Source organism: Falco rusticolus, chromosome W (assembly GCF_015220075.1).
Source record: "Falco rusticolus isolate bFalRus1 chromosome W, bFalRus1.pri, whole genome shotgun sequence".
Taxonomy (NCBI): Eukaryota; Metazoa; Chordata; class Aves; order Falconiformes; family Falconidae; genus Falco; species Falco rusticolus.
Genome location: NC_051209.1, coordinates 15932302 through 16004390, shown reverse-complemented (window position 1 = coordinate 16004390; position 72089 = coordinate 15932302). Strand labels below are relative to the sequence as shown.

Here is a 72089-nt window from a genome sequence, read left to right as displayed (position 1 = left end):
CTCCCCACCATTGTTCTTCATCGGTTGGGGAATTAAAAAAAAAAAAAAGAAAACCAATAAAAAAACAATACCCCCTTTCTCTCATTTTTGATGTAACTAAGGACCAGAGACTCATTTAATTAGTCTCTCTCATGTGGCTTACAGCCCTGTTCAAGGCAAACATTTATTTCCTTTTTTTTTTTTTTTTTTTTTTTTTTTGTCAGGAACATGTGGTATCACGTTAATGGCTATTGGGGATCCTATGGCTAAATCGTAATCATAATTGTCTATACTAATCATAATTGCCTTGCTGTTGCAGCGTGCATCCCTCCCCCCTGTCAGTTGGCAGTCTCGTCCTGCTCCCTTGTACTGTGTGCTTACACTGTCTGAGAGCTCTTCCAGGAAGGGTGGACATCAGCCAGTTTTGCCTACTGAGGAGCTGCACCCAGCACACAGGGACTTCCAGACCCTGTAGGAGGGGACACTCAAGATCCTCATCCAGAACCCTCCCATGAGAAGAGTCACATCCATGTATTTAGTTGGGCTCACTCTTCCCTTTTAAAGTGAGGCTAGCTGAGGAAGAGGAGCTAGAGACCCAGAACAAAGAGCTTCTCTCATCCACAAGCTGCTTTTAATCACTGAGCTACATCTGGCACTCTTGTTTCCTCACAACCTGAATCTTTCATGCCTTTCCTCGCAGTGTCCCATCTCCAGCAGAAGAGATTACATCTCCCCCTCACTTCTCATAAACCTGAGGGGTATGACATGACCCAGGAGCCGGAGGGAAGAAAGCCTTTGCTTGACATAGACCCAGAACATGTTTCCCACTTCCTAGACAAATTGTCCCATCACTAACTACACCATTTTTCAAAGGGCAGTCAGTCACGAACATTCTTCTTTGCCTTAAAAGCAGTGACTATAAAAGGGAGAGCCACTATACCACTGGTTTTGTGAGGGACCTGGTCTGGTCAGCATGTGGTGGCCAGCCAGATAAGGTTCTTTAGGTAACATAAAGCCATACATCAGCTCCTGATTAGGTATTGATAGGCATTGAATGCCAAGGGGGGTTGGACCTGGAGGCCTATAAGAAAGGCAGATGGGTACTGCAGATACTACAGGCACAAGTGAAAAAGGATAGGGTTTGTTATGTTTAGTAATCACTGGGGTTTAATTAGAAGTGAGTGGGGTAAAATTACTAGTAAATCTTAAACAGTTGAACCGAGTGCCCCTTTTTTTTTCTGAAGACAGGGAAGAAAAAAGATGAAAAATATTAAAAGAAAGGGAAATATAACACCCAGCAACTATACAAGGGTGTGGATAGAGATCCTAGAGTGCCCAGAGTAACTTCTTCAAGAACAAGACAGAGGGCAAGGAAAAAACAGGATGCCAAAGAGGTCATGGAAGCAGACAGGGTCCAGATTAACCTAGGAACAGGACTAGAAAGGGGTCAGGCAGGTCCATCATGAGAAAAAGTAAAACCAGAGCTTTCAGAGGCAAGATCATAAAATACATGAAAAGCTAAAAAACAAACAAATAGGCACTGAATAATTTAATACAGCCCCAGAATCCTGGCACTGGCACTCTCTGCTGGCTGTTGGCTGCTGGATGTACATGGGGTTTAATTAACCTCTTGTGTCTGAAACAGGCCAGAGTCCTTTCTAACAATTTAATGCTGTAGTTGACTAAGTTTTACTGTCCATGAAGTATTTCTGGTCTTCTTAATGTTAGTAATATGGATGTAGCCATTGTGATCTAGACTGGAGTTGCAAGGAAGTTTTTAAACCCAGATCTCCTAAAGGCCAAACTAATGACTTCAGCATTCTTTGATGTAACGAAAATAATTTGTATACAGAGTTCAATTCACCACATGAGTTTTTGTTCAGATATCCTGGCTTTAATGTCACTGGAACAGAAACACATATTGTCCTATCCCCACAGTTCTGCTGTACCCTGAGCACGGCAGCTCTTCCAAATTCATGCTGATAAAACCTCATTACAGTTCTGTAATGTACTCCTGGTACACATTCCCACTTTCACTCTCATCTGCAATCCCTGGCATTGGCTGGGGTTTGAAAAGAAGGTTGTAAAAACAGCTGTGTGGAAAGATGTCTTTTTTTTTTTTTTTTTTTTTCTTGGAGTATTTCAGTCACAGCTAAAAATAAAACTTACAAAGTCTCCTGAGACAGCCTGTTCTTAAGATAATTCATTGCTAAAACTAAATCACAGAAGGTTTATCTTCACTCATAATACCCTATGAAGAATAGTTTTTACTTTCCCAGTCCAAGGTTTCTTTCTCTATTACTACTGGGAATGCAGTAAGGTTCCAGCATCTGAAACCAGGCAATTTGGGATCACTGCTGGCTGTGGAGTCAGGCTGACCAGCAAATCTCACCACCATTGCCCCACAACTTCTCACATTATATATCCCTATTATGCAAAGAACCTTTGAACTCCTCAAGAGCTACATCTAAACTCTCAAATATCACATAGCTGCATGTATATATACATTATCTATATATTCATTGTTAATTGGTCATTCACTGGAAAGCTTTAGAATGATTTGACAAAAATACCAAACAGAATAAAATAATCTTCCTAAGACTTTGTTGTGGGTTGACAGAAAGTCCTGCATGTGAGGGTTCAGGAAAGTCCGTATCCTTCAGCTGATGGTACACCTCACACTTCAGTTAACAAGCCAAGCCACAGCCAGGGCTGGCTATCCAGCTGCTTGCACAGCCTCCTCCTCCTCCTCCCCTCAAGTATTTTTACTTCCCAATATCTGCGCAGAAGCAGACAAGCATGTGTACTTCTCAACACATCAGCTAGAAATAAGCTAGACATAGATTTGAGATGACAATCCACAAGCAAAGCTTTCTGATATTTTAAGAGGGACAGCTATGTGTGCTGTTTAATATAATAGAAATTACCAGAAAAGAGTGGAGCATAGATGCTGCCTGTTCCTAGAGAGGAATGGGATATTTGGGGTGTTTCTTTCTACTGAGGGGCACATTTATGGAACTTCTTCAGGAATTCAGTGACTGAGCTAGGTTTGTCCTTTCTCACAGAAAAGCACCAAAACCAGATGAAAAACTATTTCCTGAAAGTCTTGGTTTTGCCCAGTAACATAGCAATATAAGCACTCTTCTGATCCATAGGAATCCTAGGAATCCTCAAGTGTTAATCACGCATTCTTCTAGCCAGGGAACTAAAACTTATCCTGAAATAATACTTGGTCTTAAAATCATATTAGACTTCAGTCTCCTTTACATAATAGTAAGTAAAAGCAGTACTGTACATATTTGTAAAGAGTTTTAAAACATACATAAGAACCTTGCTCTACAGCTTTAAAAATTTTGGTTTTCAGCTGAAATACTCCTCTGAGCAAACTGTATTGAATAACATAAAGTTCCTGTAAAGTACACTTTCCCCTCCCTGTTAAAAGCTTTTCTGGGACTCTAAATATAAAATATGTTTACCTGAATATTGTTTGCATTATCATTTCCTCATTCTCCACAACGTCCCTGAGAGAAAAGTAGAAAATATAAACTGTGGTGTTGTCATGATAGGGGCTGTCCTCATTTCAGCCACTGTTTTCCACTGTCAATATGAAATACAGTTGAAGTGCTATCAACGTGCTACTTGGCTAGGCAGTTTAAGTTTACCAAGAATGATGGTGTTTCAAGTTAGCTGTTAACTTTGCAGTGTCAGCCTATGAGAAATCCTGTTAGTAGTTATCACCTGAAGGGGAGGCAACAGCTGGCTGAGGAGTGGGAAGTTTTTAAACCCCTGGAATGGCTGGCATTTACATCCACGGGTTCATGCAGTGAATGTGAGGAAGGCTTCAGTTTACAGCTGTGTGTGGTGCTTCAGCGTGAAAGCAAGGTGGGCTACCCCCATGCAAATCACACTGCGCTCTCCCTGCATCGATTGGCATCAACCCAGTTATATCCTTGAATGATGAACAGCACTTGGAAAAGCAAGAGGATACAGTATTTTGGGGGGACTGCATTTGACTGTTGGCTGCTCTCAGATGCATTGTGAACAGGCTATTAGCTGCTCTGGCTATCCAAGCAATGTTTCCCTTTGCATTTCTGCCTGTTTTGGTCATAAACTCTTTCAGGCAGTGGGCATTCCTCTTTCCCTCCATGTTTTAAAAGCCAAGAATATGTTTATCTCTGTCGCATTTGTTCTGTGGTAGTTTAAAACAAGCTATAACTGGAATAAATCCTCACAGGAACAGACAATGGAATAAGAAATATTCTGAAATCATATTTTGTTTGGAAATATAGTCTGAAATTTATAATTAAATTATTTTTGTGAGTGGGCAATACTTTTTGCAGCCAATGAAATATTTTATTAAATTTCAATTTATAGCTTTTAATATTATGACTAAATATAGCAAATCTATGTCTAAACTGAAAATTTCTTAACCCCCCCAAAACTCCAAAACCCCCCAAACAAAACCAAAACCAAGCCTACAAGGCATAAACAGTTTCCATTTGATCTCACTTGCTTGTTTGGTTTTTTTTCTTTAATCAAAGTGAAATTTTATCATAATTAACACATTCTTATGGAACTGACTTCCACATATCAGCATTTCTAGTGGAAAAAACATGTGCTTTTGTAAAATTTGTAATGAGTCTTAGAGGAGCATGTCTCCTTCAGTACTATCCAAAACCAAGCCCAACAGTAAAGGTGCTCTGCCTACGTACATGTTCCTAGTGTAATTTTGAAATACTTGTCAGTGGCACCTTTTATACCTTCCAGAGACACAATTATACCTGGACTTCCAACTTAATGCCTCTAAAATGCTTCTTCCAGGAGGTGACTAAGAGTTTAAGAACATAAAAGGCTGAGATAGTTTCATCAGCAAAAGTCTGACTGGAGCTGTGATAGACCCCTGATGTCCATATTACTGATTCAGATCATGGGTAAGAAGGCAGAAGGAAAGTTCCTCATTTTTGGATCAAATGTTTATTTTATGACTCCTATTTCCCCAGCAGGTACCTGACTCTGGCACAAGTTTAATGATCCAAGTCAAGCCAAGGACGTGAAAGGGTCTGCAGAGAGATCCAGCTCCACTCCTGCCTCATCTCTACCCAGCCCTGGTTTGTAACACACTCTCAGCTGCACAGTCAAAGTTCAAGTAGGTTTACATGTACACCTTATTAGTAGGAGCCATAGCCAACAGCATACATAAACTTCAAAGTTGCCTTAGGATGGGAACGAAAAGAGAGAAAAAGGAAACCCTCTCCCCCACGTCCAGGTGGGAAGGCAAAGTGACGAGCTACCCAAACAAGCATCCTCCTCTGGCCATCCTCTCCAGGGAAACAGGTGGTGACAATGATCACATTGAAGATGACAAAATCTTTTTACCTTGCTTTCTTCTCCATCCAATTATACTTCTCATCAAGACTTTCTCAATGTCCCCATTGCCAGTTACTGTTTATGACACTACTGGTGCTGGTTGGAGCACTCCTGATTAGGTGCAGGTGTTGCACACTAATTGCCCATTAAGTTTTGGTGTGTATATTATTGATAATATTTACTGGATTTTAAAATTAGTATTATTCGTTATCTACTAAGCTGTGTTTGTTTTAATATGAAGCTGGAAACTAAATCCTATAGGGTGAAAGGTGAATAGATTTGCTCATGGAGATATAGACCAGTAGCTACAAAGCAAAATGGTGAAGAGGCAGAGGAAGAATTAGAACATTTAAATATCAAGGGCAATAACTTCAGAGAAGCAACTGGACATAACAGGTCAGAATCCCACAGTGCAAAGTGAATAAAGGCATTTGGGGTGCCGTGGTAAAGGCACTGCCACAGAAACCATGGGGTGTGTTGATGGAAGGTTGCTGCATTGTAAGTGAAAGGCGGGTTGGGGTTGCAGATGAAAAGTCCTTAGCATTGCAAGGCTTAGAGTGGACAAGGCACCACACACTATTTTGTTTTCTAGGTTCCCTGATGTTTTCTCTTGTGAAGGAGTACTGTGGAGAGACCCAGCCATGGGAAGGATGAGTGTGCTGAGGGAAATGAGGTTGTGAGTATAACGAGTTTTGGCTGCTGGACAGCATGGGAAGGTACAAGTGTTCTCACTTTTCTAAAGGAAGAAGTGTAGGACAGAAGGGGATCTTTACTATTACAGAAATTAGAGTCACTGTGTCTGAATTTTCTGAGTTTAGCTAAAGCCAGTGGAAATCAGCATAGTCCACAAAACTTCAACAGGTTACTGAAGAACATTCCGTAAGTAGGGTGACTAAAGGATTGAATTATCCATGGAAGGTATCTCTGTCTCTCTGCTCACTATAACAACAGTCACTAAACTTCTAAATTTTGCACTGCAGTTAAATGTCCAAACTTATTTGGGGTATTCCCAAGCATTTTAAAACTGAGAAACTGAGGCAAGGTAGAAACAAATGGCTCATGAACAAGAAACTCATGATCTCTCAAATGTTAGGATACACGAAATGCACTGAGCAGAACTGCCACCCTCTTTGCAGATTCCCAGGTTTGTCATGGTGGATCTTAGCATAGGACCCTGTAGCCAAAGGAAATCTAAAATTTTACAAATCTCACATATGATCTTTTTTCCCATGTTTTTAAATTTTATTTGATATATATCCCATGCACTAGCAATGATAATTTAAACCCCAAACAAATATAGAAATTAATATCCTTTTCTTTAATATTCCTCATGTATTTACAAGTTAAAGGGAAGCATTTTTTCTGTAGTACTAAATGCAGTATGAGGCACAGAACAACCCTCATCAAAATGGACATCTTTTAAAGTATACTTTTTTAGCACTGACCATTCTCCCACCTTCCTCCCCTGCTTCCTTTTCTTAGAACACAGTTTATTCCTTTTTGACTGTTCTAATTTTCTGTATGTTTTCATTTTATTCCTCAACTCTTTCTCCTTGTACATCCTCTCCACAAAAATATTTCACTATTGAAAAAGGAATCCCCCAAACCATAACCAAAATGTATAGATCCAACCAGAAATTTCATCATGTGTCTTTTATTCTCTTTTTACACTGTCCTAACTTGCACTATGTTGTTTTTCTATGAGAGACAGTGTATGCTCAGAACTGAATTCTGTCTTAATAGTCAAGAAACACTGGCATTGCCCAGAAGTGAGATTTACAGGACATTGTTGTCACTAGTCTTAGACCAACAGTCCTCTTATGTTCACTGTTACAGATGTTTGAGAATACAGCTATATAATAGCTATTTCTTCAAGGTGCCGGTTGATACTATGGGGACAAATGCGCAACCTGAAAATTGTAGAGCAGGATGAGTTGTGCAGAAGATCCTGAAAGAGCAGCATCCCTCTTCTAGTGAGCTTTCTTACAGCATGAGGCCCATTAAGGCTGCTGGTTCCCTTGGAATCTTAGTTCCCCTGCTCAGGAGATAGGAGGTCAGCAGTGTGAAGACCTGTCAGCTGGGTATGGCTAGTACTTCTGATCTGTAAGCAGCGCAAATTCCATCTCTTTTTTCTTCTGAAAGCATAGGGAAGTCATGAAATAGAAGGTGAGGAAGCATCTCAGGATTTGAGGACTTCTCAGGCCTGAGTACAGTTTGTCTACATGGTCTTCTCTTTTTTTTTTTTTTTTTCCCCTGAAAAAATGGGATTCTGTGGTTTAAATTCACTTATTAAAACATGTTTAAGTACTCACATGTGACATGTTTCTCTGCTGACCTGCAATGGATTCAAGTCTCCTTTTCCTTCTCTCTCACATTGCATGTCTACTGTTGCATACTGTGAGCAAAGTGTTATCTCCCTGATTTGATAATGCCATCCTCATTGTACCCTAGATGTCATTTGCAGGATCAGGGTCTGTATTAGTTTTCTTCTCCATTTGTAACTATATACTTTTGCTTAGCTTTGGGGAGCACTGTGGGGCCATTTGTGAAATGACAGTGCTTTCTGCCGGGGAGATCATTATAGGCAGAATGCATTCCAATGTGCAAATTACAGTTCTGCTTATAGTGAGTTTGTTCCACTTAATACAAAAGAGCTTTACAAAAGGAAGGTCTTGCTGCACTTTCCCCTAATTTGGAGCTGCAAAGCTAACTTCCATGCTGTGCAGAAATGCACAAGGAGGGTTAAGTCAGTTTTAAAAGAGCATCAGTTGGGTGAAAATGTGTTTGACCTTCACAGGGTTCTTCAGTCATTCTTCAGTTTGAGTGGCTGACTGATTGTGTCATTCTGTCATATATATATTAAAAAAAAAAAAAGAGAGAGAGAAAAAAAAATTAAAAATCGATCCTGTCTACCCCTGAAAGCCTTAGTTTTCATTGGCATCTAACTGACATAATATTTGGTTGAGTTTTCATTGCTATTTTTATTTAAATGTTCTGGGGTATGCCAGCTAGCAGCAAGGTCCATTTTTATATCACAGTGAACTCCCACAGTTCTGGTAAATATAATCAGATAAGGGGAAGTTCAACTTAAACCTTCTGTTGCAGTCAATAAAAGAAAACTTCATAACCCAAGACTATATCTCTATTTATAATTGCTAATTATAGAAATCTATTCAAGGACACTCTAAAAACAGGATTATAAATACATCTAAAAAAAAAAAATAGAATAATGTAGAGACAGAAAAATGAGAGTCAGTGAGAGCTAAGAAATGAAAAAGAAACCAAATACAAAGCAATGTATTTGCTTGAGCTTTTTACGAGGCAAAATATCCCCAGATAAGTTCCCATTGTAATTCAGTATTTCGTTATCTCTGTGACAGTGATCTTGCATTTCTGCAAAAGGTTGTTGACCAAATGGATCTAGGTGTCATTGTACAGATAGCAGAAATGACTGGAAGCATAAACGCTTCCAAGGAAAAACATATAGGAGGGAAATTATGTGTTTCCTGCATTTAAGGGTTGAATTCAAGAACCTATGTCTCTTTTACCAGATTTGCCTTGGCAAGTTACGCAGAAAGTAGACATGCTGCCAAATATTAGTCATTCAAATTAGACTCCCAATACAGCATGGGATAAAATCCCCAAGAGTCTAGAGCACAAGTCTTATGAGGAGCAGCTGAGGGAACTGGGGGTGTTCAGCTGGCAGAAAAGGAGGCTAGGGAGGACCTTATTGTTCTCTACAGCTACGTGGAAGGAGGTTGCAGCAAGATGGGGGTCAGTCTCTTCTCCTGAGTAACAAGCAATACGAGGGAATGGCCTCAAGTTGTGCCAGGGGAGTTTTAGATTGGATATCAGGAAAAATTTCTTCACCAAAAAGGTCATCAAGCATTGGAACAGGCTGCCCAGGGAAGTGGTTGAGTCACTGTCCCTGGAGGTATTTAAAAGACATGTAATGTCTGCCCAGGGACATAGTGGACTTGGCAGTGCTGAGTTTACAGTTGGACTCACTGATCTCAAAAGTCTTTTCCAACTTAATTTCTTGATTCTGTTATTCTATGACTCTTTACCTAGAGAACTACAAGCTGGAGATACCAACAGATTTAATTGATCACTAACAACATCTTTCCAAAGAAGCAATGGTGTGAACAGTCTTCCTTAACTCCCTCTGCAGATAAAGACATAGATTTGAAAATGGCCAAATGTTAAATGTGTTCATCTTTGGTCAAAAAGAAGGAGTATTTTCAGGTTTTCAATGTTTTGCATGGTCTAAAAGCAAAAAAATATGTATGTCATCCCTATAGCACAACTCAGTATGAAGAGGTCATGACCCATTATTTCTTTTGGAATCACAGAGTCATAGAATGGTTTAGTTGGAAGGGACCTTTACAGCTCATCTATTTCCAAACTCCCCTGCTGTGGGCAGGGATATCTTTCACTGTATGACTGACTTTGTCCCAGCCCCAAAGGCCATTGCCACCCACAGCTTGGCCATGCACCAGGGCTGTCCTCCACAGCCCTGCTCAGCTCCATGGAGGTCCTGAGATGTGATGGGATCACAGTTGGAGGCAGCACAGCTGCAGGCTGCACGCTTGCTGATAAGACACAGTGATGTGACCCATTATTTTTTTGGTTAGGCTTCAGGTCAGATTTTCAATGACTTAAAAGTTTCTTTACATTTGTATACCATGTCTCTTCTTCTCTGACATCTGTGATGAAGGGTTGTAATCTGAAAGGATTTCCTGGTTACACCACTGCTGTGCAGTGAACACTTACTTACTCCTAAGGTGTCCTTTTATATCAGCCCTTAGTATATGTAATGGCTTTAAAAGAACTGAAAGCCAAGATATATTGTGTTCCCTTTGTAATTACTCAGTACTATTTTGACATCAAGGGAACCGATGGGTAATATTTGTGGTCTCCTTTCTTAAACTCGCACCTTACTGATTTCTAGGGCAGTCAGACTGAAACACCATAGTATTTTAAAAAATATATTCCTATTGGCTAGAAAAGAGGGAAGAATTCCGATAATGGCAGAACAAAAAGAATAGCTACATAAAATCAGAATCACTCACACTGTGTTTCAGATCACTTTTAATTTTTTTTCTTTTTCTTTTTTTTTTAATGAATACAGGGGGTTTGAGATGAGAACAATTTTCAGGAGAAACAAAAGAAGTAAGAAAGCAAAGTATATTTAAGACCTCCTTGAAGACACCCGGAGTTAATAATGATATACACTGTAGAGAAAACAACTGTGAGATGGGTGCAAAATGCCACAAACCCAGCTAATTAAAAATGAGGTTATTAGTTTTTAGTTGCACTGCAGTTAGAGATAATGCTACAGAGAGCCTGAGTGAAAGCACATTTTGTATTGTAGCAAGAAGTACATTTTATGTGGCATTTTATTTTATTTTAAGGGGTGCTTCTATTTAGAGAGAGGAAGAATTCATTTATGAGTTAAAATGGACTCACTGTGGTTTTTCTGTACCTTTTGGGGGGAGTGAGAGGGGACAAGAAGGGTACAAACTTTCTTCCAAATCTGGCATTCCACCAAAAACAGCACTGAAAATTTGTGGCTCACTATAAAAGACAGCTGCCCAGATTCCCAAGCCTTGTGGGAATGCCTAACATCTATGGATTTATTTTTTTTCCAGGGTGATCAATAGAAATTATTCACTTGTTTTGAAAGTGCAGCTCCAAATATCATTCTCAATGTGATGCTAATTGTTTTCCAGTAATTTTATGGCCAGATTTCAGAGCAACTCAGTTCCTACATACAGAAAAAAAAAATAATAATGTTCCCTTTTATTCCCCATGTTAAATGTTTTTAGAAATATGGCTGTTATCTAAATTATTGAATAGATGCTGAGATCTTTGAACAATTTCATACTGATTCATATATATGGATCCCTGAGTATCTCTATCTAAAGCATCTTGCTGGGTGTGGATTTTGGACTGTGTGTAAGAATCAGGAATGAAATCCTCCTGGCACTCAGGTCACTGACTGAATCATGGAACTGTAGAACAGTTTGGGTTGGAAGGGACATTTAAAGGCCATCTAGTCCAACACCCCTGCAATAAGCAGGAACATCTTCAACTAGCTCAGTTTGAAAGCTTTCTCAGTTTTACTGGGTCACTCTGAGCACCTTGTTGGTTTGCAGAGACTCTATCACAAGAGTGGTCCTGTATTACCTATAATAAGGTAACGTGAAAATTAAGTAATTTTTTTAATGTTTCTTTGAAGCAACCTTTAGTTGAAACAGCAGTTTTCACTAGTTGAAGGAAGAGAGCCTCTAGGGCAGCAAAAGGAAGATTTGCAAAATTTAACCAAAGATATCTAGGACTACTTGAAAATAAATTGATAGCTCACCTCCTTAAAAGAAAATTATTCAACAGAACAAAATCCATAAATCCCCATTTATCTGTTTATCCATCCACATCTGGGCTGAACTACAGTAATAGGTCATTTTTTCTGCTCCTACAAGACCCAGACTAAAAATAAACTCTAAAATAAAGAATAATCTACTAAACCTGATTTTTTTTCCTAAAAGCCAAGGTAAAACAGCTTTACCTGTGCATAAAATCAAGCTGAGAGTGTCTTGATGCACATCTCAGTAATAAAGAGTCATTTGGGGAGTTCACAAACATATAGTGCCTTTGACTTGTATTTCTTGTCTATATGCATTTTTTTTTATTTGTCAAACAGTTTGTTTACAGAGAAGCATGTAGGAGACACGTGAGGGATCATTTTCCTACCACCTGGAGCTCTCAGCCAGCAGAGTGAACAGTCTTTAGGCTAATCTGAGGATAAAGCCAGGGAGATATTCCTCAAAGTGAAAGACAATAAGACTTGCTTCTTCTTTTGGTATTTGACCAAATTAAGTGCAACGCAGTCCAAAGGATTTAATGATTATGCTCGTACTTCTGAGCTAACCAGTGCCAGAAAATATTCCTGGGCTCTGGAATACAATTGCCTATAAAGTTGAATTGTTAAAGTTGTCCCTAGAACAGATTTGGCGCCAGGTAACCAAAATTTCCCTAGACAGTTTCTGGGAACTTTTCAGGAGACAACATGGGCCAAGGATGACTCTCAACAGGCAGTTTGGATGTGGCCACCCAGTTTTGGAGGTTAAAAGAATTTCCCAGTAAGGAGGTGGACCGATCCATGCCAGCTGGCTGCTGCCTTCAAAACCAGTTCTGAGCATGTATAATTTACTAGTATAGCTGTGGCTTTTGTTTCCACATTGTATATTATATAATATCACAGAGCACAACATGAATATGATATAAAAAGTAAATTAAAATGGGAATGAAAGTTCAATTAAACCAAGAACACTTCCTCCAGAATCTGTTTGGTAAAAGATTTAGGGAGAAACACGTTGCCTGCTTGTGTCCATTTTGGCTCAGGATATATTTCAAAATTAAGAACTTAACTGTGAATTACAAAATGAAGCTCCATCCCAGTTCTAATTAGTAGAGACTCAGCAAGTTTAGGAAAAACTGTGCAGCATCTGTCAGTTGCTCACCACAAGAACATGCATACACACACCTACACACATAATTCAATGAAAATAAATAATACCTAATGCTTTGTAAAGGTCACTCAGGCTTTCTGGTGCAGACACTTCGCTCCCTTTGTGACCAGTTTCACAAAATGCAGTCTTTCTGACTTAAGCCATTTAAAAAGCCAACCTTTACATTTTAGATTTCCCTCATCTCTATTGACATACTCACTTGTGCTGAGGGTTTTGGTCCACAGGAAAACATCTCCTGCTCCCTGCCACCCACCATGCTGATCCTGACACAAACATCAGAACCTCCATCCTCAGTTTAACACTTCATTTCAAATGGAGATTTTTAAGCATCCACTAAAAAAAAAAAAAAAGGAGAGAGAGAGAGGGGGAGTGGGTGTGGGTGGGAAGAGGGGAGGGAAAACCACCCTCCTGCCTCTAAATGGAGCTAAGCAGAAAACTTTGTGTACATGGGCAGTGTTCAAGCATTTTTGTCAGCCCTAAGCCCTGGGTTCCCAGCTTCCCCCAGGCATCAGTCCCCCAAGCACAGACTACTGTGCTGAGCTTGCACTTTCCTGGGTGACCAAACAGCAACCTAGCAGTCATGTAAAATTAAAACACAATACAAGCACTGATAAAAGGCCCAGCAGTTTCTACTCTGCATGAGTGCCAAGATGATGCTGAGAAGATGAAGCAGGTCTATCTGGTGTAGTAGGAGCTGCCTGAGTCTACAGGCAGCCTGGGGCACAGCCAGGGTGCAGCCAATATCCTTTCAGTCTCACCTGAATGATTACTTAGATATCTATTGAATTGTAGAGCTGGTCATCTTTTCAACATGCAGGGTCTCAGGAGAAGAGTCAAAGTGGTCAAGACCTAACCCTTTAAAACCACAGCTCACATTTTTTGCAATGACTAAGAGGTTCTCTCCCTCTGTTGCCTAATCAGTGGCAAGGGATGAAGCCAACTGCTTATGTTGAGGAGATACAAAGTCTCTTGGGTTTAGTCAAACGAGAAGGAGAAGGCAGTCTGATACTATAGTGCACATCCTTGGAGGAAGACATAGTATGTATTTATCTGACTGATAGAGACATCTGCATGTATATCTCTACCAGTCTCCTAGCCTCCCTTTACATAAAGCAAAGACTGCAGAACTTTTAGTGTGCCTCAATCTAAGCCAGCCCAGAAAATTAATCCCCAATTTCCTTTTTCTCTCCTCCACCTACTAGGGAAGCTCCTGCAGATTTTGGCATTGCTAGACCTTGTCAGTGTGGTGTGGTAAGGTGCATCTCACCCTGGTCCTCCTAAGCTGAAGCTGTTACACATTATCTTTTAAATTACAGGAGGACAGATAATCAACTAATCATCACACAAGAGTCACAAAGTTTAAATCAGGGTAAGACTTCCTGAAAAGTGCTGAAAACCGGTGCTCTGGCCTGCAATTCATGGGAATCAAAGGTAGAAGAAGTAAGTGGACTGAATGTACTCCTAAACTACTTCAGAGATCCTTGCCTTTTACAGTGCTAAGGCATCAGGATCTGTCAAGACTCATTCCGTAGTTTGGGACCAGTCCATCTTTTAGGGAACTTCTCATCACAGAGATGAGTTATTTCAGCACAGGATCTTGTTCCTAAAACTGATCAGAATATGCTTAACAACAGCAGTTTTCCTCATTAGAAATATTTTTTCTCTTCTTTTATAAAAGAACTATGTAACAAAAAAATATTTAAAAATACACCATTATTGTTGTAATCTATTGTATTTTAATTAATGATTTCTTTGAAATTGTACACTTCATTTTATCAGGTTCATTTTTAAGACCTTGCTTTTTCCTTATCTACTTAATGAAGTTCACCATATAATAAGAAAATGTGACTTCTGGTGATAAAAATGATTTTAAAAGAAAATATTTTGTTACAAATATGTATTAAAAAAGACACAAATATCGACACACAAAAAATACTAATATAAACTCTGAAAAACGGATACAATTTCCAAAACATTGTTTCATTTTCTTCCAGAAACAATTTCTTTCACCAATTTCTTTGCCTTTTTGCTTTAGTTTCAGAATGAAATGAGGGACAATGAAATACAAAATAAATTAAGAAAGGTGTTTCATGCAGGAAACCTCATAAACCTCACTTATTTTTTTTTTACCACATTCCTTCAATACAAACATGTATCTTAAAGAAGCTTCTGAAGGCCATGGAATAGTATCACCAGTAGGATTTACAGCTTCCTTTGTTAAGGAGAAAGGACTTTCTTAAGAAGTCTTCTCCTAAGACATTTGCAATGGAAGCTACCTGAGAACCACAGATGGAAGCAGTTGTTCCTTCTTTACGCAACTGCACTGAGTCTTGTTAGCATAGCCACAGGAGATGATGCGGTTTCCAAAATGAGGACATACAGATTGTTGTCCAAACAAGATTTGGCCAACACACCCATTCCTGTCTGATATGCTTCTTCCCTGGTTTCCTTGTGGGCAACTGGTAGCATAGGTGCAGAAATAGCAAAGATCTTTTTCCATTCTCTTTATTTACACTGAAATCTGAGGAAGTGCCTTAGTTTCATCCCCTCCTTTGCCTAAGCACTGTCTTTCAGCAGTGTGACATACTGGGAATGTAGAGTTTCTGTCCGAGTTCAGTGCCTTCACGAAGGAAAAGGGAGCATCACACACATACATGGTGTTATCACAATCACTATGTCCTTCAAAATCAACCTGTGCACTGCAAGTCTCCTGTTCCAGCACTGACTCATTCCAAACCTGCTTAGCTGATGAAATCTGACAGGATCGCAGCTAGAGTTGGCCCAACCTATTTAGCTTATGAGATCTGACAGGATCACAGCTGGAAGTGCCCCAGGAGATCTGATGGGATCACAGCTTGAGAAGGCTTATCTATAGACACAGTACATAAACATTGATCCAAGATCTGCATAAAAATGAAATCCCATTGTAAAAATGAAATCTTCTCCTCAGGTTCATAAACAAAGCAAACACAAGCTTTTATAAGAATATAACATTCATTTTATAAGAATATACCTTTTTTTTTCTTAATTTTTTTCCACTTCCTTGGAGATGAAAATAAACCTGCCAATGGGTTGCAGGATTCTCATGAGGATTACTATGCCATCCAGCAAACCTAAGGGCATGAAGAAGCATGAAGGTTACTGACAGTCTATCCAGCTTTCAGAATTTTTTATTTTTTACTAGACACCTTTGAGGGTGTGAGATCAGCCACCCCACTGCCAAAAAAAAGCAGATAAATCTCACCTCAAATCAATTCTGGTGACAGGATCACAAACAACTACTACTTTTCATCTCAAACAGTGATTGTCTCTCTTTTTTTAATTAGTGCTTCTGTATTTGTGTATTGTATTATCTAATCTTGAGAAAGTTGTGTGGTGTAATGAAATATGACCAGCATCTTTTGCTTTGATGCTTTCCGTAAGCTCACTTTGTGGACGTAACTTTGGTTTGCTTCTCACAACATGATCATGAGGATCTATAAGGTGAATTTTTTAATGTGACTATTGTATGGCTACACATTTATGTTTTGGAATCAATAAACACAGCTCCTTTCCCACTTTTATGCTCCCTGATACTGGGGAACAAGGTCATAAGAGATTTGAGTATTTTAATGTTGTTGTGTAGGTGGGAATCTAAGAGTGTCTAAATGAAATAAAATCAAACAAAAAGACATTACTTTTTGTAACTAGATATAAGTAAAATTATTTTTAAAATATTTTAAAATATAATTGTAATTTAGATACATTAGATTAATGATTAAAGGCTATATTTGGATCTATTAGAATTGCAGGCATTTGCTGTGATGATGATAATGATGTTGTCTTCCTCTTCTTCACCAAACTATTTCATCACAAAACCATCTAAAAACCTCCATCAAAGAGCTGTTGCGCAAGGGTCTTTACAAACTGAACAAGAAGACTGTACCTGACTCAGAGACAGATCAGCTAGTTCCCATTTGGGCTAAATGAATTATAAAGATCCTTCTCACTCAAGGACTGATCAAAAATCAAATGAATTTTCTTGATGTTATTAAATCTTCAGACTATGTGTCTTCATTAGTTAATAATTTTAATTCATTATGCCTTTTTTGAAGAATCCAAATTTAAAATAAATCATTTTTGGACATCTGTCTCACATGGAAAACATAACATGAAGAAATGCTGAACAGCTTGTTGATAGCAACTAACAAACCTTCAGATTGTCTTGTTTTCTACCATAAACTAAAATACCTCCTCAGCACTTGAAACTCAGCTGAAGATCATGGAAATCAGGTCATAAAGACTTTCCTTGTCCACCTATCTAAAGCAGCATTCTTCAACCTTTTCAGGTAACTGACCTGCCTTATTCAAGTAAAAATTTTCTCTGACCCTCTTAACATTAACTATGAAAATAGGAGTACATAATGTATTTATGATAACAATGATATGCCTGTATAATTTAGTTGTGTGCATGTTTCAAGAGGTCGACAGAGAAAACTTGACCTTGAAGAGGAAGGGTGTGTGTGGAAGTTTCATTGATACAAAATTTTTAACCACCTCAAACTGACATTGCTTGTCTTTCATGACCATTGTGTCGCAGCCCAGAACATAGGAAGCAATCTAAGGTGGTCATAAACATTCCTCAGTGTTACAGGGCAAGTTTTGTAGGTAATGGTTTTCCTATCCTAAAATATATTTGAAAAATATGAAGAAAAAAATGTATATGTCAACATTGACAAAACGGTTCTTCTTCCTGTCTTTGTTCTTTAGCCATATATTGTTACATTTCATTCAAGAGAGACTTTTTAGTAAACCAAAATTTTCATTGTAAAGTTGTCAACATGTCAGTGTTTCCCCCACCTCAAGAAGTGTTTTTTGAAAAGGTATTACAGAAAATGGACCTCATAACACTCCATCACAAACTTTTGGCCTAGCAACACTGTGCTTTACGTAAGGTTGCACCGTATTCCTGACCTGTCCACCATGTGTGGTCTTTGGAATGTAGTTGGGTTTGAATGTTACATGAGGTTCACCAAAATCAGTCTCATAATTCTTTCTATCTCTAGCTTTTCCAGATCACAGTTCTCTCTATATGGGGAGACACAAGCTGCCTGCAGATTTCCTATGTTACAAACAGGAAGGATGAGGTGGAGACTTCTGGAATGGTCCAAGTGTATGAGGTTCCTCAACTTACATATATACAGCCAAAGAAATAGAGTAGTCAGTAGATTATTTTTTTTTTCTTTAAAGGTAACTTAGCAGAACAGTTATTTTAGAAGGCTAAAGATATTCAGGAGTTGATTTATGTCTTCTAATGTAGACATTCATAATGTAGATGTTGATGTCTGTTAAAATCCCTAGGCACTTTTGAGGTGTGATGCATGTCAGCTAAAGTACACAACTAAAGTAGATCAGATTAATTGCTCCCTAAAAGTACTCAGCACCCCACTTAACTGCAACGAGTGACTGCAGAGCCTGGGGGGACTTGCTCAGATGTAGAAGTCTGCTGAGTAGATATCTGAAGCAAGACGAGATGAATCCTGGATTGGGATAATCTATCAGAAAACATGGTTAAACTCCCAGCTCTGCTGCAGACCTCCTGCCTTCAGACACCAGGGAAAATGTCACCTAGAAAAAATAATGGCTGGATTTCATCCCTCTTCAGACCTTGTACAAGAATGAAGGTGACTGAAGTTGCCAGAAGGAGGGTGGTCTGAGCTTTGCTTCCGCAGGAGCTGTACAAGTTCTTGAAGTGTATTGTTTGAAAAATGATGGTGCACAAGTTAGTGAGGCTCCCGGGCAGTAGCTTACCCAGTGTTAGCATAGCTGACATGCTGACAGTTTATATGGAATTTATGTGCCCATTTACTCTGCTTTTTATGGGAAAACATGTTGTTACCTTACAGCTGCCCCATCACATGCTACTTATCCTGCCTCAGAGCTACAGAGCACCTTCCTCAAGGAAATATACATACATCAAGAGGTTATGTATTTTTAAACAACATTGTAAGAGGGAAATAATAAAATATGCATTTTACTGTGTACTAGCAGCTTTTAATTTTTCTATATAATTTACTTAGCAAATTTAACTTATTCTATAACCATTTGCAGTTGTTCTCTTCTTCATTCACATATTTGGAGTAAGATAAAGAAATCAGGAGTAAGGAAGTCTTTTCAATAGGATAAAGGAATTTGTTGAGGTTCTACCATATTACCAAAAAAACCCAGGAATAAACATACAAAACATGGATGGTAAAGGATGCTTAACAATGGTGACTATGACAGTATATCAAACAGTAAATCAGATAGCAGAAGGCTGGGATTAGTGACAGAAGTTACAATACAATCTTTCTATTCTAAAAAATGTTCCAAAAAGGAAAATAAAAAGAAATAATCCTACTACCGTTATGCCTTCTACCAAATTATTTTACTGATATCCTTCCTCAGTCAGCTGATAACCCATATTTCTGCCTGGAAGTATTCCATTTTCTTATTTGAGTAAAGGAATAACTTGCAAAAGTTGTTTTATCCTCCTGAAGTGATGTTTTAAAACTGGTTTCAGTAATGGTGTGGGTAATTACTTGCTACAGACCCTAACATGAAGAATAGCCCAAAAAAGGCCATCACTGGAGTGCTATTACATTCCATTCAGCTGAAGCTGGTTTAATTAGAACAGCTTATTTTATTTAATATAACCCCAGTATAACGTTTATGTTCTGCTAGGAGGTGAACCAGAACTTCATTTACCTGATACCTAGGGATGAAAATGCACCATCCCCTCTCTTCCATGGCTTCAAGGTCTGAAAAGCCAAGACCAATTTTTATATTTTAATATAGGATTGGAAAATTAGCTTACAGACCCCAGTATTTCCCACATCTCTAGCACCAGCTATTGGTGCAAAAGCATTTTACATAAGAATTGTTCAACAGAGCTTGCTGGCAGGTTCCCTTTCTTTTTCTCTGCCTTCACAGTAATGCAAAGTTATGTTGGTGATTATATTTTCAAATGGAGAAATAGAAAATGTATAAAGCAGTTACACATTTGGATTTGAAAGTGGCCGTAATTACGAGTTAATGAAACTTGGGCTGCTATCCTGATAACAGCACTAGGCTTTTCTGGAGGAAATGGCCAGTGTTGGTTGAAGCTGATTAATAACAATTCTGAGTCTTAAGGGATCATGTCCACATCAGTTGGACCTCCCTGGACAGAGTTATCAGCCATGACTGTAGTTTGAATATGGAGACAGTAGAAAATCTATATACTACTATACACAGTCAAGTTTCTAAGACTGATAAAAACTGATAAAAAGTCTACAAAAGCTTCAAGAAAAGCATATTTTTAAAAAAGTGTTGAGGGATGACATTTGTCACTATTTCAAAGTTGGTTTAGTGCTGTGCCCATTCTTCTGACTAGGTGTACATCTTCCTCAAACCCTCAGGATTGTACCGCTCTAGAAGAATACCTACTTTATGAAGGAGAATCCAGAATTTAGGAAGGCACCTAAATTTATGCAAGACTGAGGACTGAAAAACTGTTTTATCTGAGGTAAAGCTTGTATTCTGCTAACCTAAAATACTCATTTTTCTTTCTTCGTATAGAATCTTCTGGTACCTAGTAGATCTCTGTATTTGTAGAGAGCAGAACTTTTGCTGACAAAGTGTGTATTCATCTGTAGCTACCCACTGCAGAAGTTTCCTCAACTGAGCATTTTAGGATTTAGAACAGTGCCCTATATAAGTTCTAGAGGGCAACCAGAGAGACAGATGACAGAGAGCAGCCATGTGAGGTGTAAGTATAACCTATGTTAACATACTGCCTATTTCAAATAAATGTTTTGGTTTGCCTAGTGCTGCTTGCAGCAACTGACTTAGTTTTGCAGATTAAACAACAGCAGGTGAATTATTTTATTTTTATGTTTTTAGTATTTGTTTTAAGTACAGAAATATTCTCTTACCATATTCTTCTACAATCAGGTGGCAGCTACTAAATGACTCAAACACATGTAGCCATTTTTGTTTTAAGTTCATTGCCTATGAGATGACAGAGCATTAAGGATGCTTAGATGCAACACTCTTTTTTTCGGAATCAGAGAGTGGAGAAAGGCCACTCAATCTGTAACTCTCAGGACCAAAGAAAGATTCAATTGTATCATGGAGGGCAATGTTGAGGGTGAACTTTATGAGAGAAAATAAATCATGTGGTTATTGGGAAGCCTCTAAACTAGAGAGAATTAGAAAGGAAGAATAATTCTGGCAGGACCTGGCAGGTGAAATTCTTTGAATCACGGCCTTGGGACACCTAGGTGAATTTTCTGAAGGGAGCTCACATGAGCCTGTGAATGCAGACGTGGAGCAGAAAGGGAGGACGAAAAGGAGCAGTCTGGTAAAACAGATCTTACTATATGTAGTATCAAGAATCTTAAAGGAAAAAGAAAGAAAATAGATTAAACTGTGATTTTAACTTGCTTTTAAATGCTTGAGGTTCTTTACCTGCAGAGTGTGGCCATTCCCCTCCAGTGCGCTGAAAAAGATAATTCTCCACCTCTTTCTTTTTTCCCAATTTACAGACTTCCTTCCTGGCTGCTTAATGATACAGGGCCTTTTCTTCATCCCAGGATTCAAGTAATGAAGTACCATTGATGTTTGTCCCCCAGGTCAGAAATTCATTATGAACTTACCCACCATTCGATGAATTTTGCCATCCAGCCTCTAGTCAGCTATTAATTATACACCCTTTCCCTCTCAAAACAGCTCCTGCCGGAGCAATGTCCAGACATCCATTTTACAGCTGGGGCTTAACTACAAAGAGATTAAATGTCTTATATCAAGCCACAAGTTGAGGGTACGTGTGACAGAATTCTGCCCAGCCAACAGGTCCTAAGATTTGTTATCCCTTTCCTTACACCTGTGTCCATTAGTACTCTACTAACCAATAGGCCAGGAAAGAGAAATCAAAAAGCCAGTGCAATCTTGTCACATCCTTTTCTGCACCTTGGCTGAGGCCCAGCACAGTATTTGTCTTGAAAGGAGAGAAAAGCATTGACAGAAACACCTTGCTGAACTGAAACTAAGTGCGATGCTTGTTGGCTACATGTGGAGGCATGGGAGGCCCCACAAGGAAAAGATAAAAGAAATAAGGACCCAAGCTGGATAATGACTGCCCGTAAAGAAATCTTGACCTGGTGTTTCAGGGGATTTGTACAGCTCTCCAAGATCCATGTGGCTGGCTCTTCGGTTGAGTGTTAGAAAAAGGCCTGATCGGGAACATAAGTCTTTTGTCTTGTTTTGTTTTCCTGAGAAAACAAATTGCACAAGGGAAAAGACCTTCATGTTATAAGACAAATACTTAAATGTTCATCTTGCATCACTGGAAGTTAAATCCTAAGGCTTAGCTGCACTCGATGGAGAGACCCAAGGAACAGCATAGCAGTTCTGCTCAGGACAGGGAAATGTTCAGAAGAGAAGGTGGAGATTGAGGATAGCACAGAGCAGGTCGGGGCAAAAAAGCTCCACATTTGGATGAAATCTATAAGACTTTCAAAATGAGCAATGAACTGTAGAGGGGATGTAATTGATCCTGTATTTCTAGTGTTTTGTTACCCTGGGGAGGCAGGATCCCCTTCACTTCCCAGTTAAACCAGGAATTCTCTAGGGGATCAAAGTTCAAGCAGAGCGGTCTGCGTGCTGCAGAAGGCAAGCATGCTTTCATTAACTTCTCTAAAATAAATGACATCATCAATAAAGGAAATTATAATAAAGTAATTTATAATAAAGTAGCTTGGTTTAAAGTTTTATTCTTGTTGCAGTTGTTTTCTTAAGCTCTGAGATACAACAAATCACACGAGCGTCTGTTAAACGGATACTCACCCAAAATTACCAACTTTAAAGACATTTGTGAGAAAGGCATGAAAAAGACTGAGTCATCTGTAAAATATCCTAAAGCATTAATTTTGGACTCACTTGTAACTTTCCAGATAGTTAAATCTTCACCTTAAAATTAAGTGATCTGACTTTCATTAAGAAATATGGCCCTGATTTTGAAAAATGAGTAGCAATTTGAAATATCTCATTTTATCAGTTGCCCTTATTCCCATGTGCTGAAAATCTGGCTCATTTAAGTAGGCTTTACTATCTACCTGGAAATAAAACTGGCTAAAATCAGTAACTCATTTTCAAAATTTAGGTCTAAGGTTGATAATTCTTTTAATAAAAGAAATGAATACATTTCCTTCCAGCTTTTACTGAAAACTGAACTGAATCTTTACTTGGAGGCTATACCAACATTCCTTGTTCATGAATGTTATCTTGTAATTTTCTTGTATTCATCTGTCAGGCTGCTACTCATTAAATTCATTCTCTAAACTATGTGAGGCAGGACTGGGTTTTGTTCTCTACAGTTCCCTTCTGTAGAGGAACTGTGATGTTTGAACAGAGCCCTTAGATGTAAATAATAAGCAAAACTATTAACGCTTTAATGATAAGGGTGATAGATTATTTTTTTAACAACTTTTAGATGAAGTTAACCAAAATATAAGATGGAATCCTGGCCAACTTGGGTTATGATTAGACTATCATGATATGTTTGCTCAAAATATTTGTCACTGCATGATATACATTATGAGAGCCTTTATTTCTTGTAGAAAATGAGAAAAAAAATCAAAAACCCCAAATCCCAAACAAACTAAGCAAAAAAATTAGTGTCTTGAAATCAACAAGAAATGTGCTATGTTTTCAGAGATCTCCAGTGTTTAAAGAAACCTAAAGCATAATCCATGAAGAGTCCCTGAACATTAATGGACATCCTATGATTTGCTAGAGTCATAATATAATATATTATTTGTTCGATAACCTACGAGAAAGCTATCAATATACGGACACTACAGACTCCTGGTCTCAGGGCTCCCTACGGGGCTTTTGGCTTCTTCCGTAATGGGCTGTGTTGTTTTTAGTGCTGCAGTGGCATCATTTAACTTAACATGATGCTTCCTTCACTCGTCTGCTGCAAGGATGTTTGCCAGTCAAGAGGAGAAATATTAAATGGAATAAAACTAGAGAAGTTTAAGATGAAAAGCATTTCCCAAAGGCACAAGGAGAAGTTTCCAAGAATACAGCAATCTGAGATTTAGGAGGATGATCAGTCTGCAGCCAGATTAAGGTAGGCAAAGATATATATAAACCAGGTTCAAATCTAACTTAAAACTACCTTTGTTCTTCTCAGAGAGGACAAAACAGGCAAAAGGCCTAAGTGTTGCCTCCCTTCTTTTTGGGCCCTTTCCAGTCAGTGAAAACCTGGTCTCGGAGCTTAATCTCACTTAGTTTGTGGTCAGGGGCTCAGATAAGAGGTAAAGACTGCGCAGGCACAGGAGAGGAGGGCTGGCCACAACATGTGTTACGGTTGTTTCCTGCTCTCTGCAGTGATGTGGGGAATGCAGAATTTATTTAGAGCTGTGTTGAACCTTCTTTGGTTCGTGCTAAAGCACTAGGAAAACCCATAACTGCCTCAGTCTCTACTAACCCTATAGGACAGAAGCAATTCTGTATTGAGAAAGGCATGAGCAGCACAACCTGATGGTTTTCTGTTGCTCCATACATAATATTATGAGTGAATGTGTGCAGTAAGACTAGGAAACTTATTTCTCTGAAATCAGTTAATTCCTCTTTACTATATGCAGTCAGTAAGGAAAGTGTTATAAGAAGGGACTGGAGAATTTCATCAATACCAGAAGTTAAAGAGCTCTCAACTGGCAGATACTCAAGCAGCGAGATGATTTGGTCTGTGCAATTAATTTTTAAATGATGGTTATGAAGGCTGTGGGACTTAGGACCAGTGATTTGCATTTCAATAAACACCAGTTCAGAAATTCTTAAGTGTTACTGGAGAGCAATTGATGGCTTAACAAACTTTATTAATTTTCAGTTGAATGTTTAGTGTGGTTCCACTTTGAAATGTGATATGGATCAATGATCTACTTGGCAATACTCAAATCTAAAAAGTTTTAGTTCAGATAAGTGTAGAAGCTTGCACACGTGTCCAAAGTCTACCTGACAGGTTGATTCTGATGTCTCTGGCTTTATAAACTTAGCAATAGTCATTATTATTATTTCAGTGCTGTTTATATACAGATATCTGCACATTGTGAACCATTTTCATGTTGGTTATCTTCTGGTAAGTGTCTATTAAAAACTATTGATGCAAGAGGATGTTAGCTATGCACCCAAGCACATATTCAGACTCTCATCCTTATTAGGCACCTGCTTCAGCCATTAAATCAAATTTCCATAAATGCTATATTAGACCATTTCCCAGATCACATGTTTTGATTATATGATACCCTTAATAGCTAAGTAAGCCCATGAAAGCATGGATCAACCCATAGGTATTGTCTCTAGGTATGAAAGTGCATGTCTTTTTTGTAGGCTGCAGACATCTTGTCTACTGCTCTGTTGCACAGCTTCTTGTTCCCTAAGTTCCAACTTGTTTCAACTGCACAGCAGACTTAGGCAGTCTTTCAAACCATTTCTCCAGTAACCCTGTACACCTTTCTTTTCTCTCACATGTAGGTAATTTTACCTTACACACCAACATGACAAGGTGTTCCTTTGAAATCAAAGGCTTTTCCTTTGAACTAAAGCTCAAGAATCCCTGTTCTGTTTCTTTAGTATCAAGCTTCTCTGGGGCTGCTATGATCTTACATTTTTCAGCTCATGTTTATATGCCAGAAACAATTAAGCAAGTATTCATTTCATACATGTTACCCAGAAAATCTCTAGCATTATTATTTCCTCCAGGAAACAATTCTCCAAAAAAGAATATAAATGAAAACCACAATCTATATATTTATATTATTTATAAGTTTTGAAATATTATTTCCCTGTACTAAAAAGAATGGAGATATTGCTACATGGGAAATCTGGGAAACTTTTTTTTTAATCCAATTTCAGCAAAAAAGAGAAACAAAACTTTCTAGTCATGCACAACTATAAGTTATGTAATAGTGGAGTGAAGAAACATGATGTTTCTTTCATTTTCTATACGTCTTTCCACCTCTAGAAAAAGATTTAATTTCAATCCTATTTGGCAAATACAAAGACTACAGCTTCATGAAACTTCAGCTCTTAGCATGACAAACTTTTTAAAACACTGGCCCTAATTATATGAATTAAATTTATTTCAAATATGGTATTAAAGGGGGGGGCAGAAAAGGTGAGAGGCAATGAGTGTGAAAATATATAATCACATGTATGCATACAGCTCATGCAAACATAGATAAGTATATAGGTATAGAAGTGTATATACACACCATGCTGAAAGACTCTTAATTCAGATACATACATATAATTCACACATATGCTTATGCCAAAATGTCATGTTGATTTTTTATTTGAAATGGAGATTTCATTTCAATACAATCAAAGTGCAACTTAATGTAATGATTTTGTTCTTCATCAAGAAAAAATTGTAAACCCTTCATCTTTGTTCTGTACTGCAGAGGTTCATGAGAACCAAAATATGATAGTCTGCTGTTACAAGATGCCTTAAAGGCAGAACATAAACAAACATCCTAATTGGTAAATTGAAAATTAGAGTTCATTGTTTTTTCCCCTTAATGAATGCAATTCCACTGGCAGGTATTCAGCTTCATATTCATATTCAGCTCAGTGAAAGCAAAAATGTACCAGTGGACTAGACAGATGACTGGTTTCTCCCAAAACATTGTGCTAAGGTCTGTGTCTTTGAGACAGAAGCTTCCTTGACAGGCTCTGCAAAGTCTTTTCTGAGCCTATGCAGAGGTAATAACTTTTAGGCAAAACGCACAACACCATGAGGCATCACAGTCCATTCCTGCAGCAATATAAAATGCACAAGAGTTGTGCTGCAGGAATTTTCATTTGATCCAAAGTTAGAGGCAATGAGGAGAAAGCAGAGAGCAGGATGAGGCAGCTCAGCTGAAGTGAGGAGAATGGGAAGCCCTGAGGAGCAGGGCATGGTTTTTGCTCTGTCATTTGTCTTGAACCATCTGCCTGACCCAGCACAGCCAGCCCCTTGGGAGGCTTTAAGTATGGGCAAGGAAAACAGCTTCAGAAATGTATATCTGCTCTGTGGATGGCATTCCAGCCTGAACTTTATTTTGGGTAACAGCAAGTATTTTTCTAGCTTAATTTACAAGGAGAGCCTCCCACAGGAGTGGTAATGACCCCATTTTATATATGCTTGTGTCAACAGGTTACATGAGCCAAAAAAACTCAAGGCAGAGTCAGGGAGCTAATGCACTCCATTGCCACAGCTGAGCTGGGGGCTGCAGCAAAGAGCTCCAAACCACTGGAGAGAGATCTGGAAGTGTTTCATGCTCTGAGATACTTTCTCAGAGCAAACACCACAAGGAAAGTATTTAGCACAGGTATATAAAGTGTGGTAAAATGGTGGGCACGCGGTATAAGTAACTTCTGGTTTAGTGCAGCCTGGTATTTCAAATGTGGCTTTCGTCTTACACAATTTACAAATGTTTTCTAAATATTAAATGTTACTTTTCAATTAGGAAGCTTACTTTGGAAACTGGGTGGAAACTATTTGCAATTACTTATCTAGGATTTTGCATTATATTAGGGCTAGACTTCAAAATTCAGTCTAGAAAGATGAAGCCTTTACCTGTGTTTCCACATAGGATTAACACAGGGGCAGGAGGAAGAGAAGTGTAAGCAGAATATCTTGGTGTTGCCTGGACCTGTTACAATCACATTCCTGTTTCCATGGGAGAAAAAAAAAAAAAGAAAAAAAATATAAACACTTGGAAATAATTTACTATAAATAAAAGACACTGTAGCTGTTTTCAAACCATGCAACTTAGATAATGCTTCAATTCTCCTGTCACACCATTTTTAACAGGATAGAGAAGCAATCTTATTTAAACAGAGTGTTAAATTTTCAGACTCCGCCTTCTGCATGAGAACTGTCTAGCTTAAGATGTCCATCCTTTTTTCTAGGGGTGCTGCCACCCTGAAAGAATGAGGCAGAAGGAAATAACTGGCTTGATCATGTCAGGCAGTGAGTAATGCTGATGTCGAACACCAGCCCTGAAAGATGCTGAAATTGTAAGTCTCGGTGGTTTTCTGGTTTGAAATGCTGAGTAGAGGGATAGTGGATTATGTAGCTGAAGAACTGCTGAAAACGAGTTGTCTTGGTTGTGTCAAAATCTCCTCTGTGATGAGCCTGGAAACCTCATAATGAGTCTCAAGAAAGCCATTTCTTATGCTAATTATTTCCCTCAACTGTGCATCCAATTTAATGTGTCATTTGAGATTCAGATACTCTGCACATGCACAAGATTTGAATAACTGATTGAATGTGCACACCGGCTCGTACAGACTTGCTCTGCAGAAATAATAAAAAAAATAATAAAATAATCCTTTCTGACTGTTTTATGAAATCATCACAAAAGATGCTGTACTAACACCACAACTAGAAATACTCCAGATACCTGAAGACCTGGGTCAGGACTACCCTTCAATGGTAAGGTCCATCTCAGACAGCCTATACGACTTTTCACTCTCAATGTGTTCCTTGATTCAGAAAGAAAAGCAATATTCAACCCATTGTTATTTAAATAAGCAAAGCTTAAAACAAAGTGAAAGTTTGTGTTACCTTTTAACAACAAATCTGATCAGCCTCCTCCACTTCCATTTTTACATCCTTCTGTTTTCTTTCAAAGAGACCAAACTCTAAAGAAAATGTTAAAGTTGTCCTAGCAAATTCTGTCTGAGCTGTAACAAAACCCCCAAAACCACCTACCTTCAAAAAATTGGAAACCTGCATTTATCATGTGGAAAATTAGGAATAAATTTTGTTAGTCAAATGATTGTCTTTTTTTTTTTAAGTGCAGTCACTGTGATGAATATCTGAGTCATCTTGTCCACACATTCCTTTTCCCTTGCTTGTCAAGAGCAAGATAATAATCTCTTCTCTACAGTTAAAAACTACAAGAACGTCTGCACTGCAGATCTCAATATACTGTAAGGATCTCTGAAGTAGCATATAACAGAAATTAGACCAGAAATAATGTCTGCAGAACAGTTCATGCTTTCTCTGCAGAGCACCTTCACACAGCATGGCATGGTGGTCTTCTGAGTCTACACAGCTCAGGCAACCTGTTGACATTGCTCACTTTTCAGCAGATTCAGCTCACTTTCTGTCTTTTTTCTGATCTAGAAAAAGGGATGATAAAGGAGTGATCTCTCTAAGGCAACCCTAAATCCACAGACTTTCCATGCAAAATATTACTGCAATGCAAAATACCGTTTTAGTAGAAGCTGTTGACTGAGGTCTGGTTTGGTATTGTCTAGGTTAATGGGTAAGAACTATAAATAGAAATTGGTTTAATCCCTAGTTCAGGCCCATGTGGCTAAATTTTAGGACACCATGTATACACATTTTAGGGATAAATAAATTTTTGCATGGAGCCAAAAATGCAGCAAGCATTGTTGTGCTGTTAAGTAATAAAGAACATGTGTCTGCATCAAAACTGTTGCTCAGATACATAAGCATAAATTGTGTTCAGGTGGTCTCAACCGTGTAGGAATTGTTTATATGACCCTTATGGTCAGGTTTCAGTGACTACCCTTCTCAGCAGATTCTTTGACCCTCATAAATACATTTTGGTTTTACCCAGTGTCTGGCACCATATAGGGAGCTGCTATAAGGGTGAACCCACTGATACTTGAAGAAGTTCACACCAGTTAACAACATTAGTCCCACAACAGTTTAAGTAATTTTAACACCATCAACAAAGTGAAAAAGTAGAGACAACAAGATGACAGCGCCTGTTGATTTCCAGCCAGCACTTCAATATTTTCCCTAAGGTAAACCTTCCAACCCAAGGAAGCATTTCATTTATGACAGAGCAGCGTAGTGGTGGCAGCAGCCAACTTTCAAAGTAATTATTGCTGTTAAACTGAAGTGGGCTTTAAACGTTTCATTCAGATCAATTTATTCAAAAGTGTTTAAGGCTCAGCCAAGTTTACTACTGTTGTGGTCGTGGGACACTTTATGGTTTATCATAATGTTTGATCAATTGCAGTGGGACATGAACAGAGGTGAAATGCAAAGGAGGTGGGGAAAAAAAATCTGTTGGGTATTTTTTCTGTTGTCAATATTTCCATTTGTGGAGCCATTTTTGTGGTTGACAAGAGGTGGGAGGAGGTTGGGGGGAGTCTGGGATGTAAGGCAGAATTAACTGTTGAATATCTATTCTCCAGTGGAGGGTTAAAGTTTATGAAAGATTTTAAATCCTTCTTTTCCTTTCTAATTTTGAGTCTTCCTTTTACTGCTTTTTTTCTTTTTCCTTTTTTTTTCAGCCCTGTCTCCAAAGAAAGCAATAAGCCTGTCAAAGAAGGAATTAATTAAGCAAATCAATCAGTTTTATTAAGGAATTACAAAGCCCATGTGAAGCATTAATTATTCAGATAATGGTACATCTGTAAGCCTTTCTTTTCAATTATTGATGAGTCACTATCTATCATCCTGACTGTTTTAGTACTGATTTAGTTGTGAATGAAGCCAGGCCATTCAGCCATAGCATATGCCAGTTATGAGAGTTGCTAGATGACTAGAGGTGGGAGAGAGAGAAAGATGAGAGGTATCATTTATTTCCATCCACAGTGATTGCAAATATTAAATATTTCAGGGCACGTGCTTTCTTCAGAGATGCAGATGGAACAGAAACTGTCCTTCCTTGCTGATATCATCTGGGTGATCACCTTTGTTCAATGAGGCAATACATGCCCATTTTTTGCCTCTGCAATATCCATGCAGCTTTTCTGTTGACTTTATGTGAGGTTCCCCACTAGTTCATAAGGCCCGGCAAAATGAGATGCCTTTCCATTGTCACAAGAAAGTTATAATTTTGCATCTGCTGATCAAGGCAACTGTTCTCATTTTTCTCTTTGCTAGGAATTTCATGACAACTGCTTTAATAGAGAGCCCTTCTGCAGCCCTTGGCTTATTTTTCATGCTCACCTTATTAGATATAATATACAGGGAAGTGTTCTCCTACCTGCTTTCATAAGTGGGGAGAAAAGGGATTGACCTCATAATGTTGAAACTCAAGCAATCAAACAACAACTTCTTCATCACTGAAGAAAAATGAGTGTATATAAATAGTTACTGATGGGAAAAGAACCTCATAGTAAAGGAAACCCTGGATCTCAACGAAATTATCTCGTAATTGAGAAAACTCACATTCCACTTGAGAGCAACTGCAGAAGGCCAAAATTGTGAGGAAACATGATGAGCATTGTGCAGTAATATAAAGACAACAAGCTTCATTTACTACTGCCCTTCAGAATATGCGGCTATTTCAAGATGCTTTCCATTCTTTCTAAACAATCTGAAAGATTACTGAATATAGACTATCCAGTAAACAGAAAAAGGTATAGAGGGTATAGATCTGGCTTGTAGGAAGATTGTCTCACCTTGGCCTGTTCTATGTTTTCAGGCAAATGGGGTTCTCTGTGATTTGGTCTCTGGCAGGCTGACCATGGGTGAATGTTGCAATTTACGCTGCCCAGCTAAACCCACACAGAATAAGGATGACGCCTCTTCCTACCCACCAGCGGCTCCACTTTCTGCCATGGTGTTTGCAGGTACATGGAAATGAGGCAGGAACAAGTGCTGTTTCTGCACACAACATCAAGGTGCAACCACTGGGCTCCCCCGCCCACATCTATCTCCAGAATACACACTTGATAACTTTAAAACCATCTGTTCCTATCTTTCCTGCACTGACAAGACAGGAGCCGTACTTCAGGGCATAAGCTTATCTCTAGTTGACGTCAGAAAGGTATTTATTGAACTAAATAACTGGTTTCATTAAATTGACTGTGTGCCTTTCTGAGAGCACCCAGCCTTGGTCAGTGTGTGATACTATTCAGGATTAGAAATGCTAATGTCCTCCTCACAGAACAAAGACTGCTCATTAAACAGAAACGTGTTCCCCAGTCCTTCTACCTTTGCACCTGCTAGATCAACATGAAAATCTGCAGCACAGTAGTATTTGTAAGAGGTGAAACTCAGAGGAGTAGAGTGCCATCCCTTCACTTTCTATCAGCTTAGCATAGAAATGCAATGAGAATTCATTGCTATCTTGCCATGTGTGTTATTTTGCTTCAGCTCTCAGCTAAAAGCCATGAATGAGAAATACTAAGAAAATTAATGACAAAGGAGTGAGAATTTTTTCTCACTTCAAAAAGTTTGGTGTTGGCACAAAACTTGACCTTGAATACGAAGATGCCATCCAAATGTGCTTCTCATTTTCATGTAGAAACCTAAAGGTGTAGTTACTAGCCTAAAGTAATGTTGCTTAGACAGTTATAAATTCAATTTTACTAATAAGAAGCAATTAGACTTTGGAAAAGAACTGGATGAAATCTGTGAATTAAAAGCTGGGGGGTTAAAGAACTAAGCTTCACAGTTCCTGGCCATTTTTATTTGTTACTCTATGTGAGAAATGTGCCACTTCTTGTAACTGTGTGGGCTTTCTGTCTTCTAATGATATCTATTACTCGTCCAATGACAGCTGCTTTCTGGCTGTAGCCTTAGGCTCAGCACACACTGCTATCACTTTGCCTCAACAATGCTGTCCTGCTTTGACTTTTGCCAAATTGTATGTCATATATACTAAAAAATCTCTGCAGTTAAGGAAGAAGAAAAACCCCAACGAGTAACTGTTCAGTATGGTAATGTAGAAATAAAAATAACTTTAATATATATAGATGGACATATGTATATATAACCCCTGCATAATATTATAGCTGACACTGACTGCAGCTCACTTAAGGGGTAACTCTAATGTAACTAGGAGAGTAATAAGGCAACATCTTTGGAGGTAACACGAGTACTCCATCATTTCTCAAGGACATATATTGCCACTGTGTTGGCATCTTTGAGGCATCACCTTCCAGTGACCAAGTGGGGTTTTTTAAAGGAACACAAAGAAACATCCCATCTTTTGGGGGTTACATGTCTGACAACCTAGATGGGTCCAGAAGCATGCTTTGGTGTGGGTCAGAAGACACTTGTGCCCGCACAGGGATCCCTTTCTGTTATTGTCCCCCTGCCACCATGAAAATAATGAAGTTTCCAGTTCTGTGATTTGAGAAATGGAAGGCAGGACACACCTTGTGCTCAAAATGAACAGATAGATCAAGTCCAGACTTTCTTTGGAAAAGCAGACAGATCAGTGTGCCCAGCTGAACCTGTGCATTCTACCCTGCCTTCTAAAAGGATGTGCTCGGAAATGGGACAAATCACCTCCAGTGCGGAGGCAACACCACCACCAGTCAGTCCTAAAAGACGATGGTGCTGAATAATTACTTTCCCCAGCAATTGTGATTCAGTATGTGCAGTATAAAGCCCATATGCAACCAAAACAGAGTCTACAGTAGCATCACCTATACAACATCTCAGAAAGAATATTTCCTGAAGCGGTCAAATCACAAGGGCTGATGTCTCCGATTCTTGCAAGAAAACTCTATTAGCTATCTGAAACCACGTGCTCAACGTTTTGCCTAATACCAAAGATTTTAATTCCCATGTCAGAGTGCTACCTAGCACTGTGCTGGGGTTTGACTCAGCAGTCAGTCAGATAATAACCTTGTCACTTTTTTGCATCATTCATGGTTTAACTGCAAGTCTAAGTTAGTGAAATTCCTACAGATGGCAATGAATCCTCTCCTTCTTTATACATAGGCCGAATTTGGCTTGATCTAGATACATAATTTAGTTAACAAATGTAGTCCTTCACTTTCCTTAATATGGTAAAAATTTCCAGTGCTATAGATAGTGCAGAAAAAAATATTTTGTGTTGTGATTTGTGATGCTCTGATATTCAGCAAATACAAGAAAATGGTGAATGAATTGAATATTTATTGCAATATCCCCCAGGTGTATCTGCCCTGCTTATCTAGCTGCAGGACTGAAATTCTAAGGAAGGCCACTGCTTCCCCCAGTTTCCCCACTAATCAAAGGTATCCAAGCAATAACTACAGTCATGCAGTGTCTCAGTCAGTGCTGTATGTTTTGTTGGTTTCCTCTCCATTCCTTTAGGAGAGCCTCATGATTTCAGTGATCAGATACTGTGTTCATGTCTGTGAACATTATATCAAGTTTACCAAGTTTATCCTGACACTGACAGAAAGGAAAGACCTGATTCAACAACCTCAATGGTCCTCAGATGTTCATTATTATTTCTTTTACTGACAGACTTGGACACCTTAATTAGAGAAGCATGTGATTGTGACAGGTGCTTTACAGGTATGGAAGAAATAACGGCCCCTGCTCCCAAAATACTAGGCAAGAGAAAGGCAAAACCTAAAGAGCCCCTTAGGAATTCAGGGAGCAACAAACACCACTGGCTATTGCTGTTGTTAATGTATTGACAGGCTTTTGGTGAAGGTGTTATGGTAAGGAAGACCTTTAAAGAAAGAATCTGAAGGAGACCGCAGAGTTGTTACAGCTCTTGTTTATAGGAAAGGCCAATGAAACCCCATGAGAATAAGTACAGTGGAAAGTACAAAGTGATTGAAAATTTCACAAGCTGATGATGCAAGTTAAACACTGCATGCCAACTGGAGGTCAGAATTAGCCTCCTGACAGTAAGTGAGAAATTATGTACAGCAGCATCCTGAGCTACGACTGCCTTTTGCACTTGATGTGAGAGAAAAAAGGGAGAGGATGAGGAGACGAAGGGAAAAGAGAGACCAGCCGAGGCTGCCCATCAAGAAAAATATTGTCTGCAGCATTCTCACCCAGATAAAAGGGATGATACAGAAACAGATACAAGGTGGTGAAAGGAGAGGTGAGAGTTTTCCAATGTGAATGAATATGAAAAGCCATATTGCAGAGATGATCTGAAGAAAGTATCAATCAGTCTTACAATGTGGGTGCTGAGGGCCTGGGGAGATCTTTGTATCACAGATGTCACATACATTTGCTGGGCTAGATGTAAACAAGCGGGATAGTAGCTATCCAGAGCCTGGCTGCGTGGAGCATGAGGTGGGAAGGAGGCACAGAATAAGTCCTCACTTCAGATGCAGACCAGGGCAGAGAGACCCAGGAAAAAAGGATGCAGAGGCTGGACTTGGATTTCAAGTTAAAATATCCAGAAACAGTTTTGACTACTGAACTTATCCTCACTATAGCTGAAACAGTAGATCAAAGTCTTCTGTATCATTTGCCAACTTGCCAACATTTCACTCTTCCTAACATTGCTGCTTTAACTTTTTGTTTGTTTATTTGTTTGTTTAAAGGTATAAGCATACTGGTAAATCAGAACTCTTCATGTTCTTCAGTTTGCCTTTGAAGTTTTCTATCTCTTTTTTGGCTCTGATCTATCCCCCTCCATCCCCACCCCCCACCCACCCCCAGTTCTGCTAGTTGACATTTCATCTATTTATGCAACCTCCTTTTCCAACTGTCTTGTCCAGATGATTCACTAACAACTGGACTAATGGCCCTCTTGCTTCTTAGCAGTTGAGAGGGTGAGGGAATGAAAGGGTCAGGCCATCAGCAGCTGCAAATTTGTGCCACACCATTGGTTTAATTGAAACAGTGCCAGTTTACACCAGCAGATAATCTAAGCCTGGGGCTCAGTTCAATCTAAGCACAAGGAAAGAAGATCTCCAGTCTGGTCACCCACCTAAATTGGTTACCTAAAATATGTTAAAACTAAAGTTGGTTACCTATTGGTTCTTCAGATTAGCAGTGTGCTAAGGAAAAAAAAAAAAAAGGCATCAGCATCCAAAGATTTGCTTTCTTTCTGATGACCCTCTCAAAGACATCAGCATCTTCACACTTTATATACACACATTTGGTTTTGCGGGGGGGGGGGGGGGGGGGGGTAACAAAATCAAAATAAACAGTAAGACACTGTCACAGCTCCATTAACTTAGGATAACTATCTTTTTTACACTTCAGTTTGCTGATGGTAACACTGTTTTTGGTTCATAACACGTGTATTTCATATTAGTGCTTTTACAGACTAAGAAATAGACTGTAGCTGCAAACAGAGTGACTTTGGTAACCCTGCTGGGGTATTTGCACCTAAGATTTAGAACAACAGACCAGTTATTTTTTTCCCCATTAACTTCTGGAAGGGGCAGAGAGAATTTCCGATACTGAACCCTTTGGTCTAGCCCTTTCCTTTCAATTTCTTTTGAAGTGTGACACAAAATATTGTGTCTAAACTATAGTAATATACCTACTGTTTACTGTAGCAAATTAGACCACCAGCTTTTCTTGCCCTTGTGGTACACATTCTGTTTATTCCTATGGACTGAATGAGTTTACAAAAAGAAAAAAAACTACTGATGTCACATTCTATATTTTATTTTAACTAAAAAAAGTACAAAATTTCACTGTATTCAATGCAGGCTCACCTTTTTGAAAGTTGTCAAGATTGACCTGTGGATAGCAAGATGGCAGACACTTGGATTTTGACATCTGCGTTGAGAAAGTAGAGATGATACTACAAATTAGGGGGAAGGAGGAGGGAGAATAACAACAGGAAAAAAAAACCCAAACCTGAGGGTCTCCTTTTTTTTTTTTTTTTTTTTCAAAAAAACTGCTACAGAAACAAATGTAGATGAGGGGGCACTGAGCCGTATAGAAGTGAGTAATTATCTGCTGTTATAGGCATTATTATCTCTCCAAATGTTTGCTAAAAATTCTATTGGGCAACCATCTGGACCCTGAGCTTTAACAGCAGATACAGAGTGGATTGTTGCTTTAACTTTTCGATAGGAAAATTTCTTTCTTTAATTCTTTCCTGTCATCCTGTGTTAAATAATTTAGCTGAATGTCTCCTAGATAGCTTTCTGAGTCTTCAGAGTGAGTGTATTCTAGGTGATACCATCACATAAAATATTCTTTGAAAGTTTACATAATTTTATTTTTTTTTAACATTAGAGGATCTGAGGACACTTTGCCATCTGTTGTAAGGGTTTGCTAATGCACCTGTTTTCTCCTCTCTCTTTCTTTTTTTAAATTACTAGTCTTAATAATTTGCCTAATCAGTAGCCTCCCCCCCCATTTCAAATTATGTACAATGAATATTGCTTCAACATCCTCTGCCTGTATGAAAACTAGCACTTCTCTAAGAATTTCCATTGTTACTGTATTACTCTAGTTTTCAACAGCAAATATAATTTCCTTCATTCAGGCTGTGATAAATTATTCAATAACATGTCATCAATAACTATAGACCAGTTGCTTAGCTTGAAACGTGTCTGTAGTGTGCTGTGAAGGTCATCACTATCAATTATGCACCTATCTTCCATGGAATGTTTCAATTTAGTATTATAATATAACTACAATAAATGATCTTTATTCTTATGAAGGATATTTCATTGGCTCGGTTTGCAACTGTTGTTTGTGGGTTGTCTTTTTTCCTAATTTCCAGACAGGTGGTGTAAGACACTGAGTTTTAACTGCCTTGACCAAAGTCACAAAGTCGTATGAACAGCAGAACCAGAAATATAACGTCACCTAATGCTCTGCACTTGCCTTTGGATATTTTGAAACAATGCGATGACCAAGCCATGAGGCTTTTCTCATGACACTGAACCCATATCACCTCACCCCCACCAAGCGATGGCTTTCAGTTCTCCCCAGTTTCAAGCCACGCACCGAACCTGTAATGGGGCTGCATCACATTTGAATTTACCTTTTGAAATACAGCCCTTGGGCAGTCTCTGCATTCCTCTAGCTGAGCAGAGATATGGGTGAAACAAGTTCTTGATTTAGCTGCCAATAAGTGTCCAAAGCACTTCATGACTGACAGTCTTCAGAGAAGCAGCCAGATCCCATCGGAGCTAACAAGACAAATCGGTTAAACCAGCCTCCCAGATGAGGGTAGGATTTTTCTCCAAAGAGAAGAACATGACTAAGTCCTTATCATGTCCCCATGCCCTTGTTCCAGGTGGGGAGAGGTCTATGTGCTCTGCACGTGGTGCAGGACTCTCCTCCAGCTCTGCCCGGGCACCTCAGGCAGCCTCCGGCAGCTCCCACCCCTCACCTGCATTGAGGGGAAGGTAACCAGACAAGGTTTTTGCCTTCTCCTTAGTCAGAGATCTGTTGTATAGTGATAGATAACAGTAATATTCCAGATACAATGCCCTTTTCCTACACCTCTCTTGCTTGGTTTTTTCTGCCTTCTGTACTTTCAGTGCTTTTTTTAAAATCCGCTTGCTTTTGTTCCTTCTGGCTAGGCTGACTCTTCTGCTGGTATTAATTATTTCTTGGAATTGGTTGCTATTATAATATTTTTCCCTCTGTGGCTTCAATATTTCATAAGCTTGGATTAATCAAGCTTATCTGAGATCTTTTGGTTACAATATGTAAATAAAAATAACATTTCAGGAAAAGGTTAATATTTCCAAACTGGCTTTTGCTTTTTCTAATCATGTTTAGTATCAAATCTTTGAAGTTGTGGATCATTTCCAACTAACTTCATTTGAAGTAATTGAATATTCGGAAGTTCTGAAAGACAGAAACAGAGAGCTTTTAAAATATTAAGCTGAAACCTCTAAAAAGGAAGGTGTAAGTCTAAGAGGAGGGATGAAGAGAAGTGTCCCAGGGGACATAGTGTGACCATCATTGTAAAATACTTATGAAGCTGGGCGGCGGGGGCGGGGGGCTATGTGTGTGGAAATAAATTCACTTGTACAATAAATTATCCTGAATGGGAAAAGAAACTGATGGCATGATTTTATAGCTTTTAATTTATATGTTTCTAAGTCTAACTGAAAACTCTTTCATCAGGATAATCAGTAGTTTCTGTCTTCCAGAGCATCCCCAACCCAGCCTTGGAAGCCAGAAGCAGGGGCTCAAAGGAGCAGTTTGCAAAAGGGCTGATCTTTTAACCGTGGCAATGACATTAAGGGGAATGAATGGGAATAGTCTGTGCTAGTACTCACTGATGGTCTTGTGGAGTATGCAAACACATTATTATGTAGCTGCAGAGAGAAAATGGGGGAAAGTGTCACTGTAGCAGCTGAAAGGACTCTGCAATACAGAAAATAGAATTACTGTCGCAGATCAAAATTCTGATCCATTTAATCCTGTCTCTTATAGTAGCTAGAACCAGGAATTTCAGCCTAGGAAACAGAAACATTACTGTATTCCTAAGATCTCATTAGACCAAACTTCCCAACAGCATGTTTAGAACTCTCTCAGACTTTTCTTTCCCTCTAAAGAATTCCATCCAAAAAATCATCCTACCATTTGGCAGTTAGCTCCACAGATTAATGTAAAGAAAGTTAAAAGTAGCACAACAGCGTATGCAGAGCAGAGTTTCCTCCTTGGAGTGCATGTACCTGTACGTATACAATCACGTATAAACAGTCCATATACCCAGAATGACCAAGCAATGCCAGTGAGTGGCCCAAGGACGTGTAGCTAACCATGCTGTTTGCAGAGAAACATGAACCCTAGACACTTCTAGTATCATATAGTTTACCTTAAAATAGATGTTATTATTTAAATCTAACTTCTTTTTGATCTCATAATTATGTATTTGGGATTTTCTGATTGCATACTTGCCTTTTTCAGCAGTGTCTTGCTATCAGAAAAAATAAGAAAAAAAAAAAAGAAGAATGTGCTTATTACAAGGAGAGCTTTGGAGCTGTGGCTTATTGCAGACCCAGAATCCATTGATTTGTCTATTTTTTCCTCTTTTCGCTCTATTGTCTCCCTGTATGCAATGTACCCTCAGAAATGCAGATATGGCCTGCCCAAGGCATCAGCATAAAGGACACACAGACTGACTGAGGGAAGCTCAGTACATTTTTAAATAAAAAAGAACATCTGCAGTTTTGCTAGCTGGGATAAAAATGACAAGAGCTGTGTATTCTCATGCTTCAGGGCATAAACTGATCAGTACCTAGGGTCAGGTACACCCCAATCTGTCACAATTAGGAACATTCATCGAGTTTTAAACTTTCCCTGGAAGCAGCTGGTTTTGGCTGCTCTTGCTGACAGACGCAGTGGATTGGGTGGTCCAGTGGCTGGATGAGGGATGGGAAGTTCCGATGCTCTAATAGACAATATAATTTATGCAGAAAAAATAATGCAGTTTGAAATTCCACTTGGAGTGAGCATTTACTTTTTCTTCCTTACATTTTTAAGGTAGGAATGCTCTCTCCTCTCTTCTCTGATCTAGTGGGATATTTTAACTAGGGAAGCCTGTCTCTAACAACCTTTCTCTTGTCTCTTTGAAGCAGTTTATCAGGCATCTTTCTGTTCCATTTAGCCAAGCCCTGATTTTTTTTCTTTTTTTTTTTTTGTTTTCCCTTAGTCCTAAAAACAGCGCCAGAAAGATTATTTTCATATGTCCCCGTAACTATAGATGTGATGAACTGCAGACAGAAGGAGGGAAGAGGTGGTGTGAGAGTTCACTTTTCCTGCCCTTTCCAGACAAGAGAGGACAGCCTCTGCAGGTAGCTGTTCTCATAAGTGATGCTGGCTGGACAGCTTAAATGATGGCATGTTGAAATTTCATATGAAGCTGAATGATTTCCATATCTGCAGATCCTCTTCAGTGGCATTAGTTATGCTAATAAAGTGGTGCGACTTTTCTGGCAGTGCTTGAGGCAGCTGCCAGGCTGTGACTGAAGACTCTATCTGGGGAAATAACTCAGCAAGTAAAATTCAGATGGCCAGCAACCTGCTTGGGTTCCTGTTCCTCACCCAGAGCTGTGTATAAACTCAGTTTTTGAGCGTATAATAATCTGTGCCTAACTCAGACACAACCCCGCTGGCATCTCAGACATTACTTTGCAAAGCTCTTTAGGACACCCCAAGCGTTTGCTTAATTTATGTGCTGATAGGCATTTCTATGACATCCATCGCCAGCATGCGGAAAAGGCTCGCAAAGTTATTAGGGGTAGCAAGAGGAAAACAAAAGAGAGTGTCAGTTTGCACATTGCACCAGATGAGCCCACCAACTGCTGGAGGAAAAGGCATGTGCCACTCCAATGGCAAAAGGTGGCAGGGTGAATGCAAGATGAATCTGGATATGAGATCGCCCCCTTTCATTTGCACAGCATTGGGGGCCAGAGCCAAGCTGGGTGGGAGGACAGGGATGTGCTGCAGAATTCAGATTCAAGCCCTAATCCCTAAGGAGAGCCCCTGGAAATGTGCAGCACTCTGAAAACCAAAGGGCACGCAGTTTTGTTCAGTATGAGAAATTTCTCTCTACAGGAATGTGCTACATCCCAAGCCTCAACCACATACACTGTGCTTTTTCAGGAACTAAATCCTCCTGGTCATGTTTAACACTTTTCAATGTGCTTAGATCCAAAGTTTTAAATTAAACAGGGAAGTGTAAGGAAGGAAGCACTTTCTGTTAGCTCTATTTTTGGTTCCTCTAAGGATTTCTTTCATATTATTGTGCTCTAAGAGTGTTCTTTTTGAACAGTCTACCATGGAAAGTGATCAGGGGAAGGTCAGTCGTGGAGTTTGTCTGTGTTTATGAGACGCTATTCTGCCACTCATGTAGTTATGAAAATCGCTGGCCTTCTGCTCAGGCTGGTTTATAGACAACTTATTTAACAAGTGATGCTTTCATGGTGTCCAGGATGCATTTTTTCTTTCCCCATGGACAATTTGAAGTAACAAAGATGAGACACTGTTGGGATCACCCTGCTGAGTGCCCTCTGCTTTGGGACAAGGCATCACATTCTTATTTCCTCCTGGCTTCCTTGGCTTCATGGTTTTATAGCTTGCTCAGTTAAAGGAGGACATCCTTTTTGCTATATCACCTTCTTCTCTTCCAACATGTATCTTTTAAGAATAAAACTACTATTTATTTTCCCTAGGCTTGCATATACATTTGTGAGGATGAAACAGCCTTACAGACCTCTTAGCAGACCAGCCTAACAGACTTACCTCTAATTTCCAGACAAGGCACAGAGATGTAGGGTAAGTACATAAACTGTCCGTTCAAGAGACTTTGAGACTCTCTGTATCTGCTACAGAAGCAGAAGTGCTTGCACCCCAAAAAAAGTCAGTCACTTAGTGAATGATAAGCATTTCTGGAGCAAGGTCCACGTAGAGACCTTTCTCCAAAAGAAAAAAACACAACAACCACCCCAAAAAACACAACCTCCCCCCAAAACTCCCCTGCAGTGCAAGATTGTCCTGACCTTTTTTGTTTTCTAGCTGGTGGCATCTACCAGTAACCCAAGAGCCCTGTAGCACACTATTGCCATGTCTAGTAGGAGGTCTTAATCTTTGTGTTGAGTTTGTAAGACCTCAGATCTGGCTTGTCAGGTTTGCTCTGCCTGAACTTTTCTTGACTCACCTGCAGCTTTGTTTTACTTGGTTTAGCTGTAGCTGCAATTTTTCTAATGACCAGATGGTTATGGCTAATTTATTTTATTTCTGTTTATCTTTGCATGCTACCACCATGGTTTTACAACTGTAACTCGATCTAGTGTAGAGAAATACAGTGAGAGAGCAGAGGCCCTGAGAAGCGGGGACATGCAATGTGATGCAGCGGTGCGCAGGTGTGGGGGTGGTAGGAGCTGGGTCACAGGCTGGCACTGGAGACTGCACAGCTATAAACATCTCACTCATGGTCGGTAAAGAAATATAGAACTGGAGCTGGGTGAAAGTAGTTTTAGGGGTAACGAAGGAAATGAAGAAATAATATCTAACATATGTGAAAGGTACCGTATCTGGTACATTTGGATGTGAGCTATAAACCAAGAAAGCGCAAGGTGTAAAAATATGTAAGCAAGCATGTATGAGTTACCTCAAGTGGATCCTAAATTCAAGAAGAAACCACCAACATCATCATCATGTTCCTACTGGCAAAGGACTCCTGATGCTGACAACTCCTCATAACCCCCACCAGGATGAAATGGCTGACGTTGGGACCTTGTGGGGCAGGAGACAGTTGGGCATAACACCAGGAAAAGGGGATAGAAACTTAGGTGTGTGTATGACAGTCTCAACCATATTGTTATTAATGCTGAAACCTTTCCTGCATAGAAGTATTCTTTTTCCACACTAATTAGATCAAGAGTGATAATGATTAGACAAGTAAGATTTTATTATACTAATGATAAACTCTTGGCTTTACATTACTGTTTGCCTATAAACAAGATTCTGAGAGTAACATACTTTCACAACCAACATTTGCTATAAGTTATCACTGTCTGAAAGATGCACTTCATAACTTATTTAAGCTGATGAAAGACAAAATACGATGGTCCCATTCCCCTTTGCCCATTGTTCCTGGCTGGATATTCCCTCATCATCAGTTGTGCCATTTGTGCCTTTTGTGTAGATGCATGGCCCCTGATATATCTGAAAATGCCTCTTTGTAATGATATTTGCTGTCAGCTGTGTTTTGCTCAAAACCTTGTTTACTGGTAAACAGTAAACGTGTATATATATATACACACACATATATATAAAGTCAGGAATTTATTATTAGTAAAATTGAGATAGTAACAGTCTAATCTGAGCATCATTATTAGTCTAGATCTAATTGCACAGAGGCAAAGAAAACTACCATGCATGAAAAGTTTAACTAACAACAGTAACAGCAGCAATAACAATATAGCAATGGAAATACCGTATTACAGGGCTACAGGGTTACTGCTGCCTCAGTTTCCTACTCTCAAAGTTAGAATTGCAATTATTAGCCCCAAAATACTACTGTTGAAGCCTTTCAAAGGCAAGCACGCATAACATGCATGCATTCAGGATCGTGCAGCTGCCAAATTAGTTGCAAATATGATAAATCTTGGTGACTGAAGAAGCATAAAGACAGGAGTCAGAAGCTGAGGTTTATAATTCAGCTTTGCCACCCAAAAATGTATGCCACCGCACTGCAGACTTGCCATTTGCTGCTTATTATATGTTATTCCCCTCTTCTGAAGAGTTCAGTTAGCCACTGGGAGAGCAACGAGATGCAATATTTTAGTCATCCAATCAGGGAACATATGATTTCAGGGACACAACACAGTTTACGGAATAACAGAGAATGAACAGCTGAAGTGAATAATTCATGAACTATCCATAGGCTGCAATTTGTTTGTATAAACTATTTGGTAAATACTTACGCATAACTATCACATTCATAGTAATCAGGAACAGTTTGGGAACAAAGGCTAAACCTCCTGAATAATTTATCCCCCAGGAATAATTCAGATCACTCCCGTGTATTCTCTGAAGCCTCTCTCTGTGGCACATTACCAAAAGGTATTGTGCTTTAAGTAGAAGTTGGCTGTGTCCCAAGCAGGACGGAGGTGTGAGTGTTTGGAGTACAACCTGCGATGTCTAGAGAAACCCTTGTCTTCCTCCAAGCCGAGCTGCAGAGACCAAGGCACAGATGTGCTGTGTGCCAGGCTCCCGCACTTCAAGCTGTTCCTTACAACTGAGAACTGATGAAATCAGTGCTGAAGCATATGTGATGGAAAGAAGTTTGGGAAAAAAAAAAAAAAAGAAAACCATGAACAAACAAACACACACACAAAAAACCCGAACCACCCAAGCAACAAGAACAACAAAAATCAAAAAAAAGTAGAGATTTGGAGAAAACACAACTTGAAAACCAATAAATTATTGTTCATTAATTAGTAAATGTGAGCAATTCTTGGCCTTTATAGCAAAAGGAAAAATTACTCCTGCTCTTTATTGCTTCATGTGAGAAGAATAGCTAAACACTTTCTTTTGTCCTTTTCCCTCATATTGTTTTAAATTTGGCTGTTTTTTTGAGGTTGTTGGTTCATTTCTTTCTGTTCATATTAGCATTTGAGGTCTTACCGTCCCAGCTTTCCATGAGGACCCTACAGATGGTGAAAGAACAGTAGCACTGAAGTTTTGAAATCTAAGGCACTGGAAAACAAAATTACTTGGTTGGATTTTAGTCCAACATTATGAAATGTTGATCTTATTTTTAAAGTTGGAATATTCTTATATTATAATTTATTTACCAAGCCACAGTCAAGTATGTGCATAGAAACACACAGAGAAATTCTCCTTTTCTTCATAGTTTAATATTATTGTATAAAATTTCTTTTGGATTCTACTGAACAAAAGCCGTTTGGGTAAGTGTCTTCTTGATTGCAGCTGCTAGCAGAAGAGCTATTCTCTCTTCAGTGGAACTGAAGCAGTTTTATCATTGATTTAAATGCATCGATTTTTTTTCTTTGTACAACAGGTACTTAATTTCAGTTGGATTTTTCAGATTTTGAGTGCAGACAAGAAAATGATAATAAAGTTTCCCCATTGCCGATGGTTTCTTTAGGGAGTATTTTCTCTCTGTCTATTACAATAAAGGTAGTTATTTTCCTTCCTCACTGAAGTTTTCCTGAATAAAAAGCCCACCTTAGCTACACAGGGGAAAAAAAAAATTACAACTAAGAAACATTTCCTCCCAATCAGTCTATTGAAATGCACCTTGCACCCTTGCAAAAGGGAAGCTCTGAACCATGATGAACAGGCCTTGATTTTGCAGGTCTAGTAATAATTGAGCCACAGTCGTTCCCGACTTCCTTGTTTTTCTCAGTGGGGTTGTAGCTAGCCAGATTCCTGTAAAAGCAGGCACAAAGCAGCCAGAAAAATCTTTCACAAGCAGAGGTAACAGAATATCCAAGTTTTAGATACAAGGCGATTAAATAAACAGGGCTTTTGAGTCAAACCATGCATTTCATGTAGGTTAACCAAAGCACTCACTTTTGTCTTCATGCTGAATGGGTTTGGGGATATTTTTTTTTGGGGGGGGGGTGTTTGAGATGTTTTTTATTGTTGTTCTGCTGTTTTGTTTTGTTCCTTTTTTCTCTTTTTTTGCCTGCTTGTTTTCTTTGGAAAGTGATAATGTAGCCATATTTCACCATGCAATGTCATTTCAAAACAGACCAGTGCATTTCAACATTTTATGATAAAATATGCAAATTACTATGGTTGGAGGAAACTCTTCTATCTCTTCTAGGAGAGCTTGAAGCAACTAGCTGTTTGCCAAATTCACAGATTAATTTGTTTGCCTGAAAGTGTCTTCCTGATAGTTTTAAATGAGACTCACTTTGCAAATCCGTCTAGTTTAAGGTGTTGACCCTCACTGCATTCAAAGAAAATAAGGAAATTGTGGAGTTCAAAGGGAATTTTCTGTAAGCAGCAGTTTTCTAAGCCTTAGCAATTAGAGTAAGTAATCTTTGGGGTTGCTTTATTCTTGTTTTGAATAAATTTAAGTGATACTACTTCTATTATGGTATTTTCTTAAGGAAACATTGCTGAAGAGTTGAAGAATTATCTTTGTAAAATGCAATTCCAGAGTATGGCACTACCAGTAAATTTTTACAAACATCTACATCTTTCTCTGAGCCACTTCGTGATACAAAGTGTCTGCAAGTTTTTACAGTTGCTTAGAAAAAGAAAGAGTTGATTGTGATCTATAAGGAACATTTTCAAACCATATCAAATGGAAATGGAACTTACTGCGTTCCTCAGTGTTACAATGAGTGATTTGATCTGATAAGCGAGGAGGAAGATGGAAGTCCAGTCTTAGGAAAAGAAGCTGTTATTTCCCTCTTACCATCTAATTTTAACTTACTAAGATTTTTTTTTTTTATATATATATGTTTCTTACTTAGCCTCAACACATAAGTAGGTTTTGGCATAGCAAGACTGAAATCTTGGCTTGAAGCAAGGGCAAAATAGGATCACTGGTGGGAAATCCCAGCCCACCCCCAAGCTGGGGGACACTGCTGGTTGGGATGGGAAGTGCATTGTAGACAGTCTCTGCTCCATCAAATGATAAATAGGTAGGTCAGGGAGGAGTGCCTTGGAAACATTAGTCTGGAAAAACTTCTTATATTAACCATCCACTTTCCTGATAGGCCAAATTTTAAATTGTGACAATTTTTAGGGATGTATCTCTACATCAGTAAACCCTCACCTTGCTGACCACAGCCATATGCAGCTGTTGCTGAATTAAACACTTTGAAAACAGTGGAAGCCTGATTCACCTGTCAGAAAGTGTTATCACCTGATTCACAGGTGATAGAATTTGGCAAATGCACTGGGTATTTACAAACTGTGTGGTTTGTCATGCCCTGGCACTGTGGGGACAGCACCTTTTCAAACTCTGAAAAATCCCAGTTCAAACACCTTGCTTAGCTTGACACGAATGCTTAGCTTCATCCGTAACATACACTGTCACTGCTTACAAAGCAAATATTTACACTATTGCTTTTCAGACCCTTATTGGTAGTATTATTAATATTATTAGCATTATTTGCACTGTGGCCTTGAAGCCCCCATGCAAGATGGGGCATTTTGTGTCACATGCTGTACAAACACGTGGCAAAGGACAGTCCCGGTGCTGTCGGATTAGCAATCTAAATAGCTAAGACAAACAGAGGCTGGGAGAAACTGCCCTGGGTATCGGGAGCAGGCAGGTTTTCCTGTGTTTAAGGCGGCAGATGACAGGTACCAGAGCTAGGATCGGTTCACAACTGTGCCACCAATTTTCTGTGTAATATATTACTTAATGTCTCCACACTTCCTTGGATTTCCACAGAAGTAACACCACCAATTTATTCCAGGTTTCTTTCAGTTCTACAATGTCTCCACACTTCCTTGGATTTCCACAGGAGTAACACCACCAGTTTATTCCAGGTTTCTTTCAGTTCTACAATTGCTGGAGCCAAGACCCAGCTCTAGCTAATGAAAAAGAGGCATTGACAGGATTTGGCCCATTACTGAATTCATATTCCTGCCTCTGGTAGTTATGCATATACCTGTCAAAGCCCACATAGTGTAACACTTGGTGTTAATGGAGTCACAGTAAGGATGGATTTGTTCTCAACCAACTACATGTTTTAATTCAAAGACCACATTACTGTTTGAGTGATCGATTAGATAAGGGCAAAACCTGTTTATTTCTTTTAACTCAAATTATGTTTAAAAATTCTGTTTCTGGTTGGCTATTATTTATTTAAGGGGGTTTATTATTATTTTATCATTACATTGCCTCTGTGTAACTTTTTATTTTCTAATTTAATCCTCCATTTTTAAATACAATTTTCTTCTTCACCCACTGATAGCTGCATGACTGATTTTACTGAATGAATTTTATAACAATGACAGAACAAAAGGGAATTTGTTCTGAATCCAAAGTCATGTTAACAATATATTCCATTTTATAGCCTCAATTTCAATGGGGCACCCAAGTCTCTCTGAAGTCAACAGTCTATTCTCATATCCCAGTCCTGAGTATGCTTTTGTATATCTGGAATTACTATAATGTTGGTTACCTTATCTGACTTTGCCCTCTGAAATCAGTGCCTTTAAATTACTTGTCTCAAGCAAACCTCAATAAAGAACAAAGCATTATTTTTATATTTCCAGACACACACACACACACACCCCCCCCAAAAAAACACCAAAAAAAAAAAGGGATTGGGGAAGAAGATAAAATTAAAGTGAAGTTCAGACTGGAAGTATTTATCATAAGTAGGTAGGTCACACTGCTAGAGTACAGTGATAATTTCAAATACTCGCATTGCACTCTTGGCTAGTGCAGCTCATGCAAAGATACTACATTTGTAGAAAGGACTTTGGCATTTAACAAAACTAATCAAAAGACCACAGACTGACTAAATCCTACTTAGCTGCTGTGTTACCGAGATACTTGCTGACACTGCCACCGCAGTTATTATATCCCAGTGTCTCAACTTCTACCACTCTGCAGGTGCGTGGTCAATGTTCTGTGTGTGCTTGATCATGCTGAGCCACCTACTACCCATGTTGTAATAAGCAACTAAGGGTAATTTGCTGATCAAATGGGGTTTTAACAAAAGGAATGATCTTGCTGCAACAGATTTGAGAACGTTCTGTCTGGCGAGAAAAGACTTAACCATGAGGTTGCAAGATGTATTTTCTCAAGGCAAATGTTAAACCATAATCTCATGTTACTATGACAACTTTTGTCTTTGTTTAGACCTTAGTGTAAAAATAGATTAGTTTTGTAATATACAGCTTCTTGCGACGTGACTGAAAGCATAACTGTTTGCTTAAACTGTCCTTGAAGCTGGGAATAAAAGGGCTGTGTTACTTGTCGGAATTTGCGAGCCTGGATGGAGCTGCGATTCCCTGGCCACCCAGCGCACTGTTTTTGCTTTCCTGCCTTAATAAATACTTAGTGAATTTATTTCGGACTCTAGTTATTTCAAATTCAACTATAACAATGTCACCAGCTCCTTTTCTGCCTGTGCCTCTCCACCCTGAAGGGCCCCTTGCAGAAAACACAGATGCTGACAGAGAAAGTGAAACCAGTTCCACCACTTAAGGCAGCATCCCAGTGGTCACAATAACTGCAGTGGGATGTAAAGAAAAACTGTCTCCTAAATAAGGTTGGGTTTTAAGAGCTAAATACCAATTGCTCCTGCTGAAGCTGTCAGTCCTGTACACACAGTTGAAATGTCATCCGGGTGGGAGATCAGACAATGTCTCCACAGCCCAGGGACTGGGACACCTGCTGGAGAGCCATGAAGTCACTAGTTCAAAGGCACCAAAGACAAACCAAGACCTCAGGTTTCTCCCATGTGCCAGATCAATGCCCCGTGAGACCAGCAGGAAGACATATCTTCTCTGCTTCTTTTGGAAGGGCAAGGAACATATATTTCCACTTGTATTTCATATCAGTTGATGAGGCCACTCTGTTCCTTGGTTTTTTCAGTTTGGTGAGGTTTTGGTGGGTTATTTTTCCACCTGCTTGTTAATAATCTGATCCTTTTTTCAAGCATTACTTTTGTCACTGCAATCCAATCTAATGAAACATAGACAGATGAAAAAAACCATATACACATCTTAAACACATCTCCCTGTATATAGGTTGTAACTGAAGCCAGTTACAGCTGAAGAGAGAATTTGCAGCGATGTTCATTCACTGTTGATGGTTATAATACATCTTTTGAATAGCCTAAACCCTGGATCTGCTTCTGTGAGTTGGGAAACCCCTGGCACAGAAGTAGCTGTAGTGATTCATAGTCAGAGGAGTACAGATTACCCCGTATACAGGTCTAATCATAAGAAATAAGACTTGGGCTTCATTCATCGCCTAGAAACATTAAAATTCCATCTTCCTTGGGATGTTACAAGACTTTTGTGTTTCAGGGAGAAAAGTAAAAGTAACCTGCTCAGGTTTTGTATTGTTCTAAGCTTCCAGGAGCATTCAAATTTCATTCAATCTTTGTATAAGGAACATCACACTTGTGGTAATGACTCTCACATATAAACATCAAATAATTATGCTGACACAGCACTACACTCCAAACATTTCTCAGACTGATGATGGAAAATATGAATTATCAGTAGCAAATATTCCATATTTTCATCCACATTCTGTTAACATTGCTGTTCTGCAGTGTCCCTGAGATGGCTATCAGCAGAAGTATTCAATTGATTTACAACCTTGCAATTAATTTGTCGCCATTTATTTTCCTTTGTATAAAATGAGACATAACTGCATGAATGCTGGAACACAGAAGCACTGGATTAAGAGGATTCTGGCTTGTTGATGCATTTTTACAGAGGAGAAACAAAGGGAGCTTATGCAAGGCAATACAAAAATATTCTGGCCAAGCATATGAAACAGTTTATAATAATACTCCTTACTTTCTAATAGGGGAATAAGGTGGTTCACATTCTGTCCTTGACTACTCCATTGTTGCCTATGCTTTTATATTTCAGACCTTGAAGAAGAAGCAGAAAAAATACTGGCAAACATATCCAAAAATATGAAGGTAGGTGATAAATCTCTGAATGTATATTGGACTATGCAAATAATTAATTTTTTTTTTCTTTTCCTGGTTTCTGTTGGTCTGTATGCATAGGTCCTCTGTGATGCTTGAGCAATAAATATACATCATGACACTAAATCAGCATTACGGCTACCTATCAGGCATGTGAAACACAGAACCTTCCCAAATTTGGGGAAATTGGTCAGATTTAACAAAAAATATCATTCATCCAATAAATATTGCCTCTGATTTCTGTACTAAGTTATAATCATGTGGAAAAGATGATAGATATCAGAAGTGCTCGAGTTGGATCAGTGACAATGTGATGTATCCAATACACAAAATCAGAGTTCAACTGTATAATGCCATAGTGACAGATTGCATAGAATAGATTGATTTTAATTTTTTTCAGAAAATTTCAATTTGAGCTGTATATCAAAACTAGGGTTACAGGCTTTGCACAAGGGATGACAGTTTTGTGTTGAAGACATTGAATCAGGATTCTGGATAAAAAAGATTGAAGTTCAGCACTCAACCAGACTTCCTTAGGCAAACTGCTTGTTTTCAATCTCCCATTTATCATGTAGGGATAATATTTTCTTTTTCCATTCATCTGGCTTTTTTATACCATAAGCTTTTTGCAGTATTATTTATCTTCAATGATGTATAAGTTGAACCCTTGCAGAATGGACTTATATATTTGAATAAATCAATATGAAGACCTAGTCAAGAAACAGCTTTTTGCCCTAAAGACATTTTCAACATTTTTAACAGGAAAATACAATCTGTCTTGAAGATTTTTTTAGTGAAGAAAGACACAAACCACGATGTGTGAGAAGCTTAAATATCTTAAATTCCCACTAACCCTACAGTTAGCTGGAATGTGGGAAATGGAAATTCAGGGTCTGGACTTGAACAAGGCAAAGTGGGGACTTGAACCAGAACTGTCAACATTAGAGTTGTATGTGCATTTTAATAACTGTGTTACACATGGTTGGTTCTGTGTTACCTCTAAGAATAGGACTCTCGATCTAATTGGAGAGGGGGGGGAAAAAAAAAGAGACAGACACTTACTTTAGGCCTGGAAAGCTTTATTTTTGAAACTCTATATATCTTCTCCCAAAAAGATTGTTTCAAACTTTTAAATCAGCTATGCATGTTTTGCATAAAAATACTAAGCTTGTAAGTGTTCTGATCTTTTTGCCCCTTCTGTTGTGTTTAAATGCTAAGATGTTAAAAATATTTTTAGTACATTTTTCCAATTTCTTTTTAAAAAAATGTTGCAGATGTTCTCCTTCATAATATTTATTGATGTATATACCAAACCTAAAACGCAAAACTCAGCCTGTCTTCTATTATTTATGTTGGAAAGTAATATGGCAATAACTGTCTACAATTGAGAAAAGTATGTTTTTCCCTTACTCACTTGTTTTGTAAAGCTCCCTGATAGTATTTATTTTAAAATCATCACTGCAGAGCAACATCCTGAAAATACTGCATCTCAAAAAAAGAACCAATGTGAACCAATGACAGCAAGTGAATATAGGTAGGAAATAACATCTCACTGCTCTAACAATCAGAGATGCTAATAAATAGCATATTTAGAGTGCAATATAGCTGCTTTTGCTGACTGCATATACATATACACAAAGAGTTTTCCCAGTAATAAACAGATTTTACCAGATCATTTTCCCATATAAATGACAGAATATAATTTTCCAGTTTAGACTTAACATATGCATAAATAAACACTCCATGTACTCATACTAAGAGAATATTCATTAAAAAAAGATGGAAGAAAGTAATTCTCAGCAAAACAAATCTCACCATATATACTTAGGTATCTCATCTAAGCATAAATTTCACTTCAACATTAATATTGTTTTCAGATACACCACACTATTATCTATTTTTCCTGATCCAACACTACAGTGGATTGCCATATTAATTACACTACCTTGACTATTTGTTGAGTTTGAAACCACTTCAGGCAGAACACCAGTCCATCTGAAAAACAGGTGTCAACATCAGAAAAAATAATGCGTTTTTCTTTATTCATTTTTTCAGACTTTTTTTTAGATTAGTTCTCCAGTAAACACAACCTCAGAAATATTTGCATGACCAAGACTGAACTGTTGATACAGAAAGAGGAGCAAATAAGTAGGACTACGGTAGAGGAAGCATTTGTACATGTAGTGCCAGCTTACAAGTTTGGAATAAAAAAATAAAATAAAAAAAAAAAAAAAACAAAAAAAACCCTGAAATCACAGGTTAACCTGGTCACTTTGGGTTTCTTTAAAGTCACTGGACAAAGACTGATATTTCAGAAGGTCTTTAACCCATCCTAAAATTAATAACAGACACAAATCCCCCGTTCTTTGACAGCTTACGTGGTCACCTAGTTTGGGGTTTGGAGGCTGTGTGAAACAGCTTGCTGAGTTTTCAAAATAACCCAGGCCCAGAGCAACATGAAGTCCTACTCAGCACTCCTGCCCACATTCAGAGGTGGACGAGGATCTGCGTGTAGGGTCTCCAGAGTGCTCAGTCCTGTCTTCACAGCCATTGAGATGTTCAGTGAACCATCCATCACTTTCCGTGTGTTCAAAGTTACGGCAATGCTGTATTTTCTCTTAAATCCCAACTGAATGCTCCCCCTTAACTCAGAATTAAGTGTGTAATAAAGACTGGTGTTGAATGGGGTAGGTCATGGTGCTGGGTGGGTGCAGGTGGGTCCTGCATGCAGATGTGCCATGAAAACTCCATCCAACATCTTCCCAAGGAAGCGTCAAGGAGTTGTGCAAAGCTTGCTGCAGAAGGGTAGGTATAATTGCTCTGGGAACCAGGCAAGAATCTTATCGAAGGATGTTATCAATACTGTCACAGGATGTTATTAGCACTATTAGGATGCTATCACCTGACGATGTTCATTTAGAAGTATTCGGTGTCGTAATTTAATTCAACATGAATTCAAGGGCTTTCCTGGAAAACAAAAGGAAATCCTGAAGGGTGTAAGGATTTTAACATAAGGAAAAAAAGTTACTGCCTTGATAAATACCTCAGGATTTGCAAAATGGCAGCAAGTGAGAAACATGCCAAATAATATTTGGCTTTGGCCCTAACTTGTAAGTCTGTCAAGGAATTTGGTTGCCAATTGGTGGAAAATGGATTACTGTCATTTTTCAAGGGACTGCACATCATTTTCCATTGATTGGCATGCCAAATCCTTCACAAAGTAATGAGTCAGGCATGATGCAAATCATCATTGAACTGTCACTTTGATTGCATAGCCCTCTATCAATGTGATTAAACTGGTGTGGCATCCGAAAGGTAGTGAACGACTCTGCTTGGCTTCAAAGGTTGAAAGGAAAAATTTAATGCTAGGCAGAGGAAGCAGGGGGCAAACAATAAATCTGTGAGTGACATCAGTCAGTTACATGTTACCATGCTTGTGAGTCATTTCAAAACTGAAATGATAAAATGCTGATCATAGCTCATGACAAAATGAGATTAACCTGGAAAATTTACCATCACCATCATACATGCATGCTCGTCTGTCATTGCCATTTTAATGCACTTACCAAAACTGGGTCTGGAGATGGAGACTTGCTTCTTAATTAACCAGTAGTAATAAAAATATGTCTGTTAGATACAAGACAATAGACATGCATTATATTACAAACTTCAGTGGTTTGTTCTTCATTTTCACAGAAAAAAAAAATTAAACAACCCCTAAAGCATCCAAATATCATTAAATGCTGAGCACTTGTAAATGCCAGGGAACTTGCAGCATCAAATCATCAAGACCTCATCTTCAAATCCCTGTTGATGTCAGGGTGTCTCTGACATACACTGAACTGGTTTGTTTGCTTTTGGATTGAAGAATTAATGCATATTCTGATTGTAACCATATTTGTTTAAGACGTATTAATTTTCTCTCTGTGGGCTCTCTAATTTTGGAAAGGCTGAAGATACCCTGCATTCTTTCCTTTGCTGAGGAAATTAATACTTTCTTGCTCCTTTTTTCAGAAATTATTTCCGTTAAAGTTTTCAAACTCCTCTCTCTGATCAGGTTTGGGTAAAAGTGGCTGATGAGCTCCAACACTGGGAAACGGAGGCCTGACAACTACAAACAGACATCTCTGTGCCAGCAGAAATACTGCGGCCATACAGGCAGCGCTTTTTCACAGGCAGGCTAAAAAGGGAGGTAAATTCACACTAGATCAATTTGACAATAAAGTACTGCTTTTAATAATTGATTTTACATCCAAGAAGGATGTTCTCCGGGTTTTTTTGTTTTGTTTTGTTTTGTTATTATTATTATTGTGGAGTAGCTAAAAAAGTAGATTTAGGTGTCAGGTTGTGAACTGAACCATTCACAAAACTTTCTGACAGGTCTGAAAAGTGTTTTGACATTCAGTTCTCACATACCCAGTACCTCTGAGGTAACCCTAAGTGGCCTTCCATCTCTCTTAATTTGCACTAAAGGATTCCTACTCTTTCCAAACAATAATGTGTTCTGTTTATGGTGATTGAAAGGTTGCTTGCTTTGATTTTGGTTAAATGACTTGGAGTTCCATCTTTGTGTTGAGATCAGTAGAAATCTGAGAATGTTTCTTTAATCTTCTAGATTAAAGTTTCTTAAATCTTCTAGAAAATTTACAGTTTTTCTTCAATAGAATTAAGCTGTAGCATTGCCCCACTTCTGGATAGAGGAGGGATTTTATTTTATTTTATTTTATTTTATATCTTAATTAATCCCATTTCCTGTAATCTTATATTATTTTCTTTCCTCAGTAGAGCTGAAAAAGTTAACAAGAAATAAAAAAAAATAATTATAAAATCAGAGTATCTATCTGATCAGTGTCAATCCTATAAATAATAACTAAATTTCTTAACCTTAAATTTTTATTGCTTTGCTTGTACTAGAACGTCTTGATGATGCTCACAGGACGCCATCAGATTAGAAAAGTTGACATTTTGCAACCAGTTTCCATAGACATAAATGACTTTAAAAAAAAAAAAAAAAGGTAATGAATAAAAGTTTCTGAAATACAATCATTTGCAAATCACAAGGTGTAAGTACACTCAAACACTTACAGCTTACAGAAATATTTGATTCTAGATACAATCCGAGATTTGTTTAGTACATCAAAGTGATTTAGGATGTTCTTAATTCAATTTAAAGAAAAAAAAGAAACAAAAAAAAAAAACCAAAGAGAAAAGAAACAACCTTCTATGTAATTTAAAAGAATGTATCTTTGTATAGATTAACATATGTATGGGGATCTGCATCCTGAAGATCTTTAGATAGACAAAGACTTGGAAAGTATTACTTTTAGATAACTTGTTAAAATGAAATTCTTCAATGTTTTCATTACATCCTATCCACATGAAGTTCAAGCAAATTCATATGATTTTTAAATTAACTCACTGATTTTTGAATAAAAGATAATTGGGATAAAGGCTGTCATTTATTTTGGTGCTTAATGTCAAGAAAGGATTTCTATTGTTTGCATGATTGTTTTGTTCATCAGTGACTTCAGCTCACCATCACATGAAAATGTAACAGTGGAAGCCCTCTCCCTGCCTCCTATTGCCTAAGCCAGACTTTATTTTTCTTTTTAGCTATAAACTATGTTCATAGCCAGGTGCCTACAATAAAGACTGTTCAAAGGTAGAGGTCTGAGAACAAATGTCACGCAGTGCATTTTTTTCTGACTGAGCTTTGGTCTTCATCAAGGTCTGACAAATATTGGCATTATATGTCACTAAGAAGTAAAAGAGCATGCTCTGACCTTCAAGAATCCTCACAATATGTACATTATGTTGATGTGCCCTTTGTTTTGTCTCTCTTAGTTTGCTTTGGAGGCTTTAGCGATTTGGTCTAATGCAAGATTGTTTTACCTAGTTTTATCTCCCTCTTTTAACCATGAACTGGACAACTAACTCAGTCAGACTTCTATGACTCAGTGTTTTCCTTACCTGCACTCCCATGGTGATCAAGGAAACCAGAGAAGATTGGGTTCAAGTACATTGTCAACAGTGACGAACATCCTCAGGGGTTTTGCAGATTTCTTTTGGAGACATAATCACAATGTCCGACCATGGTTCTGGAGTTCCTTCTGTCTTTGTGTCAATGACTTTGAATGGAAATTCAGGTTGAACAATTTATGAGAGTCATCCTTCTCACAGATATTTCTGAATAATATTTCTGGAAAAGCTGGTTTGAGTGTTGGAGCTGATATTGTACAAGGAATAGAAGCTCACATAGCCCATAGGACTTTTGAGAATCTCTATTCAGTTTCCAGATGTAATGTAAATTACTTCAGAAAAATTAATTAAAGGCATGATTTTTAAAAGGTCTTATCATCAGCCTTTCTTAACCCCCATTGAACTCAATGGTAACATTGCCAGAGACTCAGAAAAGTACTAGGAGGTAAACACAAATGTACTTGCTAGAAGTAGAAGAGTAGAGTGACTTAGTTACAATGTATCATTTCCCCCTAATATTGATTTATTTTTCATAGATTCATATATTCATAAAGTAATGCCAGAGAGGCATTAAAGCAGCTAGTCTGACCTCCTGTACATCATGGACCATAACATTTTATCCCATTATACTTGTATTGAACCCAATCATTGTTTGTAACTAAAACATATTTTAGACAGGCATTCAAAACCATTGTGAAGATTTACAGATGCTATATCCACACACTCCCACAGTCTGACCCATGAGTTATTTACTATTGATTTTGTGGTCCTCAGATTTTGTAAAATTGGGTTTGCTTTGATCATGTTCTCCTAAAATCAATATTCATGCTATTTTACCCATTGTCCTCATCAGCCCTGGTACCAGTTGCTACTGGAAGGTAGTCAGCATGGAGTGTCTAACTGCAGGAAAGGAGTTCACTTAAAAGGATGTTAATGTCTGGTTCTGTCAGTGGAGCCAAATCAGCTCCTTCAAGGTTAGATTCTTCCATCTACTACCTGACTCACCCTATGGAGCAATCTGTTCCTGCTGAGTCCTTCCCATTGTGTCAGAAGAGGTATAATATTAGGATGAGTGAATCTAATCACCAGCCTCTGACCTATAGGCTGCAATATCAGGGGGCCCAAATGACAACTTGAGGACAAAAGAACATAATGTATAGTTCTTGTATATTTTGGATATCTTGGATATTTTCAAAAGCTCTTTTAAGCAGTCTGACAGGGCAATCTGATCCATGTTTATTCTTCAAGAATACCTGCAACAAAACCTAGCATATGTTTATATCTGCATTTGTACCTAGTTATAGCTATAGCCATACCTCTTTATACCTATATAACTATACCTATATGTTTCTATATGTTACATAAAATGGATAGACAGAAGTGACTACAGTCTGTGAACTGAGGACTGCTTTGAACTTTGCTTCTGGATTTTTAATACAGCAGCCCTTTTGATCTCAGGCCCTAACTATATCTGCTGCAGTGGATTTCAGTCCCTTGTGCGTCTGCAGGAGATTTAAGCCTCCGGAATACACCTAGAGTAGCTATGAAAAGCCACCTGCTGAGATTAGATTTAAATGTATTAGACACAGTTAGGCACATCCATGGGCTACTGTTTTGGGGAAGGAATCGAGTTTCTTTTTATTTAAAATTTAAGAGATCTCCAGTGGTCTGCAGAATCCATTTCTTGTCTGAGGAATATACAGATAGATATGTATGTAAGCATGCATGGAAGTGCATATATATACACGTGTGCATATTTATTTTTTTAACTTATTTTGCATATACACAGAATTGCAGAATGGTCAGGGTTGGAAGGGACCCCTGGAGATCACCCAGCCCAACCCCCTGCTAATGCATGGTCACTTACAACAGGTTGCACAGTTGCATCCAGGATGATTTGAATGTCTCCAGAGCAGGAGACCCCACAGCCTCTCTGGGCAGCCTGTCCCAGGGCTCTGTCACCCTCAAGGTGAAAAAGTTCTTCCTCACATTCAGATGGAACTGCCTGTGCTGCAGTTTGTGCCCGTTGCCCCTTGTCCTGTCACTGGGCACCACTGAAAAGAGCCCAGTCCCATCCTCCTGGCACTCGCCTTAAGGTATTTGTATGCACTGATGAGATCCCCTCTCAGTCTTCTCCTCTCCATCCTGGATAGATTATATTCAAGAGTAAAGGAGGAGAGAAAAATACATGTGCAAATGTGCAGTCCCTATAGCTCAGCCTTTAAGGGTTAGGCAATTTTCTTGAGGACAATATGGAGATTTACACTTGAAGGTGAAAAGATCTTAATACCTTGCTTTCCAACTCCTGGCTAATTGTTGCTTATGCTTATTTTAGGAAAAGTGGCACTTCTTAGATTTTATTTATTTATTTACTTATTATAAAATTGGCTGTAGACACTCTACCTTGTGCTGAATTCAGTGCCTTCCTATTAGACAGTATATGATTAAGCCACTCAGCCAAGAAAGTGGTAGATTTGCCTAGCATCCAGGATCCAAATGAATTTAGGTTCCTAAGATGCTTGAGCTAGCCGAAATGCTGATACCTCTTGTCATGTGCAGTGAAACAACTTCAGGTGCTAGTGAGGCCTTTAGAGTTTTTACCAGTGAAAATCTTCCCTACTTATATTTTCATACAGGTTAGGTATTTTATCATTTGAATGTAGGTTAAATGTAGGTTCTTAAATGCCACTCTTCCGAGGTGATTGTTACTATTCAGGTATGAGACCTAGGGGTTATGATAGAAAGTTTTCTGCAAATATAAGCTCAGTGCTCAACAGTGGTCAAAAAGAGCAAATCTAATGCTAGAAATCATTAGGAAATAACAGAGCATGAAACAGAAAATGTATTTAGATGCTTGGAAACAGACATGTCTTGAGTACTGTGTATATCTCTACTGTCCTCATCACAGAAATTATGAGAACTGGTTAAAAGAGTCACAGAACAGTAACAGATGGTAAAATGTATGGTGTATATTCCACTGGTGTTATGAGAAATTGAGCTTACACTTCTCACTTTGGAAGACAAATGATGTAGAGGCACTATGACAGAATCTTACAAAATCATGGAAGTTTTAGTGATGATAAATAAGTATTGGGTTTTCATTGCCCCTAAAAAAACCCAAAACAACAAAAAATAAAAATAAAAAGATAAGGTAATCAAAACAAGCTAGCAAGACCAGGATTCAAAACATGCAGTAGAAGTTTGCTTTTCACACAGAAAACTAGTTGTGAGAAGAGCTGTATAACTCCTTTTCAAAGGATGTTGTGCAAATAAAGATTTCAACAAGTTCAAGGGGACAGTATTCAACTGTATGGAAGAAAAATCTGCTGATGGTCTCTAAATGCACAGAAACCATGTCCAGGTAAGGAAGTCCCTATGCTGAAAGTAGCTGGATTTGAGAGTCCAAGGGTAAAACCTCCTTATTCTTCCTGAAGAACCTGTTTGAAAATGAGATGAGAACCAGCATAGTTATTCTCATTTTCACCTGCTTAAAAAGCCTTGAGGATCTAAGATCTCAGAGAGATTCGTAGACAAGGATTTGGATCACTTTTCCTCAGTGACTCATCTGTAAAGTGATGCCCCTTTACAATGAAGTGCTAAAATAACCTAGTGAGAGGCTGCTAGTCACAGTGACTCTGTAGCGCCCGTGATTACGTGAGGATCACTGAGAAATTCTATAAACTGGGCTTTCTTTCTTGTCATTTAAAAGAACTATATAAAATTTCTCTTGGGAAACAAATTCCTGGCAGGCATTGTTTTGATAAAGTATTACAATAATACACCACTGAAGCAGTAGCAATCCTGGGTATTACAAAAACCGTGTCAGAAGAGTAAGCTGTTCTTTCCGTGGGTTGAAATGCATCACTAGAGCAACAGTTCCCAGAGGAAAAATAATTGTTATAGGACAGAGTGCTTCAGAGGTTCAGAGAACACCATGAATGATGTTTATTATTGTTTATTTGTTTGGAGGGGTTTTTATTTATTGTACGGTTATCAGAGAGTGGGCTCTGTACAAATCTATATTAAAAAAGAGGATTTTATGAGGTAGTTGTTTTTTTTAAAAAAAAAAGTTTTTACAGTATTTCATTCCTAATATATCAGCAAGATCATTCATAAAATGCATCACATAGCTGGAATAAATTATTTTCCAAATTAAAATTTCAAGTGCAGATTTAAAAGAAAACATATACTTTAAAATTATATCTAGATTTCACCTCTTCATTTTTTGATAAATTTAAGATAACTTTTACTTAAACCCATGATAAATCTTTGAAAGCAGGTATGAAGGGTTAGCTCAGTGTTTGCCCGTGTTTACTGTAGCTTATGTTACTCTGCAGGTTTTGGGGTTGGGGGTAGATTTTAGCTCTTGGAACGACATGAGTTACCAAAAATCTCTATTTCACTTTTCAAGTAATTTTCCTAGACCTCCAATTTTGAGAATAATCACTTGAAAATATGCCTGGAGTTCACCTTTAAGATTTAGAAATAAGAAGGCAAGAGTTTTGCCAAACTAAAAGATAAGCATGAACTGCTGTCAGTCTTCTAAGAGGAGCTGAAGTCCTCACCCAGCACAGAAAGAACCAGAGTCAAATTTTATTTTCTCTTGGGAGAGTTCCTTGTCCATTAGGTTATAAAGGCTTTCTGAAGGGTAGAAAGAAATCCTCAGTCATCCTTATTACTGTTTCCACCCATATAAATACCCATTTGCACGAGGTGTCCTGTCTTCTCCTATACTGCCAAAATTAGTGGTTCTGCACAAAAAGAATACAAATATTTTCAATTTTTCTACAAAACTTGAATACCTGAAATGTGCGTTGCATCCCTCCATCTTCACCTACCCCATAGAGTTAGACACTAACTCGGTCCATAACATGGACAGACTTTGTTCAAACCCCAACCTAGCCAAAGTTCTCTGTTGGACTAACTAGAGTGACATCCTTATGATTTCCTTTCTTTTCTGTTCACTTCATGGCACCACCTAAAGGTTATTCTGGAGCACAATACAAAGGGGCTTCATTACACAAGAGAAAGCACCCCATTTTTCCTAGATACTCTGAAGACAGAAAAGAATCCTCCACATCCCTTTATTTCAAATGCAGCAAACAAGCTGGCTCTGCGTCAGAGAGAATGCAGGCAGTTTTTCCATTTGCTTTGTCAAGAAAAGTAATATATAATAATACCCTGCTTCTTTCCTGCAGAAAAACCTTTTTGTTAAAATTGGCATCTGTCTTGTGGCCTTAAGAGCCTGAAATACAGGGCACAACTTAATCAGCTAGAACAGTGCTGTGCTTGCTGTACTGAATGCACTCCAAAGGTTTCCATGGTGTAACGAATGGTCAGATGGTGTGTGGACTGTCTCACTTCTCCCCAGGAACACAGTATTTTGCCAACATCTGCATTATATTGTGTCAACAATTACAATATTTCAGAGTTAATACTTTCTTTTTATTTCCTGAATCCACCCATTTAACTGTTTCTTGTGTCAGAACATACCACAGTGTAACTATTTCTAGTAGCTTGGTGTTATCCCGTCATCTTTTCTTCTGCCGACCCATCTGCAATTGTCCCACAAGGGGAAAAAAACCCACAACAGTCTTCTATTAAGTTCTTTCTGAGGAATATAAAATGTAACTCACCATGCCAGAACCATCACCATCTTCAACTGGGCTGTGACAGACTACATATTCCTCAGCAGTGCACCCTTCCAGGAGAAAACTGCTGGGACAGGACCACATGTACTGTCCTGCGGATGCTCATTATTATATCTTGTATTAAGGTGGGTTCTTCCATCACAACAGATGGGAACATAATGGCAAGAGTGTATACAATTCTATATAGTAAGGTAAGCCTGCTGCACCTGGTAAAGCCTGGGGATATCTTGGAGTTAATAAAAGTGAGGTTATTCTATGCATGTACGGAAAACACGATGCCAGCTCCAAACCACTTCATGGTTTGGATCCATGTGGATCCACATGGATCCAGTAATGTGATACAACAGGGATCATATCAAGGGACTTGCATCTTGCACTGGAAGCAAGGTGCCAAACCAGAAAATCACTGCTGTTAGATATGAACAAACTATTCCAGTACAAATGCCACTATACGGCCCTACAGCGTACAAGGCATGGTGGGTGGTGCTGTGAAAACACAGCTCTCTCTATCTAGGACTTGAGGCAGAGCCCATGCAAAGGGTTTTGCAAGCAAAATAGACATGATAAACATGGAGCAATTAAAAAATTAATTGTTGTTATAACTTCTGGAGCTGTAAAACTAAACAACAAAGAATTTAAAACACAACATGACTAGGTATCCTTGAGTCTACAGTAATACAAATAATAAAAGAGTGGTATGAGGAATCTGTGGCAAAGCTGGCAATTAAACCTGTATTTCCTAAGTCCCAAGGTGAGAATGGTAACCCCCACACCATCTTTCTTCTCAACCTAATATTGGCTCTGACACAGCACATTGAAAAGATAGTTTTCATTATTAAGTGCAGCTCATGTTCATAATCGGAGACTAATGATTATTTTGTTAATAAGAACTAATGTAATTTTCCAAAACCACAACCAGGCATCATTATGTGACAATTTTCTTTGTTTTGTGGTGGTTGCTCCCTTCTATTCATACACCTGTAGCCAACATTTTGGTTGACTACAGCTCAAGTCATTTGGAGCTTAATTCAGCTGTTTACACAGATGACTAGCACCATGTGAGCTGCCCTAGAAAATCTCACCTGGCTATCAGCCACCTCCTCAGCGACTCTTGGGCTTCTCATAGTCTTTTATTTTGTCTGTCACATATACCTAGGAGGAAATTTCAGGTAGCCCAGGGCTTCTCACATGGGAGCAGATGCCTGTGTTAAGCAAATTAATGTAGCCCTGGGCCACACAGGTTAGGCTCTAAAGACGTGGGATTCAGTTTGTGCAGGACAAGGCCTCAAGGACAAAAGTCCAAGTATTGTTAGCCTGATGAATAGAGACGTGTTAGAACTTGTAGGGCACAAGCTCTGGGAACAAAGGAGCAAGCTAACTGCAGACTCTTGAGCCGTTGCAGTTGAGATGGCAACCAGATGGACAAAGAGGAACAAGTAGCCAGATAAGGGAACGGATAGTGCCGATAAGGAACTTTATTAATTAAGAAACCCCCTAATCTTAGAATAGAAATTGTTGCTATGACAAGGTAAACTAATCAGTTCCTGTTGTTTTAATGGTGTGCCTTAAATGTCAACCAATCAGTGTTTTTTATGTTTAAGATTTAACCAATCAGTGTGTAATATGTAGAAGATAGAAACGTATATAATTGTAAGAAAATCACTAATAAATGGACAACTTGCTTGCATCAAGCTGCGTCCCGTCTCTTCATTCGCCGCAAGTTTGTAGGTTAGAGCAGCTAAATTTAGGTGTTGTCGATGTAGAGGTCTACATACATGCATTTTGTTTCTCCAAGGTCCTTTCATAGTCAAAGATCTAGTCAATGTGATCAGAAGGGTTTAGAGAGTAATCCAGTTTACCGCACAGCAGACATATCACAGAATGGTCAGGGTTGGAAAGGACCTTTGGAGATCATCTAGTCCAATCCCCTGCTAAAGCACTTTCACCTACAGCAGGTTGCACAGGGTAGTATACAGGTTATATCACTGGTATATATGATACAGCTTTTATGGGATATTTGTAGCTTATGCACTGGCCCTTGGACACCGGCCAGGACAACCTGGGGCATGGCAATTGGCATCAGATGCCTAAATGTGGACAACTGAATTAAGGCCTTCATCTCTGCAGGGTGCATTTGCTTGTGTTGCATGTCATGCTTGAAACACCCATCTCATATTTGAACATGGTTGTGTCACCATATGTAGTGGGTTTCTAGTGCATTGATCTTTAGATGTTCATCTAAATCAGGCTAACTATTCCAAGTTTTGATTTCTGAGAGTCAATGTTGATCTGCAGATAACTGTTTTCCATTTTTCTGGTTTTTTTCAATGTTCATCATGCCTCTGAACCACTGAAAAGTCTAGTGGAAGTTAGAAATAAGGAAAGGAGGAAAATCATATCTGGAACAGTGCTGCCTCTACCACCAGAAACAGTTTGATGAGGAGAACACCACAGGAAAACCAAGGGAAAGCCTCGGAAGTACTAATCCATTCTATTAACCTGTCCTTTCCTATGGCTTTTCACATGAAAAGAAAAGTTTAGAAAATATATGTATATAAATCAGCATCTCAAATATAAATATGGGAATCCTTGTGAGATTGAGAGGGCCAAGATGTAGGAACTATTTTTGCATGTGTTTGATGTGTTTGTGTATATGATTAACAATCTCCTAGGCTGAAAAATATCTAAATAATGAGCTCCCCCTCATACCATCCATAAGTTTCCTTTTTGTTGCCTGCAGTCTTGTTCAGTGGTAAGTTACCTATTAAGGACATTTTTTTTTTCTCCTGTAGGTTTTCTTAAGGCTATGCTTGCTCTGTGCCTGCTTCATAGGTTGACTCAAGTACTCTTTATATTCTCCTCCAGACCTACTCTTTCTTTCAAAGTCTTTTTTCACATACTCCATATAGATACCAAACACAGTACCTGTCCTTACAGTCTCACCTGCCACTAGGTCCACAGTCTGTTTTCAAGACTCTGTTCTGTTTGCATGAACTGGCCCTGCACTCTCTCTTTTAATGGAGCCAACTCACTGTGCTGTAATTTCCTTCTCCAAAGGTTCCTTCTTTTGTCCAGGATTGTGACCTGCCTTTGCAGGCCTACGCAAGGCTTCCTTTTGCTCTATTTTTCCTTACATTGAAACTCAAAACCATCTCAGGATACTTGTGCATTCTCAATGGATCCTTATCCACGCAATGTAGGAGAGGTGGGAGCAGCCTGAGCAACTAAACACCCAGGGAAGAGAAGCAGCACCAAAGCCAATTAAAAATAGTTCGTGAAGCTGAGATATCTGGAAGCAGGTGAGTTCCCCCAGAAACTTTAAATGGGTTCAAACTACAGAGAAGCTTTAAATATTTTCCCTGCCATTTGAATTTTAATCTGTAGGGAGCCAACCTCTTTAGATTAGATGCAAAATATAGTTCTTTCTGAGAAACCAACACACACACACATACACACACATAAAGCCCTGAAGAACTGAGCTGAGATCAAAACACTTGTTACTTTGAGATTCCTCTGGTGAACTTGAATCCTAGTCTTGAAGGTGAAATCCAGCTTCTGAGTCCACAGAGCTTTCTATTCCCCTGGAACTTCTTACAGTGTCTATAAAGATTTCTGCTCTTAACCTTTCTTGTGTTATAAAAAGCACAGCCACATTCCTCATAACTATTTGATGTTATGATATAAAGATATAAAACCCTTAAAAAAAATCCCAAGATAGCATCAAAAGGAAAAGTTTCCTACAGTTGTCTCTAAATGCCATGCTTATTTAATATTGACACAAATATAGAGTCACTGCTCTTTGAATCTTGGACTCCCAGACTAGCAATGAAGGTGCACAACCTAAAATCTACCAGTTGTTTAAAAAAAAAAAAAATAAAAATATATATATATTTGACTCCATAGGGAAAATGTGTCAGAAATAAAAGGCAGCGAGGGTGAATTTTGGACAAAGTCCAAAAACAATTGTAGGAAAGAAGCTGCTTTTTTTCTGACAGCCTCCCGACATGCTTTCTTCAGTTTTACCACAAAGTTGAAGTCTTTCCTCAGGAGAAATATGTGTGTGTATGTGTGAGGCATGGTAGACCCAGAAATTTTAGACACAGGCAAACCTGACATGCAGGAAAGGGGGGAGATGTTGGACCTGCCCTGTCAAAAAATAAGCTATTTCGAATAGTTTATCTTTGAAATATGTCAACTACCAGCTCCTTGCAACTCTAATTTAATTTTTTTTATTGTTCCCAACACACACACTTGCCCACATGTGCTCATGTGTAGTTGATGTATAATGTGCATGTATATTCTAAGGAATAATTTATTTTGATTTGTTATAGTCAATGTATAATTATATGACAGGTCTGATCTTCAAGATGAATCATTTCTTCCTTTGTGATATGATGACTATGTCATAACACATTAACATCCTACTGACAGCTGCAAAATATAGAGACAATCAAAAGACCAGGCCAGGAGGGCAAGATAAAATAACAAGAAAAACCGTAATAGCCATCAGGTTCTGGGTTCTCTCAGTTCCCATTGACTTCAGAAGTGCCTAGCATCAGACAGAAAGCAAAGACTTTTTCATGCTTATCTTTCTCATAAAGAAACAATGAAAACTTTATTTTGACACTCCACTGAAGTAAAAATATATTTACTGCCTCATGAGTGCATACTTTTTCGATAACAGTGCTAAACAATCTAATTTCCTGGTACTATATATATCTTAAGAAGCAGCTTAAGAGGCAGACTGTAAAGAGATTTTTCCACCCTTCCCTCTTTTTGCATGTACATCGTTCCTTGTCGGTAACAGAAATATCAGTTTGTAGCCTATGGACCTATGATAGGATAAGCACCTTGGCATAGCTGTTTACAGTTAGGCCTGGAGGGCTAAATCAGGGCTGGAGTCAAATCATGTGCTCTTAAAATGCATGAGTCCTCAGAGAACTTACCATCTAATTAGGAATGATATTTGCATAGCAAATGACCTTAAAAAGCATTGGCCTTAAACTGCTTCAGTCTGAGCTGTTAATGTTCTGTACTGGGTGTTAAGTATCTTATGCAGGTGATGCTGATGCCTTTGTGCTCCTGTCAGATCAAATTGGTATTGAGAAAGGCTAAATCCAATAGAAGTTAATTTCTCAGGCCACATCTCTATCAATGGAGAGAGGCAGGCTCCTCACCGGAGATTATTCAAAGCTGCCACAACTTTAGGTGCTCTGAAACACTACCTGGAACAATCTCTCTGTTCTCCATTGGCTACAGTGGAAGATTAGCTTATATATATATATACCTGTAAGATCCACATGTTACCATACAGTGTCATCTCTGGATGAGCTGCTGTGGCTAACTCACTGCGTTGATAAAATTCATCCTCAAGGGCCGATTATTCCAATGCTTCCCAGTTAAGAGAATGACACTATAATTCCTTGTTCAGTGTATATGAAATGATGTTGCCAGTCTAAGAGGTTTTGTCACCAGTTTTCTTTACAGCTACCAATTAGTCACTTCAAGCTCTAAAAAGTTTTTTTTTTTCTTATTTTCTGCTTTCCGTGTCCCTAGTTCTATGATATGCCATGATTATCATAGCCTTGTGTATGTTACTTTGTAGCATCTCAATCACTGCTAGGATATAATATAGATCTGTTTTTTAAAGGAAGTGGGCAGTTTGCGTAAAAGCCTGCATGTAATCACTCAGAAAGCTTCTTTATTGACTAACATTTACCTAGCTAAGAGGTCTGTGTTCAAAAATACTCTGTCAAAAATTCACAGTGTTAATGAGAAAATCCATCTTTCTTGTAGTGAGTGAACTTTTGCCCATTCTTAAGAAGTGGAATTAATTTAAATTGCAAAACTGTTTAAATAAGCTTAATTTTACTTGCTAAAATCTTTATCCTTTCCCCTGAGGTGTATTAAAACAGCAACTGAATATTTGTTAAAATTCAGAATTTCTGTACTGTGATTATGAGGAAAAATATAAAATGAAATAGAATACATGCAGAATTTAAAACTGATAATAGCAGGGTAACAGTTGCACCTTGAATTAAATAAATTTTCTTTTTCTGTTTATCAACTATACTATACAATAGCAAGATCACATGAAAGGTTAAACACTGTTGACTCCATTTTTGCAAGGTACATCCTTTACTTTAATTGGGTTTTATAAAACATAGAGGCATTTCCACTTTTGTATGGATTTTGTTGTCACCTTCAATAATTAAAAAGTTATGGGAAAAAAAGGCACACACACCTTTTAGGGGGGTTTGGTTTTGTTTTTAACTTTGGGATTTTGAGTTTCTTCTTTGCTCTTTTGCACTTCACTCACAGTGTGAAATTAAACTGAGCTCTTCATAAATGACAGCTACTGGCTACCCCAGCTTTTCCTCCTTGATTTTCCCAAGCCATAGCTATCAAACTCTCTGGACAGAGTCAAGCTACTTTTATAAAAGTCTGTGAATAGGATTATAAAGTGCAGACAGTAATACCACTCTGAACTATAAGAAAAGATCAGCTGATGGCAGTGCACAAAGGTCAAGGCTAGAATACGCTGAGTCCTCTTTGATTCCAAGCTTTTGTTAACCACTTTATTGCCACATGAAATGTCCTTTCCTTTTCTTTCTCTGTCTTCCTTTCTTCTTCTTCTTACCCTTTTATTTGTCTTGCTATAGCTTTTTATGTTCCTACTGGCATTCCATTAGTTTTCAGCAATTTCAATTTCATACCCCCATTTCACCTTTCATCAGCTGAAGACATGAGCAGAGAAACAGCTGATGTTAACATTAACAGGGTTGTCAATGCAGCTGTGAGAACATCTTTACCTCCAGAAAATGTATATGCAACTCAACTCAGACCTATCCATACTCGACATCTGTGATGGCTCAAAACAGGAGTGAGGGCCAATACGACCACGTTACCACATCAACTGTACAAATTAACCACACTGAGAGGCAGGTATATCAATCCAGGCAAGGTGCTTCAGTACTACTGAAGTACTGCTGACCAATTCTTATTTATCTTATCTCCAGATTTTCTTTATATAAGACTTACCAGAACTTTATGATAGGGTCTTGATAAGTTTCATTCTATGCTAGGTGCTATGGCTGACCTTGTACTAAAGTTGTAACTCATTTGAATCAGCACTGTGATTCAAAATATGGCCTCCTCGTGGCTTATGCCCTCAGAGCGCTTGTGCTTCAAATCTGAACACAATTTTTGCTTTTCTTTAAGTGAGATCTAGGACCAAATGCACAATTTTTAATTAACGTTTAAAATTTCATAGTAGAAAATAAGGATCAACAGTTCTCTTGAAAAAAGGAGTCAACCCTCCTAAAAAAGCATCATTAGTTCTACTGGAAAAGTATCTTTTTCTTTTCTTTTCTTTTCTTTTCTTTTCTTTTCTTTTCTTTTCTTTTCTTTTCTTTTCTTTTCTTTTCTTTTCTTTTCTTTTCTTTTCTTTTCTTTTCTTTTCTTTTCTTTTCTTTTCTTTTCTTTTCTTTTCTTTTCTTTTCTTTTCTTTTCTTTTCTTTTCTTTTCTTTTTTTTTGTGTTTTGGGTTGTTTATTTTTGGGTTTTTTTTAAGGAAAGCTTAGTGGATGTATTTTTTTGACAGTACTTTAACTTGAAACCTATAAATTTTGTAAAAGACACAGCAAATTATATATTACTAGTCAGGCCCAGAGCTGAATGATGTTGAAACTAATGGGGAAAGAGAAGCCTTCAGGAAATTAGACTATAAACAGAGTCTCATGATTACACAAAAGTATCGGTCCCTTTTGAAGTGCTGTTAAACTATAATTTCATTTTCTTGTCATTGGTGATGGCTGTCCAGAGAAGGTCAGACTTTATTTTTACATGTCCAGTTGGTGGCTAAAACAGTTTGAGTCAGATTTACAGTGGACTCAACCCTTACTTGCCTGCTAGAGGACAGGCCTCCACTTACAAGGGATCAGGAAGATCGAGGGCACCCTCAGTTAGTTTGCAGATGACACCAAGTTGTGGGGGAGTGTTGATCTGCTGGAGGGCAGGAGGCTCTGCAGAGGGGTCTGGGCAGCCTGGACTGGTGGGCCCAGGCCAGTTGTATGAGGTTCAACCAGGCTCAGTGCCGGGTCCTGCCCGTGGGTCACACCAGCCCCCCGCAGTGCTGCGGGCTGGGGGCAGGGGGCTGGGAACTGCCTGGGGGGAAAGGGCCTGGGGGGGGCTGGTCAGCAGCTGGCTGGGCATGAGCCCCCCGTGTGCCCAGGTGGCCAAGGAGGCCAGCAGCATCCTGGCTTCTATCCAAAACAGTGTGGCCAGCAGGACCAGGGCAGTGGTTGTCCCCCTGTACTGGGCACTGGTGAGGCCACACCTTTAATACATTGTTAATTTTTGAGCCACTCACTACAAGACAGACTTTGAGGTGCTGGAGCGTGTCCAGAGACAGGCAACAGAGCTGGGAAAGGGTCTGGAGCATGTCTTATGCAGAGCAGCTGAGGGAGCTGGACGTGTGTAGTCTGAAGAAGAGGAGACTCAGGGAGACCTTACTGCTCTCTACAGCTACTTGAAAGGAGGCTGTAATGAAGTGGGGATCAGTCTCTTCTCCCAAATAACAAGTGACAGGCCAAGAGGAAAAGGCCTCAGGGTGCACCAGCAGAGGTTTAGTTTGGATATTAGGTAAAACTTCTTCACTGAAGGCATGGTGAAGCATTGGACCAGGCTGCCCAGGGAGGTGGTGGAGTCACCAACCCTGGAGGTGGTTAAAAAACTGATAGATGTGGTGCTTAAGGCCATGGTTAAGTGGTGGGCTTGGCAGTCCTGGATTAATAGTTGGACTTGTTGATCTCAAAGTTCTTTTGCAACCTAAATGATTCTATGTTTTATGATTCTGTGATTTTCAAAGAAAGAGAGCTCAGCAGTTAACACTTCTGTGAGTAGAAAATAAAAAAGGGTTTAATGTTATTATCACCAGAAGTTATAATCCGGTTGGAAATAATATTCTATTCCCCAAGTTGTCACTGTTCATGAATCCTTCTTTTAATAAGTAACTGAAATTAGTAGTTTTCATGGAAATTATTCCTCATTCAGCATATTTCTTCTAACTGTTCTGCATTTTTTCGTACATTGACAAAGCTCTGCTCTTAGTGACTATAGGTTTAATGTTAGAATTGTTTCCATAAGGGAAAAGATGTCTGTCAATATGAATTCCTGTTATTGGAGTCTGAGATCAGAGAGTAGCTTTACTGGGACAGCTGGATTTAGAATCTAAGTCTTCATGTGCCAGTGTTTTCACTTGTGTCTTGGATTGTCCTCGGTCTCACCTTAGCCCTACACTGCTATTGCAGATGTGATCACCTTAAGTTGATGTACACTTACTTACCTGAGTACTCTGGATATTTCTTTAAAGAGGGACATGATGCTGCATGGACTACTTCATTTAAAAAGCCCTTGTGTTTTTCATTTTTCAGACCCAGTATTCAGCAGTGCTTTGTTTACACGATTACTCCTCTATTTGTGATAAAGATTGATTCAGATGATCAGTAAAGGCTTTGAGGGAAAGGTGCTGTCATACCAACAGGTTTTTAATACACACAAAGATCCAATACAGCAAAGTACTTAAGCACATGTCAAAATTAAGCCATGATGACTTCCATTGACTTTACTCTCACTATTCATACACTTAAAGTTGGAGACATATTTAAGTACTCTGCTGAGTCAAGATTGTTCTATATTATAAAATAAGATAGCTAGCACAAAGAGCGCCAATGTCGAGAGCAAGTTGTTAGTGGGGAGTAAGAAGTAAGGCTCAGATCCACAAAATG

At 38.6% G+C, this 72089-nt stretch overlaps 1 long non-coding RNA gene across 4 annotated transcripts; it reads left to right on the top strand.

Annotated features, from left to right (window-relative positions):
- The first annotated feature begins 18771 nt into the window (after nt 1–18771).
- Nucleotides 18772–35366, top strand: LOC119140890. Of its 4 annotated transcripts, none has more exons than XR_005101772.1 (3): nt 18772–20403; nt 27082–27256; nt 27840–35322. It is a non-coding gene; the product is annotated as an uncharacterized LOC119140890 (long non-coding RNA). The 4 variants fall into 4 exon arrangements; XR_005101773.1 differs by lacking the exon at nt 18772–20403 and adding an exon at nt 35334–35366 and having other exon boundaries at nt 26444–27256; nt 27840–31493; XR_005101775.1 differs by lacking the exon at nt 18772–20403 and having other exon boundaries at nt 26444–27256; nt 27840–27947; nt 30207–35322.
- Nucleotides 35367–72089: the final 36723 nt, after the last annotated feature.